Consider the following 72,089-nt stretch of genomic DNA (forward strand, 5'->3'; position numbering starts at 1 on the left):
GAAGATAAATTGAAACTGAAGACAAACCAAATGCAAAATCTTTGCAAAATAACGCCATGAGTGAAACACTTCAAACAGAGAAATTTGGTGGTGGCGTTACCCACCTTATAGGAAGTATTAGACCCAGACACGGCGCACAACTATCGTGGCGCTCCGAAGTCAAATTCCATGTTAATGTATTCACACTCAGAGTGTAAATCTTCATTGATTGAAGATATACATTACTTTGTGTGTTGCAAATCTAAGTCATCAACATGCATAAGTGTTAGGATGTGTGCCTGATCACAGGAGATTCGAGGATTCCAAGATATTTAGCTCACACCGTAACTTGCAAAATCTTTTCTCGTCCAAGGGCTTTGTGAAGATATCTGCCAGTTGCTCTTTAGTGTTGACGTGCAGGATATCTATATCTTTCTTCATAACATGATCTCTGAGAAAGTGATGACGTATTTCAATGTGCTTTGTCTTCGATTGCTGGACTGGATTGTTGGCAATCTTGATGGCACTTTCGTTATCGCAGAAGAGAGGGACTTGCTTCAGATCGATACCATAGTCCTTGAGAGTTTGCTTCATCCATAGAAGCTGAGCACAACAAGATCCAGCAGCAATGTATTCAGATTCAGTAGTTGAGAGTGACACACAGTTCTGCTTCTTTGAAGACCAACAGACAAGTGATCGACCGAGAAAATGACATGTGCCTGATGTAGACTTGCGATCCACTTTGTCACCAGCATAATTAGCATCCAAAAATCCAACCAGATCAAACCTTGAGCCCTTTGGATACCATAATCCTAGTGTTGGGGTGTAAGCCAAATATCGAAGAATTCGCTTCACAGCTAAGTGATGTGATTCCTTTGGTGCCGCTTGGAATCGAGCACACATGCAAACACTAAGCATAATATCTGGCCTAGATGCACATAAATAAAGCAAAGAACCAATCATGGAGCGGTATACCTTTTGATCGAACTCTTTACCATTGTCGTCGGGACCAAGATGGTGCTTGGCTGGCATTGGCGTCGTGTAGCCTTTGCAGTCTTCCATTCCAAACTTCTTCAGACAATCTTTGAGGTATTTTTCTTGAGATATGAAGATGCCATTTCGTTGCTGACGAATTTGAAGACCAAGGAAGAACTTCAGCTCTCCCATCATGGACATTTGATATTGCTCTTGCATCATGTACCCAAACTCATCACTGTACTTCTGGTTGGTGCAGCCGAAGATTATGTCATCCACATATATTTGGCACACAAACAGTTCACCATCATATGTCTTCGTGAAGAGTGTGGGATCGAGAGATCCAGGTTTGAAGCCTTTGCTCTTCAGGAAGTCTTTGATTGTATCATACCAGGCACGAGGAGCTTGTTTGAGGCCATACAGTGCTTTGTTCAGTTTGTACACCATATCAGGATGTTTTGGATCTTCAAAGCCAGGTGGTTGTGCAACATATACTTCTTCTTCAATCTTGCCATTTAGAAATGCACTCTTTACATCCATTTGATATAGCAAGATGTTGTGATGATTAGCATAGGCTAGCAGTATGCGAATAGCTTCAAGCCTAGCAACAGGAGAAAATGTTTCATCGAAGTCAATTCCTTCAACTTCAGTATATCCTTGAGCCACAAGACGAGCTTTGTTTCTGACGACTTGACCATGCTCATCTTGCTTGTTTCGATATATCCACTTTGTTCCAATAATGTTATGCTTGCGAGGGTCAGGTCGCTTCACAAGTTCCCAAACATTATTTAGCTTGAACTGTTGAAGTTCTTCTTGCATGGCTTGAATCCATTCAGGTTCCATAAAAGCTTCAGCAACTTTCTTGGGTTCTGATATTGACACAAATGAAAAATGCCCACAGAAATTTGCTAGCTGTGTTGCTCTTGAGCGAGTGAGCGGACCAGGTGCATTGATGCTGTCAATAATCTTCTCTATTTGAACTTCATTTGCAACACGAGGATGAACAGGACGAAGATTCTGCTCTGGCTGATCATTGTCATCATTGGGAGGATTGTCTTCGGTCTGAGCATTGTCTTCAGGTTGATTTGGTGCAGAGATGATAAGTTCCTCTTCAGGCTGTGCTTCAGAGGGCATGATCTCACCAGTTCCCATCAACTTGACAGATTCACAGGAGGGAGCTTCATCCAGTGTACTTGGCAGAATTTCTCTTTGTGAACCATTGGTTTCATCAAATCGCACATCCACTGTTTCAACAATATTGTAGTGGAAGAGGTTGAAGACTCTGTAAGAGTGCGAATCCTTTCCATAGCCAAGCATGAAGCCTTCGTGAGCTTTGGGTTCAAATTTTGACTTGTGATGGGGATCCTTGATCCAACATCTAGCACCAAAGACTCTGAAGTAGCTAACATTTGGCTTCTTGCCAGTGAGGAGCTCATAGGATGTTTTGCCCAGAAGCTTATGGATGTAGACACGGTTGATGATGTGACAAGCTGTATCAATGGCTTCAGGCCAGAACTTTCTTGGTGTCTTGTACTCGTCAAGCATTGTTCGAGCCATCTCGATGAGGGTTCTGTTCTTGCGCTCTACAATGCCATTTTGCTGAGGTGTGTATGGAGCAGAAAACTCATGAGTGATTCCCATTGTATCCAAATAAATATAAAGCCCGGTGTTCTTGAATTCAGTGCCGTTATCACTTCTGATATGCTTGATCTTGACACCATAGTTGTTCATTGCTCGATTGGCGAATCGTCTGAAGACATCTTGTACTTAAGTCTTGTAGAGAATTATGTGCACCCATGTGTATCTTGAGTAGTCATCAACAATGACGAAGCCATAGAGACACGCCGTTGTTGTGAGGGTGGAGTAGTGGGTAGGTCCAAATAAGTCCATGTGAAGCAACTCGAAGGGTTGAGATGTTGTCATGATTGTCTTCGAGGGATGCTTGGCCCTTGTCATCTTTCCAGCTTCGCAGGCACCACATAGATGATCTTTCTTGAACTTGACACCTTCAATGCCTATGACATGCTTCTTTTTGACGAGAGTATGCAAGTTCCTCATGCCAGCGTGCCCCAGCCTTCGACGCCAGAGCCAGCATTCTGAAGCTTTAGCAAGAAGACATACGGCAAGTTTTGGACCTGCTGAGAAATCTACCATGTATAGATCACCTTTCCTATACCCTTCAAAGACTAGAGATTTGTTAGATTCCATTAGTACAAGGCAACGATATTTTCCAAATATCACAATCATATTTAAGTCACAAAGCATTGAGACAGACATTAAGTTGAATCCAAGCGATTCAACAAGCATCACTTTATCCATGTGTTGATCCCTTGAGATTGCAACTCTACCTAGACCCAATACTCTGCCTTTACCAGTGTCAGCAAATGTGATTTTACTCTTGTCGGATGGACGTAAGGTTGAGTCCATGAGAAGACTTTGATCATCAGTCATATGATTAGTGCATCCACTGTCAATAATCCATTCTGAAGCTTTTGGTGACATGCCCTACAGTGCAGTTAGGAGGATAGGCTTCACAAGGTATGTTGTGAAGCATAAGCATTTTACTCACACATGGATTATCACAGTTTAGATCAAGATTAGCACACAGTATGACAGATAAGAGATTCATATGTGGAATTTATAGTAAGTCATTTTATCATGCGTCCCTTTATGTTTTAGGTCCCCAGCAATTGTATCGGACGCCATTGATTGCTGGCTGGAGACCACATTCTGCAAAAGAGAGTTAGTTCTTCTTCACCACCCACATTTTCAGGGGTGGCTTATAAGCAATGAGTCTAAGTGCAGCATCTGAGAATTTCGGCTTTGAAGCCCTAGCAAATAGCCTTGAAGGAGATGAATGATACTCATGTGAATAAGCAGAGAAGTTCTTAGTTCTATGAACATATCGATTTGAAGACACACGCTCATATTCATGAGTCTGAGTATGATTTCCCTGCAAAACATTGGCGTTAGGGTGACTCAAGTGAGTCCTGTGTTCGCTAGTAGCCGTTGGACCATATGATGCCTTTGGTCTGGGGTTTGTCTTCTTCACTGGTGGTGTCATGATGACATTCACTGGAAGATTCTCAAGGCAGCTTTTGGGTACCCAGATCTTCTTCATAGGAGGTCCATTCCTGCAGTTAGTACCAATATACCTGGGAAACACTTCACCATTCTGATTTTTGAACAGTTTATAGTTTGCATCAAAGGATTCATCAATAATAATAGGATTAGCACAGGTAAATCCAGATAAAGTGGATGGATCCACTGAAGGTTCCTTTGCAGCAACCCATGTGGTTTTGGATACTGCTCAGGCTTCCAGTAGGAACCATCAGCATTCATTTTCCTCTCGAACCCAACACCCTCTTTCCTAGGGTTTCGGTTCAGAATCTGCTTTTTGAGGACATCGCAGAGAGACTGATGTCCCTTCAAACTTTTGTACAGCCCTGTTTCAAGCAATGTCTTCAACCTAGCATTTTCATCAGCAATACTAGTGGTATCCTCCGTAGAGGGGTTAGTAACCAGATCAGTAGTTGAAGACAATGAAACAGTAGCAGCAGTGGAACATTCAGCAACAGATGTAGCGTTATCACGCTCAATGCATTTTAAACATGGTGGTTCGAATTCATCCTGAGTAACGCTGATGTGTTGAGCAAGGAATGAATCTCGCTCCTTCTGAAGATCTTCATAATCCACTCTTATCTTTTCAAGGTCTAGCTTTCATTGAAGACATTCAGAAGAAAGCTTCTCATGATCAGACAAGAGAGCATTATGTTGATCTTGAAGAGCGTCAAACTTAGCATGAAGTCTCTAAAGACTATCAGCCAAAGCTTTTGACTGATCCATTTCTTCACCCAACATATCATCAGTCTTACTAAGCATGTCTTGAACCTTTTCCAAGATTCTTTGTTGTTTAGTGGCAAGGGAAGCAAGTTTGACATAGTTGGGGCCAAACTCATCACCTGATTCATCATCACTAGTTTCAGAAAGATAGCATTCAGTTACCTTAGCACCCCCTGCCATGAGGCATGGTGAAGATGAAGACGGTTCAGGTGGAAAGGTCATCTCTTTAAGGGACTCCTTGTAGTCATCAAGCCAAGGATCATGACGATTAAGATGACTATCATAGACCTCAGCAAGTCGGTCCCAGATTAGCTTCGCGTGATTGAGGTGCATGACGTTCCTGAACTGATTTCGGGACAGGCAGGAGCAGATGACATCCTTCGCAGTGAGGTTTAGTAGAGTGTACTTACGAATGTCATCAGCCTCCGCCATCTTGCATAGATCGGTGAGACCAATCTCGGTGACGGTCCACAGTTTGCTGTCCATAGCCATGAGTCGCTTCTTCATCATGGCTTTCCACCGGGGATACTCATGACCGTCAAAGGTGGGGCAAGATACATTCCTCAATCCTGCAGTCGACATAGCTAAACACCAGGTGGTTAAACCGAATCACACAGGTCCCAGGATCGAAACCTGGCTCTGATACCAATTGAAAGTGCTAGTTATCGACTAGAGGGGGGGTGAATAGGCGATTTTTAGGAAAGTCTTCAAAACATGGAAGTTTAGAAGACAAACGTTGTTGGACCAGTTCCAGTTGCTGTGACAACTGTACGTCTAGTTAGGGAGGCTGAGATTTAACTCAGAAGACCGTGTCTTCACCTTATTCCCCTTGAGCTAAGGCCACTTAGTCCTCGCCCAATCACTCTAGTAAGTCTTCAAGGGAGACTTCCAAACCTTCACAGACTTCGTTCACTCGGCAATCCACAATGACTCTTGGATGCTCAGAACGCGACGCCTAACCGGCTGGAGGATACACAGTCCTCAAGTGTAATAAGTCTTTAGGTCACACAGACAAAAAGACTTCAGTGATGCCTAACACTCTTTGGCTCTGGGTGTTTGGGCTTTGTCCTCGCAAGGATTTCTCTCTCTCAAATTCTTCGAGGTGGGTTGCTCTCAAACGACAAAAGCCGTATACAAACTCTAAGCAGCCACCAATTTATGGTGTAGGGGGTGGGCTATTTATAGCCACCAGGCAACCCGACCTGATTTGTCCAAAATGACCCTGGGTCACTAAGGAACTGACACGTGTTCCAACGGTCAGATTTCAAACACACACGGCAACTTTACTTGGGCTACAAGCAAAGCTGACTCATCCAACTCTGGATAAGATTTGCTCTCATTGTCTTCGCTCGAAGACATAGGATTTGGGTTGAGCATCACTTCAGTCACTCTGACTTAGTTCACTTGGACCCCACTTAACAGTACGGTGGTTCCTATGACTCGACAAAGAATAGGAAACGACGAAACCACACAGTCTTCGCGCTCCATTATCTTCACGTAATGTCTTCTCATGTCATAGTCTTCAATATGAATATCTTCTCATACCACCATTGTCTTCAATGTCTTCATACATTTTTAGGGGTCATCTCCCGTAGGTAAACGAATCAATGAGGGACACTACCTGCGTTATCCTGCAATTCTCACAAACGCATTAGTCCCTCAACCAACTTTGTCGTCAATACTCCAAAACCAACTAGGGGTGGCACTAGATGCACTTACACATAGTACTGTGTCTTTTGATAGTGTAGAAATCTAGACTTAATAGAAATATATTTGCAATAGTATGTGTGAGGCTATTTATTAATTGATATGTTTTTCTTATTCAGAAATTGCCAAAGAACCTATCTGTGAGTTGTGGTATCGAGCCTGATGAAGAAGGCTCAGCTGGACTACGCCTTACCGCAAGGGGCTCCGTCACCACCTGTACTTACCGCATGGACACAGACGGTCGCACACACTTAAACTCGGTTGGGTGGAAGAGATTCCTCGTTGGCAAGAATCTTCGTGTTGGACAGGCCATCCTAATTACTATCAGGAACACCCACCGCCCAGGCTTGAGGATGATGATCATCATCGATATCATCTAGAACTACATATGTGTGTCTGGCTATATCATCTAGAACTACATATGATGATTGTCGTCGATATCATGTAGAACTACATATGATGATCATCGTCGATATCATCTAGAACTAAATATGATGATCGTCGTCGATGTCACCTTGTACTGCTTGAGGATGCATGTTGAGTATATATGAAATTGTTATCTAGTACTCCCTCGGTTCCAAATTACTCATCGTGGTTTTAGTTCCAATTTGAACTAAAACCACGACGAGTAATTTGGAACCGAGGGAGTACTACCTAGTACCTATAATGCTTTATGAAATTGATATCTAGTAGTACCTAGTATCTGGAAATTGTAGTTTATTGAAGCTGGAGTGGGGAAATGGTGAAAGATATAATAGTAGCGCGGGCTCAGGAAATCGCTTCAGCTAACTAATAGCAGTGCGTTCGGAAAACGCGCTGCTGATATACTCAATAGTAGTAGCGCGGGCGCAGACAGCGCTACTACTAACAGTTAGCTGTAGCGCCTTATTGGTAGCGCGGGTGCCCGCGCTGCTGATAGCCTCAAAACCCGCGCTACTACTAGGGTTTTCCCTAGTAGTGCAACCTTGTCTATCCCATCATGACCATCGCCCACGAAGGACTTGCCTCACTCGGGTAGATCTTCATGAAGTAGGTGATCTCCTTGCCTTTACAAACTCCTTGGTTCAACTCCACAATCTTGACGGAGGCTCCCCAGTAACACCTAACCAATCTAGGAGACACCACTCTCCAAAAGGTAATAGATTGTGTGTTGATGATCAACTCCTTGCTCTTGTGATTCAAATGATAGTCTCCCCAACACTCAACTCTCTGTCACAGATTTGGCTATGGTGGAAATATGATTTGAGTGGAAAGCAACTTGGGGAAGGCTAGAGATCAAGATTCTTGTGTTAGTATTGGAATATCTTAGTCTCAACACATGAGTAGGTGGTTCTCTCTCAAATGACTAGTGGAAGTGTAGGTATGTTCTGATGGCTCTCCTCACGAATGAAGAATGTGCGGAGGGGTATATATAGCCTCCACACAAAATCTAACCATTACACACAGATTCCCAAACTCGATGGAACCGAATCAGAAAACTCGATCAGACCGATTCAGGTCAAAATATGAACATTAGAGTTTTAGGTGGGACCGATTTGGTAAACTCAGTGGGAACGATGTGCAGGGGTTAGGGTAAAACCTCAACTCGGTTTGACCGATTACTCAAATTCGGTGAGACCGATTTTAGTAATAAGCAAATAGAGGATTAGTCAAGCAAACTCGGTGGGACCGACTGAACAAATTCAGTGAGACCGAAATTGTTGCAACTGGTAACAAGAAGTTTGCAAGCCCATCTCGGTGAGACCGAGATCCCATTGGTGAGACTGAAGTGACTAGGGTTTGGAAGTGGCTGTATTAGATGAAACTCGGTGGCACCAGATAGACAAAGTCGGTGGGGCCGAGTTTGACATTCAGGTTTAGGACATATGTGGATGTGAGAAAGTGGCTGAGGGTTTTGGAGCATATCACTAAGAACTTTGAGCAAGCAAGCCATTAAGCAACACCTCATCCCCTTTTAATAGTATTGGCTTTCCTATGGACTCAATGTGATCTTGGATCACTAAAATGGAAAATGTAGAGTCTTGAGCTTTTGCCAATATTTGTCCTTAGCATCTTGAAGGGGTTCCACATCCTCTTGTCCATGTCCATGCCACTCCAATGTTGAACTTATCTGAAATACACTAGGTAGAAGTATTAGTCCAACAAGATATATGTTGTCATGAATTACCAAAATTACCTAGGGAGCACTTGTGCTTTCAATCTCCCCCTTTTTGGTAATTGATGGCAACATACATCAAAGCTTTAGATAAATATATAAGGAAATAGCAAATAAAGCTTTGGATAGACATGCAACTTGCATTAGCTCCCCCTACGTGTATGCAATCATGTGATGATAGATCATAAGAGTATCAGAATGCATAAACATGTCAGGGCAAGCAATGAGTTACATGTGTCTTGGCTATATGCATCAGAGTAAATGATATAGATGCTGGAAATATACCTTCATGTTTATGAATCTCTCTTGCAAAAAAAATGTACCACAGCAAGAGATCTTCATGCACATGAGTGTGATGCATATACTTACCTTGTGGTCCTGAGCTAGCTTTGAAGAAGATGTACCTAGGTAAACAAGGTTAATTAGATAACACAAGAACATCTACTAGACAGAGCAAGAACTAAAGAACACAAGAATACAAGGACTGGGATGACATGTAGAGTGTGAGTACTAGGTACTCTATTTGGATATTGACATGTCCCCAAGAATAAAGATGTGCAATGAATTTCACAGATTTTCTTCCCTCAGATATCTTTCTCCCCCTGAATCTGACATGGGATAATGGGAGAAGCTAGGGTAGCAGAAAATCAGAGCAAACAAGAAAATAACCAGAGCAAGATAAAGTCATAACATATACTATCATGTCTTTCCCCTCTTGAAGACATGAGACAACTTTCCTCTTAAGAATAAGAGCATCAGGAGAAGCTTTTATGAGTGCATTCTCTCTTATGTGATAGCTTTGATGTGCTCCCTCTCGCCCTTTGACATCAATTTCCAAGAAGGGAATTCTGGAGCATGAGTCGAGTAGGTTTGGTCCTGGAGTCACATTACAAATCCACAAGTAATATAGGATGCTGGTAGAGGACAGGTTTCAAAGAGTGGAGTTGGGACAAATATGCAGAATGCAAGTGACACAGATTTTGTCTCAGGACTGAAATCGGTATCACCGAGTGGTTGCAATCGGTGGCACCGAGTTGATTCATTTCAGCCGAAGAAATCAATCCAGTGAGACCGAGTTCAACCCAGAGAGTAAATTCTTGTCATCTCAGCTCACTAGGAAAATAAGATCTCACAAGGATATGAAGGGAGTTAACTGAAGGATTTCCAATGAATTAGATGCAGGGAAATGCAAAAAATTACAGAGAAAAGAAAAGACACCTAGACGGAGTTTTTTTGAAAGGGGAACTAGCATGCATGAGATAAATGCAAGATAACAAAGAAACAACAGAGAACTTCATCTAGAATTGGTCGGCGACAAAGTCACCTATGTTAGAGTATATTGACTTGAGTCAAGTGAAGACACTTGATCATAGGCCATACTCATCGTTTAAGCTCAAAATGGGGTTGCCATTTTTTGTTTAAGCATTTTTATGTACTCTCATCTTGTTGAGTTGCTTTGACCCATGTCTTGGCGTTAAGCTTCTCTAAGATGGAATGACATACCTTGGGTGGTGGTGATGAACTTGGTCATGTAGTTGAACTTGTGTAGGGTGCTCAAGTTGATGTAGATCATCAAGAGTCGGGAGCACCACTTGTAGTTGAAGTTCATCTTCCTACATGGGTTAGTCTTGCAAGAAAGAGCACTTGTGTATCCAAAGTGACAATCATGAAATTTGAATACCAATTGAAAATTGATATATGGAATTTGTCAAAGGATATATTGAATGGATTCGTGCTTCCTTGTCTTCATCCACCATTGTAGAGACTTGGAGATGTAGAGATTACTTAAAGTGTGATTGAGTTGCAATCTCATAGAGTTGGGCTTATCCAAGTACCTACAAGGATTAGATAGCATACAAGAGTACAAGAGTATCCAAGACATATGATCATCATCATAAGAGAATCGTCAGGGATTAGTCATAGTAAGGCTCATGCCTTGCATGCATCCACTTGGAGTTTCTACTCCAAATTTGAGGCATCAATGATGTTCAATTCACCTCTCAACCTGCAAAACACTTTCTCATCAAGTGGTTTAGTGAATATATCCACCAATTGCTTGTCGGTATGAACATGCTTAAGTTTGATATCTCCCTTAGCAACATGATCTTGAATGAAATGATGACGAACTTCAATATGTTTATTTCGAGAATGTTGCACGGGATTATGAGAAATCTTAATAGCACTCTCATTGTCGCAAAGAAATGGAACATGTTTCACATATATCCCATAATCTTTAAGAGTTTGGGTCATCCAAAGTAATTGAGCACAACATGAACCAGCGGCAATGTATTCCGCTTCGGCGGTGGATAAGGATACCGATTTTGTTTCTTGGAGGACCAAGACACAAGAGATCTACCAAGAAATTGACAAGTACCCGAAGTGGACTTTCTATCAACCTTGTCACCGGCATAGTCCGAGTCGGAGTAGCCAACAAGATCAAAAGAAGACCTCTTAGGATACCAAATGCCAAAATTTGGTGTATGTATTAAGTATCTCACTATCCTTTTCACAGCCCTAAGATGACACTCTTTGGGGGCTGCTCGATATCGTGCACACATGCACACACTTAGCATGATATCGGGATGGGAGGCACAAAGATATAACAATGAACCAATAAGAGCAGTAAACCTTTTGGTCAACCGGTTCGCCATCCTTTGTCAAGTCAAGATGTCCACTAGTAGGCATGGGGGTATTCATACCTTTGCATTCTTGCATGTTGAACTTCTTGAATAAGTCCTTGGTATACTTAGTTTGAGAGATAAAGGTTCCCTCCTTAGTTCGCTTGATTTGCAAATCAAGAAAGAACTTGAGTTCACTCATCATAGACATCTCAAACTTCTCCGACATAAGCTTCCCAAACTTCTCACTAAAATGAGGGTTAGTTGATCCAAAAATGATATCATCAACATAAATTTGGCACACAAATAATTCTTTATTAACCCTTTTGGTAAGGAGTGTAGAATCAATTTTACCAATTTCAAACCCTTTATCAAGAAGAAACTTAGTCAAGCATTTATACCAAGCTCTAGGAGCTTGCTTAAGACCATAAAGAGCTTTGTGAAGTTTGTAAACATGATTGGGTTTCTTAGGATTAAAAAAGCTGGGAGGTTGTTTAACATAAACTTCCTCCTCAATTTCACCATTAAGAAAAGCACTTTTGATGTCCATTTGATATAAGGTAATGTCATGATGATTGGCATAAGCAAGTAAGATGTGAATGGACTCAATTCTAGCAACGGGGGCATAAGTCTCACCATAGTCCATACCTTCAACTTGAGTGTAGCCTTGAGCAACAAGACGAGCCTTGTTGTGTACAACTTGTCCATCTTTATCTTGCTTGTTCCGAAATACCCATTTAGTTCCAATGACATTGTGCTTCTCATCGGGCTTCTCAACCAATGTCCACACTTGGCTCCTGTCAAAGTTGTATAGCTCTTTGTGCACGACATTTATCCAATCCGGATCTTCTAATGCATCTTCAACCTTCATAGGTTCAATGCTAGAAACGAATGAGTAATGTTCACAAAAGTTAGCCAAATGAGTTTTAGAGTGAGTAATTCTCCCAGTTTGAATGTCATCAAAGATTTGTTCGACGGGATGATCTCTTGAGACTCTTGCTCAAACTCGTGATAGCTTTTGTTTGGGTCGGGGTAGAACATCCTCTTCATTGTCATGTTCTTCTTCTTATCTTTCTTCGTTGTTGTTGGCATGGTTGTTCTCCCGTGGAGGTGGAGAAGGGGGTCGTCGAGGTTCATCTTGGGATGTGTTGGTTTCGTCAAATCCCGCCCGTCACCTGTTTACAGTGTAAAGGGATACCGTTACATGCGTTTGGTGAGACACCTCTGTAATCATGTCCCTCTGTAATCAGTTTCGGGCTAGCTATTAATTGATACCCCCCACCCCCACTGGTAAGGTTTCCTTACCGCTCCCGACTCAGCTCCTCCCCCACGACTCACTCCTCCCCTAGATCTCGCCGCGCCGCCGCCTCCCTTCGAGCCCCGCGCTGCCGCACCGCCGCCTCCCCTCAAGTCCAGTGATGCCGCGTCGCCACCTCCCCTAGACTCCCTTCGGTCCTCTCCTCCTAGTCCAACCGCCGGGATCGACCTTGTCACATCAGTCGCCGGGGACGACCTCGCTAGCCGCCTCAAACGCTGATGAGGGTGGACCATTGAAGCCGCCTACGAGGAGCAACAAGGCCAATCTGCCCATCTCCGGATCGATCTCTTCCTCCTCCATCAACCTCCTACTGAAGATCTCAAGGTTAGGGTTACTAATCCAGCTGTTCTTGATCTTCAAGTACAAAAATATGTGTTCTTGATCTTTTATAGGTTGATGTCTAGCACATATTTCCATCCCGTAGCTTCACCCATCACCATCACTCCATCAGAGAGCTATGTTTTTTCCATCCCGTAGCTTCACCCATCACCATCAAAGAGTTGGTTTTCTGTGTAGCCAATTTCCCATCATCTATCATGTATTGAGTGCGCCACTAGAACCGGAAGCCCACTGACTTGAGACTATTCAAACCAGAATGTTATTAATCTCTAGTCTACGATTTTTTTGTCTATATGCGCCGATTTGCTTTTATTAGTGGATGACTAATGGAGTATAATTGGTGCTCTGTCCTTTCTATTTTTGTGATGTGTTCTTGATCTCTCTAGTTAGGTAACTAGGCAAATAGATGAATTAGGTTGGGTGATCACGAAAAGGAAGGAAGGTGTCTTGTTCGATGCATGTTCCTGTTGTCAATTGGACCATCTTCTTTAGCTTTCTGATGTGAAGGCATATCCTGATACTTGGAACTTTGCATGACCAGTAGATCGACGGTGATATCCACATGCATATCAGCTAGATATTGGTTGACTGTTCCTCTAGTTTTCTGATATGCAATTTTCCTATCCATATGCAGCAGTTGTATTTGTATATGACTTAATTAGGCTTCTGATGTGCAAGTTTTTTTGAATCCATTGTACCTTTACATGACAAATGCATGTGCAAGTTTTTTCGTCATCCTAAAATCTATCCAGTTTCTTGTTTTGTACTATCACCAATTTTTAAGAAAGAAAGTCATACCAACCTTAAATAGGTATATTTTCCTTATGCAGTTATGGCTCGTCTTCCTTTAAGTGCGAGGGGTGGAAGGAGAAATGCAATATTTTTGAATCTGACCACTTCCATTATGCTTGTATACTATTATGTGTGGTTCATGTTTGCATTAGCTTATAGGAGAAAATGTTGGCAAATAGGAAGGAGAATTAAAATTAGAGAGTTAAGGGGAGAGAACTTGTATCGACTCATTGGTGAGAGCGACGCTATGTGCATAAGTCAACTTCTTATGGATAGGAGAACATTTCATATATTATGTGAGATGGTGAGAGATGTTGGTGGTCTAAAGGGTACAAGGAACACACCATTAGAGGAGATAGTGGCATCATTCTTGTATGTGTTATCACACCATCTCAAAAATAGGACAGTAGGAAAATTCTTCTATCGAAGCCCTAAGCCAATTAGTAGAAACTTCAACGCTTGTCTTCTAGCTGTCTTGAAGCTGCACCATGTGCTACTTAAGAAGCCTGAACCTATACCCGAGGATTGTACCGATGATAAGTGGAAGTATTTCAAGGTAAATAGCTACTAATAAAAAATATTATTAGATGATCTCAATAGTGGTAAAAGATGCTAATATTTGCACATTGCTCTTTATGTTGTAGAATTGCCTTGGAGCATTAGATGGCACACACATAGGCGTAACAGTCCCAGCTAATTTGAAAGGAAGGTATCGATCAAGCTTGGGTGATATAGATACAAATGTGTTAGGTGTATGTGCACCTGACATGCAATTCATCTACATATTACCCGGTTGGGAAGGTTCTGCACGTGATGGTCGGGTTCTTAGGGATGCCATCTCACGGCCAAATGGGTTGCGTGTCCCCGAAGGCCAATATTATCTTGTAGATGCTGGCTACACAAACGCAAAAGGATTTTTAGCTCCATATCGAGGTCAAAGGTATCACTTGGGTGGTTGGACACCACAAAATCCACCTCGTAGCGCAGAAGAATATCTCAACATGCGCCACGCTAGAGCCCGAAATATAGTAGAAAGGTGCTTTGGAAGGCTGAAGGGCCGGTGGGGGATTTTGAGGTCTCCTTCCTTTTTTCCCATGAAGACTCATCATGGCATGCGCACTCTTGCATAATCTTATATTGCAAAAGATGTTTGTCGACCCACTTGATATCAACGAGCCAATAATACAAGAAACATTAGAAGACATGGAGGAAGAATTGGAACAACCAGAATTCATCACTTCTATCTCAACTTCGAATGAGTGGACAATTTTTCGGAATGAACTTGCTCAGGGCATGTATAATAGACATAGGGGTGCTTGGGCGCATTGAGGTATAAGTTATTTCTATTTGTTCCCTTCTATATATATTTCCATCTCATTTACATTTGTTTCCTTTCAATTATATTTGCGAACTACAATTGCATCTCGTTTGCATTTGTTCTCTTTCATATATATTTGCCATCTCATTTGTACCCATTCTTGCTTGTGCAGATATGGACCGTGTGGATAGCTTGAGCACGACTCGTGGAAGAGGCAAGAATAAAAGGAATTGGTCTTCCGATGAGGACGATGAGCTTATTAAAGCTTTGTATGTGTTATCTTTGGACCCGAGGTGGAAAGCTGATGGTGCCTTCAAGGGTGGATACCTGGGGATATTGGAAAAGCATCTTGCTGAAAAGTGTCCAGGCCGTGGTATCACTGCATCTCCGCACATTGAATCAAGATTGAGGCACTTCAGGAAGAAATTTGGTGCCGTTGAAGTAATGCTATCCAAAAGTGGTTTCACATGGGATGGAAGTCTAAAGATGATTCAGTGCGAGAAGGCACAATATGAAGCTCATTGTCAGGTAGATCACTTGAACCACTAAAACTGAATTCCTTAGTAATGCTTTGTGCTGAATTTCCTTGCTATTGTACCTTGGTTACCTGTTATTGTAGTGTTTTATCTTCAGTATTTTTTGTATTTGGATCATCCCTTGCTGTTAGTGCTACTATTCCTAAGATATTCAAGGAGAAAGTAGTACTGTTTCTATCCCTTGTTATTGTCCTTGCTATCGAAAACCAACTTTCTTCTTTTGTAAAAAACATGTAGATTCACAAGGAGGCTAAGGGATTGTATGGTGTTTCATTTCCATACTTTGAACAATTGGCTTCTATCTATGGCAAAGACATTGCAACAGGAGAAAGTGCGGAAGGCTTTGGAGAGGAAGTGGGAAACTTGGAGAAGGAAATTGCTATGGAGGAAGAAGAAAATGAGGAAGAGGACATGATCTCAATAGGAACAGCTCGACGGTCCATTGACACTTGCTCTATTGATACAACTAGTTCGAAGAGGCAGAAAAAGGAGCCAAGGCCAAAGAAGGCGACAGGACCAAGCGATCCATTTGCAGCCATGCTTCAAGATGTTAATAACCAGCTGAACAACGTGACACAACATGTGGGTGCAACGACAACATCATTTACAACAGCAATGGCGCGAGAAGTAGCACAAGAAGACCCTCAACAGAAATCAAGAGAAAATGCAATTAGTGAATTGTCTAGGCTTGCATTTACTAGGAGCGAGATCGTTGAAGCTACAACTATATTCTCTAAAGCTCCAGAGCACATGAACATGATGCTTGTGCTTCCAGGCATTCTGAGGAGGGACTTCGTCCTGAATATGATGTCCGGTATCTCTTTTACACATGAACCTATTGTGTATATCATTTCCCGAATTTGTTTTTTGTTTTCTGTTAGCTACTGTAAATTGTCATTGCTAATGTTAATGGAACCCAGGAATGCGTTCTGGGTGTAAAAGAACATGATTGTATGCCTTGTTGTTACAGTACTAATGTTTGCAAATTTAAGTATCATTGATATATCGTCTAGTAACATTTGCCCATGTTCACCCTGAAAACATCTAATTATTGGCTACTGATTGGCAGATGAGAGGAAGAAAGGTTGATGGGAAAGGAATATGTTCTTTTCCAACAGCGGCGACATGATTGGTGTGTAAAAAGCCCCCTCCTTTTCCTTATTGTTAACTTTGTAAAAGTGTTGAATGCATGGTAGAGATCCCCTCTTGTATATGCCTACCATTTGCAATCTCTACTTCACTAGTTGCTTGTTGAAAGCGCCACCTCTTTTGAATCGGTTCATTTGAATAAGCTCATCTAATGCAATGAACAAAAGAAAGTAGTCTTCCTAATACTGGTATATACAAGAGTGACTCCTGAAAGCCTTGTATGAGTTTGTACTGGAATATTCAGAATTAAGTTGTTCAATTAACAAAAGAGTCTTCCTAGTTTATTCTACCAGCAAATGTGAGCTATGTGTAGGCTTGGTCAAGTAATTTTGCAATTCAACAAGAAAATAATTTCTAGTTAAACTTGTTATTACCAGTTGTCGCTTGTGTTTCTTTATTTCTCATTTTAACTCTTGCTTATTGGCAGATGATGAGAACATAAGCAAGTTTGAGTAGAAGAGAAGATAAACGTTGTGGCAGATGAAGATCGATGGAAAAGCTACTTTGCAAGATTCCGAATCGTCCCGAGCTACCTTTCTATTTGTCGTATAAAAACAATTTTAGGGACTAATTATGAAGTTTATTCTGAAGTGTAGTAGAATTCCGAGTTTGTATCCAGAGGTTAATATGCATTTCAAAAATGTGTAATGTTGATAAAGTGGTGCCAAATTCTGGTTAAAAGATATCTTTGCTTTGGATGCATGCAAAAAAATCTAACTTATTTGTTTGTTTGATGAATTTGAAGCTATGTTGGAGAAGCACTAGCAAGTTGCATGTGAAGCTGTGCTGATGTATTCATATTACTCTGCTTCTTGTGCTCTGTACGTGGAATGCTCAAGAGCGCTTGCTGATGTGTTTGTATTATTGTGCCAAGACAAACATTGTTAAGGGGTCTGTTGCCTTTACATAGCTGAACCAAACAAAATGTGGTTTTTCCAGTCCGGAGTTGTTACACTATGTAATCTGTTTCCCTTTACGTTACCACTCATGTAAACAAACACCTCCTTGTTGTACATCCTCGTTCTCATCGTCTTGATGTGTCCCACTCGTGGATGCCTCCAAGTCAACTCGTGTTCACCTTGGCGTGAGGTTGAGGCTTCCACTTGGACAGACGAGGTACACTCCTTCACCTCCATTGGGCGAATCTTGCTGATAGACAAGTCTTGGATATCTTCCAAAGGATCTTTGTCACCTACATCAATTGGCAATTACTCTACTTGTGAGCCGTTAGATTCATCTAACTTCACATCTATCGTCTCTTCAACCTTTCGGGTGAAATTGTTGTAGACACGGTAAGTGTGAGAGTTTGAGCCATAACCGAGTAGGAAACCTTCATGAGACATAGGAGCAAATTTCGAACGACGATGCTTGTCAAGAATGTAACACTTTGAGCCGAATACCCGAAAGTATCCAACTTGGGGTTTGTTACCGGTGAGGAGCTCGTATGCCGGCTTGCCGAGTAGCTTGTGAAGATATAGACGATTCATTGCATGACAAGCTATCTCAACCGCTTCTGCCCAAAAGTGTTTTGGCGTCTCGTACTCATCGAGCATCGTTCTCGCCATTTCGATGAGCGTTCGGTTCTTCCTCTCAACAACTCCGTTTTGTTGAGGTGTGTACGTTGCCGAGAACTCATGTGAGATCCCTTCTTCGTCAAGAAAGGTGTCCACATTGGCGTTCTTGAAATCTGTTCCGTTGTCGCTGCGAACCTTCTTGATCTTCACTTCAAATTGATTTTGGGCCTTCCTAGCGAAGTTTTTGAAGATCTTTTGAACCTGCGATTTATCATCAAGAAAGAACACCCACGTAAATCTTGAAAAATCATCAACGATGACTAGTCCAAACGAGTTACCACCAAGACTTTTGTAAGCGTTGGGACCAAAAAATCCATGTGAAGTAGCTCGAGCGGTCTTCTCATGGTCATGATATTTTTCATAGGGTGGCTTCCTCCAACCTATTTTCTTGCTTGGCAAGCGCTGCAAAGTCTATCATTATCAAATATGACATCTTTAACACCAAGGATATGATCACCTTTAATAATCTTGTCAAGGTTTCACATGCCGACATGACCTAACCGTCTATGCCACAACCAGCCTTTGGAAGATTTAGCAATTAAACAAGTTCTAGGTTGAGCCTTTTTAGTGAAATCAACAATGTATAGATCACCTCTACGTATGCCGGTAAAGACCATTTTATGATTATCTCTTCAAAACACTTGGCAATCTACTTCAGTAAATAGGACATTGAAACCAAAGTCAGCTAGTCTAGATACAGAAAGTAGATTATAGCCAAGAGATTCAACAAGCATAACATTTTGTATGGAGTTGTCATGTGAGATGGCCACCTTACCGAGGCCAACCACCTTACCCTTTGAGTTATCACCGAAAGTGACTTTCGAGGGCCGTCGTTTTCAGCAAGCTCACGAAACAAATCTTTATCTCCGGTCATGTGATCGATACATCTACTATCAAGGACCCATTCCTTTCCTCCAACCATGTAGCCGCGACAATTAGCCATAAGACCAAAGTGTCTCATAGACTCTTCAAGATCAAAGTCATTATCATCATCCTCATCATAGTATCCATGTTCAACATCATCTTGCAAATGATCATTTCCTAGAGAGAGTGATTCATTAGATATATGATTTTGACCATGTTCATCTCTATGAATTCTAATAGCTTCGGAAATAATATTGCTAATGATTCCAACATCTCCTTTAGCACGCATAAGATTGGTAGCCTCGAATAAACAATCTCCAAACTTAGAATCATTGGGATTCATCCTATTCAAGGCAATAGACTTGTGAAGAATCTCATCTAAATTTTTCAAGGAATAGTCTGGAAATCGTTCCTCAAGGAATCTCCATATAGTATAAGAACAATCAAGAGTTGGCAAGTGACCAATCAAATTTCTAGGCAAGCCTCTAGTGATAAGATTGATAGTTCTAAGACTGCGAGTCATGTCAAAAGACTCATCATGGGTAGGATGCAAGGGATCAACAAGGGGTTCACAAGGAGTAGTAATGTACTTGTTCAAGTGATATTCATGAAAAATTCCAAGCATCTCATTTTTTCCACTCACTAAAGAACTCTCCATCAAGCATAGACACTCTACGTCTAAGACTCCCCAACGTAGACTCATCCATCTTCCTCCAATGGTGATCAAACCAAATCAATGGAGACCAATGCTATGATACCAATTGAAAGGATCGAGAAGAGGTGTCTAGAGGGGTGGGGGTGGGGTGATTAGACCCTCAACAAACAAAGTTGGCAGTTTTTAGGTTTTTCAAGTTGAGGTGGTAGATTAATGCAATTTCAAGCATACACAATACAATTCAAGCAAGCATGCAAAGAGTATATGAGCAACGGAAAGTAAAGCATGCAACTTGCAAGAAAATAAAGGGATGAGATTGGAGTGTGCAAACGTAATTGGAGACACGGAGATTTTTGGCGTGGTTCCGATAGGTGGTGCTATCGTACATCCACTTTGATGGAGATTTCAACCCACGAAGGGTAACGGTTGCGCAAGTCCACGGAGGGATCCACCCACGAAGGGTACACGAAGAAGCAACCTTGTCTATCCCATCATGGCCATCGCCCACGAAGGACTTGCCTCACTAGGGTAGATCTTCACGAAGTAGGCGATCTCCTTGCCTTTACAAACTCCTTGGTTCAACTCCAAAATCTTGACGGAGGCGCCCAAGTAGCACCTAACCAATCTAGGTGACACCACTCTCCAGAAGGTAATAGATGGTGTGTTGATGATGAAATCCTTGCTCTTGTGCTTCAAATGATAGTCTCCCCAACATTCAACTCTCTCACGCAGATTTGGCTATGGTGGAAAGATGATTTGAGTGGAAAGCAACTTGGGGAAGGATAGAGATCAAGATTCTTGTGGTAGATTGGAATATCTAGATCTCAACGCATGAGTAGGTGGTTCTCTCTCAGAAAATGAGTAGTGGAAGTGGAGGTATGTTCTGATGGCTCTCCTCACGAATGAAGAATGGGTGGAGGGGTTGATAACCCGCAAGTATACGGGATAGTTGTAGCCTCTTTCGATAACTAAGAGTGTCGAACCCAACGAGGAGCTAAAGGTAGAAAAAATAGTATCTCAAGTCATATCAGCCACTAATACGACTCTACGCACGCTTGACGTTCGCTTTACCTAGAACAAGTATGAAACTACAGGTACTTTGTAGGTGTGATAGGATAGGTTTGCAAGATAATAAAGAACATGTAAATAAAAAATAGGGGCTGTTTAAATAAAGATGCAATAAAGTAAATATAGCGAGTGTGGAAAAGTGGTGGTAGGAGTTGTGAAATTGTCCCTAAGCAATTGACTACTTTACTAGACCGATAGCAAGTTTTATGTGGGAGAGGCCACTGCTAGCATGTCATCCCTGACTTGGAATTCTATGCACTTATGATTGGAACTATTAGCAAGCATCCGCAACTACTAACGTTCATTAAGGTAAAACCCAACCATAGCATTAAGATATATTGGTCCCCCTTCAATCTCGTATGCATCAATTCCTATGCTAGGTTGAAGCTTCTGTCACTCTAGCCCTCCAATACATAGTTCTATCAACATACAACTAACCCTATGCTGTCATCCACGCGCGCGCTCATATGATGGGCACCAAAGGACACCAACATAACCACAAGCAAATTAAATTAATCATAGCAATTCATCAACCACCAATAGGACAACGAAAATCTACTCACACATCATAGGATGGCAACACATCATTGGATAATAATATGAAGCATAGAGCACCATGTTCAAGTAGAGGGTACAGCGGGTTGCGGGAGAGTGGACCGCTGTAGATAAAGGGGGGAAGGTGATGGAGATGTTGGTGAAGATGACAGAGGTGTTGGTGAAGATCGCGGTCATGATGATGGCCCCTGGCAGCGCTCCGGCGCCACCGAAAGCAAGGGGGAGAGAGGCCCTCTTCTTCTTCTTCTTCCTTGAACTCCTCCCTAGATGGGGGAAGAGTTTTCCCTCTGGTCCTTGTCTCCCATGGCTTGGGAGGGGCGAGAGCCCCTCCGAGATTGGATCTATCTCTCTGTTTTCGCGTTCTCAGATTCTGCCCCTTCACCGTTTCTTTTATATCCGGAGATCTGTAACTCCGATTGGGGTGAATCTTTCGCCCAGATTTTTCTCGTAAAATTAGCTTTCTTGCGGCAAAAGAAGGGCATCAACCACCTTACAGGTGGCCCAGGAGAGTGCCAGGCGCGCCCAGGGGGGTGGGCACACCCCCTATCTCCTGGCCACCTCGGGCACCGTTTCCCGTTGATTCTTCCTCCGGAAAGTCCCAAATATTACAAAATAATTCTCTATCCGTTTTTATCCCGTTTGGATTCTGTTTGATATTGGGTTTCTGTGAAACATAAAACATGCAACAAACAGGAACTGGCACTGGGCACTGGATCAATATGTTAGTCCCAAAAATAGTATAAAAAGTTGCCAAAAGTATATGAAAGTTGAATAATATTGGCATGGAACAATAAAAAATTATAGATACGACGGAGACATATCAGCATCCCCAAGCTTAATTCCTGCTGGTCCTAGAGTAGGTAAATGATAAAAAGATAATTTTTGATGTGGAATGCTACCTAGCATAATCTTGACCATAAGTTTAATCATGGCATGAATATTAAGACACGAGTAATTCAAGGCAATAGTCTATCATTTGACATAAAAACAATAATAGTTCAAGCATACCAACCAAGCAATTATGTCTTATCGAAATAACCTAGCCAAAGAAAGCTCATCCCTACAAAATCATATAGTCTGGGTATGCTCCATCTTGATCACACAAAGCATTCAAATCATGCACAACCCCGATGACGAGCCCAGCAATTGGTTCATACTTTTTAATGCGCTTCAGCTTTTTCAACTCTTACACAATACATGAGCGCAAGCTATGGACATAGCACTATGGTGGTATATGGTGATGGTTGTGAGGACAAAAAGGGAGAAGATAGTCTCACATCAACTAGGCGTATCAACGGGCTATGGAGATGCCCATCAATAGATATCAATGTGAGTGAGTAGGGATTGCCATGCAATGGATGCACTAGAGCTATAAATATATGAAAAGCTCAACAAAAGAAACTAAGTGGGTGTGCATCCAACTTGCTTGCTCACGAAGACCTAGGGCATTTTGAGGAAGCCCATCATTGGAATATACAAGACAAGTTCTATAATGAAAAATTCCCACTAGTATATGAAAGTGAAAGCATAAGAGACTCTCTCTATGAAGAACATGGTGCTACTCTGAAGCACAAGTGTGGTAAAAGGATAGTAACATTTCCCCTTCTCTCTTTTTCTCTCATTTTTTATTTTTCTTTTATTTTTTCTTTCTTTTATTTTTTCTTTCTTTTATTTTTTCTTTATTTTATTTTTTCTTTTTTTTCTTTTTTCTTTTATTTTTTTGGTGGGCTTCTTTGGCCTCTTTTTTATTTGGGCTTCTTTAGCCTCTTTTATTTTTCATAAAGTTCGGAGTCTCATCCCGACTTGTGGGGGAATCATTGTCTCCATCATCCTTTCCTCATTGGGGCAATGCTCTAATAATGATGATCATCACACTTTTATTTACTTACAACTCAATATTACAACTCTATATCTTGAACAAAGATATGACTCTATATGAATGCTTCCGGTGGTGTACCGGGATGTGCAATGATCTAGCATAGCAATGACATAAAAACGGACAAGCCATGAAAACATCATGCTAGCTATCTTACGATCGTGCAAAGCAATATGACAATGATGGAACGTGTCATAATAACAGAACGGTGGAAAGTTGCATGGCAATATATCTCGGAATGGCTATGGAAATGCCATAATAGGTAGGTATGGTGGCTGTTTTGAGGAAGGTAAATAATGGGTTCATGATATTGACGAAAGTTGCGCGGCACAATAGAGGCTAGCAAAGTGGAAGGGTGAGTGTGCGTATATCCATGGACTCACATTAGTCATAAAGAACTCATATACTTATTGCAAAAGTCTACTTAGCCCTCTAAGCAAATTACTACTACGCATGACCCTAGAGGGATAGATTGGTAGGAAAAAAATACCATCGCTCGTCCCCGACTGCCACTCATAAGGAAGACAATCAAAAAACACCTCATGCTCCAACTTCATCACATAACGGTTCACCATACGTGCATGCTACGGGACTTGCAAACCTCAACACAAGTATTTCTCAATTTCACAATTACTCAACTAGCACGACTCTAATATCACCACCTTTATATCGCAAAACTATTGCAAGGAATCAAACATATCATATTCAGTGATCCACAAGTTTTATGTAGGATTTTATGACTAACCATGTGAATGACCAATTCCTGTCATCTCTCTAAATAGATATAAGTGAAGCAAGAGAGTTTAGTTCTTTCTATAAAAGATATGCCCACGCTCTAACAAATATAAGTGAAGCAAAAGAGCATTCTACAAATGGTGGTTTTCTATGTGAAGAGAAACAGACAATCCAGGCTTCAAATGATATAAGTGAAGCACATGAAGCATTCTATAAAGCCATACTCAAAAGATATAAGTGAGGTGCAATGAGCATTCTATAAATCAACCAAGTACTATCTCATACCAGCATGGTGCATAAAAGAAAAATGAAAACTAAATGCAAAAGACGCTCCAGGACTTGCACATAATGCATGAACGAAACGAATCCGAAAACATACCGATACTTGTTGAAGAAAGAGGGGATGCCTTCCGGGGCATCCCCAAGCTTAGACGCTTGAGTCTCCTTGAATATTTACTTGGGGTGCCTCGGGCATCCCCAAGCTTGATCTCTTGCCTCTCTTCCTTTTCCTCATATCGAGACATCCTCGATTAGACACTTCATCCACGCAAAACTTCAACAGAAAACTCGGTAAGATTCGTTAGTATAATAAAGCAAATCACTACTCTAAGTACTGTTGCAAACCAATTCATATTTTTTTTTTTCATTGTATCTACTGTAATATAATATAACTTTTCCATGGCTTAATCCACTGATATAAATTGATAGATTCATCAAAACAAGCAAACTATGCATCAAAAACAGAATCTGTCAAAAACAGAACAGTCTGTAGAAATCTGAACATTCACCATACTTCTGGTACACCAAACATTCTACCAAAATTAGGAAAAATAATTTTTTTTTACAGAAAGACAGTGCAAAAGGAATCAGAACCGTTTGACGTTCCAGTTAAAAATGTAAAATCGAGCACTACAGCCAAAGTTTCTGTCCTGCACCGTACAAACCAACAAGCATTGTAAACATCCTAAAGGCAAACCTTGACACATTATTTTTATAATACAATGGAATTGTACAAGGGGATAATTATTTTTGATGAAAAGTTTCTGTAATTAATATTCACAAAGTTTCCGTGAGCATGAACAAAGTTCAAGGAGCTCTCCCACTTCAACAATGCTTGTCTCTCTCACTTTCACTTTCCTTTTTGAAAAGTTTTTAGGTTTCCCTCTTTATTTTATTATTTTTTAACTATATAAAAGCACTCAACAGAAATAAATGACTCTCTAAAACTTCCGGGTTGTCTCCCTGGCAGCGCTTTCTTTAAAGTCATTAAGCTAGGCATGTAGTGCTCAAGTAATGGATCCACCCGGATCCCAAGGTATATCAAAGCCAATTTTAATTAACAATGATTTGTAATTTAGTAGTGAGCACAAAATAACATATATCATGCAACAACGAAGTCTAACTCTCTTCCTATGCATAGGCATGTCATAAAAGAACAATTCATGCATACCAAGTAAAGGCCAATGCATAGTATAAACAGTTTCTTGCAATTCTATCGTATTGGAAACATAGAGAGGTGGAGATATAGTTCCTCTCTCATAATAATTGCAAGTAGGAGCAGCAAGCACATGCATATTATATCTATCAAAATCATCATGTGTAGTAAAACGCAACCCATCAATATAATCCTTAGTAAGCACAAACTTCTCCGATATAGTGTAGTTGGGAGAATTCAAAAAGATAATAGGACTATCATGCATGGGTGCAATAGCAACAATTTCATGTTTAACATAAGGAACTATAGCAAGTTCATCTCCATAAGCATAATTCATATTGGCATCTTGGCCACAATCATAGCAAGCATCATCAAAAAGGGATATTCCAAACGAATTAAAGGGACATAACAATCATCATAGCAATCATCCTTCGGTAAGCATGAAGGGGAATTAAACAATGTATGAGTTGAAGAGTTACTCTCATTAGAAGGTGGGCACGGGTGATCAATCCGCTCTTCCTTCTTTTGTTCTTTGCTCTCCTCATCATCTTTTTCATCCAATGAGCTCACAGTGTCATCAATTTCTTCTTCCATAGACTCCTGCAAAATATTAGTCGCTTCTTGGACAGCGGAGGAGTCCTCAATATATGGTTTAACATAGGTATTAGAAGCATAATTATCATAAAATATTGAAATATGGCAAAAAAATTAGATTTGTAAAGAGTAGCATCATACTTTTCAATCAAAGAAGCAATCTCATAAGCACCCTTAAAAGCAACAAATTCTTCAATTTGTTGAATATCATAGTAATTATAAACACCCTTAGCGTACGAAGATACAATTCCATTATCACTAAACAAGCATTGATAGGGTAGGTGTTTCTTAGGGTCTTTAGAACAACAAGTAAACTTATATATTTCACATAAATTCCAAGCATAGCATTGCAAACGCTAAATTTGATCCCATAATAGTTTCCCTTTTTCAGATATACGGTGTCGCACATAAAAAGCATTCTCATCTAAAGATTTGCGCTCAACTAAGCTAGTTGGGGTTTCAGCACGAGCACAAAGGGATCGAAGATGATCCAAGTAAAAAGCTTTAGGAGTGTGATAGATTTTGAGTGGTTCTTTAACCATTGGTGTAGTAGGTACAACTATTTTTTTGGTATTTTTCGTTTCCTACCCATAACTAAAGATAGAGAACAACTTAGAACAGCAAATAAAAATTACTTAGTGATAAAGCAAACAAGCACACACGAGATTATTCACCACACGCTATGACTCCCCGGCAACGGCGCCAGAAAAAGGTCTTGATAACCCGCAAGTATACGGGATAGTTGTAGCCTCTTTCGATAACTAAGAGTTTTGAACCCAATGAGGAGCTAAAGGTAGAACAAATACTCTCTCAAGTCCTATCGGCCACTGATACAACTCCACGCACGCTTGACGTTCGCTTTACCTAGAACAAGTATGAAACTACAGGTACTTTGTAGGTGTGATAGGATAGGTTTGCAAGATAATAAAGAACACGTAAATAAAAAGTAGGGCTTTTTAAATAAAGATGCAATAAAGCAAATATAGAGAGTGTGGAAAAAGTGGTGGTAGGAGTTGTGAAAGTGTCCCTAAGCAATTTACTACTTTACTAGACTGATAGCAAGTTTTATGTGGGAGAGGCCACTGCTAGCATGTCATCCCTGACTTGGAATTCTATGCACTTATGATTGGAACTATTAGCAAGTATACGCAACTACTAACGTTCATTAAGGTAAAACCCAACCATAGCATTAAGATATATTGGTCCCCCTTCAATCCCGTATGCATCAATTCCTATACTAGGTTGAAGCTTCTGTCACTCTAGCCCTCCAATACATAGTCCTATCAACATACAACTAACCCTATGGTGTGATCCACGCGTGTGCTCATATGATGGGCACCAAAAGACAGCAACATAACCACAAGCAAATTAAATCAATCATAGCAATTCATCAACCACCAATAGGACAATGAAAATCTACTCAGACATCATAGGATGGCAACACATCATTGGATAATAATATGAAGCATAGAGCACCATGTTCAAGTAGAGGGTATAGCGGGTTGCGGGAGAGTGGACCGCTGTAGATAGAGGGGGGAAGGTGATGGAGATGTTGGTGAAGATGACGGAGGTGTTGGTGAAGATCGCGGTGATGATGATGGCCCCTGGCAGCGCTCCGGCGCCACCGGAAGCAAGGGGGAGAGAGGCCCCCTTCTTGTTCTTCTTCTTCCTTGACCTCCTCCCTAGATGGGAGAAGAGTTTCCCCTCTGGTCCTTGGCTCCCATGGCTTGGGAGGGGCGAGAGCCCCTCCGAGATTGGATCTATCTCTCTGTTTCTGCGTTCTCAGATTCTGCCCCTTCACCGTTTCTTTTATATCCGGAGATCCGTAACTCCGATTGGGGTAAATCTTTCGCCCAGATTTTTCTCGTAAAATTAGCTTTCTTGCGGAAAAATAAGGGCATCAACCGTTTTACGGGTGGCCTAGGAGAGTGCCAGGCGCGCCCCCCTATCTCTTGGCCACCTCGGGCACCATTTCGCCTTGATTCTTCCTCCGGAAAATCCCAAATATTCCAAAATAATTCTCCATGCGTTTTTATCCCGTTTGGATTCTGTTTGATATTGGGTTTCTGCGAAACATAAAACATGCAACAAACAGGAACTGGCACTGGGCAGTGGATCAATATGTTAGTCCCAAAAATAGTATAAAAAGTTGCCAAAAGTATATGAAAGTTGAATAATATTGGCATGGAATAATAAAAAATTATAGATACGACGGAGACGTATCAGGGGTATATATTGCATCCACACAAAATCTAACCGTTACACACAGATTCCCAAACTCGGTGGGACCGAATCGGAAAACTCGGTCAGACCGATTCAGGTCAAAATATGAACGTTAGAGTTTTCGATGGGACCGACTTGGTCAACTCGGTGGGACCGATGTGCAGGGGTTAGGCTAAAACCTCAACTCGGTTTGACCGATTACTCAAATTCGATGAGACCGGTTTTAGTAATAAGCAAACATAGGATTGGTCAAGCAAACTCAGTGGGACTGACTGAACAAATTTGGTGAGACTGAAATTTCTGCAACTGGTAACAGGAAGTTTGCAAGCCCATCTCTGTGAGACCGAGATCCCATCGGTGAGATCGAAGTGACTAGGGTTTGGCAGTGGCTGTATTAGATGAAACTCAGTGGCGCCGGATAGACAAATTTGGTGGGGCCGAGTTTGACATTCAGGTTTAGGATATATGTGGATGTGAGAAAGTGTATGAGGGTTTTGGAGCATATCACTAAGCACTTTGAGCAAGCAAGTCATTAAGCAACACTTCATCCCCTTTTAATAGTATTGGCTTTCCTATGGACTCAATGTGATCTGGGATCACTAAAATGGAAAATGTAGAGTCCTGAGATTTTGCTAATATTTGTCCTTAGCATCTTGAAGGGGTTCCACATCCTCTTGTCCATGTCCATGCCACTCCAATATTGAACTTATCTGAAATACACTAGGTAGAAGTATTAGTCCAACAAAAGATATGTTGTCATGAATTATCAAAGTCACCCAGGGAGCACTTGTGCTTTCACTCCCCTCTCCTGTAGAGGAAACACTATGACGTGAATATCGACTCTCCGATCACTTGCATCTTGTTTATGAGTGGCAAGGTGGGTACGGTGCAGTGGTAATCGCTATACCAGGAAAGAAATATATCACTTAACTTTATATTAAAAATACCAATCATATTCGCTTATTAAGTTGCGACTTCTGAACAAGGTAGCTAGATTTTATAATGGCACTCACGTGGACGAAAGTAGCTACTTGATCATACTTAGCGAGACAAAAAATACATGTAGCTAGGCAGCAAGCTAATGGTCAATTAAATGTTAGTATAGTCTTATTTAAGATTGCAGTATTTGTGAGCTCGATCATATTATAAACTAGATGATGCATGACGTGTTCCTATGGAAATTTTGTATCACATGACGTTAAGAAAACAAGTGTAAAATAATATGATGGTATTGGATATTCTAAATGGTCAACTTCGAACTCACACTTGCATAATCATATGACCATCACGTTTCTTGGGTCTAGAAAGAATAAAACCATTACGGAATATATCACTTGTTTTACTGGAGCAATGTCCAACATAATGTAAATCAAGGGAAGACAATGAAAACGTGCAGGTACAGGTGCAGACTTAGGATCAATCGCCCCCAAAGTGATATGATGCAACTACTACATAAGTGGCATACTACCTTGTTGTAGCTAGCTTTTGTTATACTAAACTATAGACGATATTAGTTAGTATCAAATATATGTTCATTTAGAAACCTTAAAGTATAGCATAAATTGTTTTTATTGTCGCGGTAATCATTTATGTGACTGCATGTGTTCGTAGAGCATGAGATGGCCAAAGTTAGCATGCATCTGAGCGAGTGCTGGCATCTGCCATCACATACGCCTTGCTTGTTGTCCGTTCAAATTGTGGAACCCCATGACATTATTAGCATAATAATAAATCAGTTACTACTCATAATTGTAGCATGATGGAAAATCAAGACATCTTTGCATATTCTGTGCATATTAGGCGGCTCAAATGTGGCACGAGTCGCCCCTCATGAATGTCTACAGAAAGGTGAAGACAATCATATAGCCATGTCCATATGTGTATATTCTAATGTTGCCAAATGGGAAGAAAGAAACCAAAAAGAAATATGAAACATTGTAGTCAAATGTAGGACGCCAACTATGCTGACAAGAAAAATAGAGGAACAAACCCTAGTACATGAACACTGCAAACTTGGAAGAAGAATTTAAGGCTACACAGAGCATGAATCCTAGAGCAAATTGACTATAGTTGATCAAAATCTCCAGTAAAATCACTCTACTTTATCAAAGTAAATAAGTTTACTGCCATCCAGTATTCAGATAATAAAGATGACAACGACACCATGACATCATAAAGATGACTATAACATAACAAAGAATAACACATGTCATAAATAGCATAATGCTTAGCAACATCTAGGCTGCAGTACATAACACTACAGGCCCACGGGGCCATCAATGATAACACAATTGACATCAAATGATCATACGTGACACTAATAGAAACAAACAAAGGTTTCCAAAGCAAAAGATGTGACACATGACCACTTGGCATGAGTGGCCATATAAAAAACAATGAGCATAATTGGTTTGGTGCCAAAAATTGGCATGCCATGTTTCGCATTGTGCCAAATATTGGCTACTTAATTGGTTACCGAGTTGTCTTGTCTATCTCACATATAGTTGACAATTGTTGGCAAGTCTTGGTGTTGCCAATATTTAGCAATGCCAACATTTGACTAGCCAAGTATCGATAATCCTACATCTACTTACGCTGCTACGAAGACTTAGGTAACCTGCCTACCTATAATCTTCTTCTCCCTCCCCCCCCCCCCCCCCCCCCCGATTTTCAGGGGATGGGGCCCCTCCCACCTAATGATCCACTAATAATGCTCCACGTTGTTATTTACGTAAAGCACGTAACAAGTGTTAGGTAGGTCTAGCATTGCCCGCCAAGTATTGGCAGCAAACTAATCATGCTGAATCAGGGACGGATTCAAGGGGGGACGAGGGGGGGCGAGACCCCCCCGACGATCGTGTCGCCCCTTAACAGCGAGCAGTTGTTCGCTATTTTTTCTCGCCGTATAACTGTCCGTGGCTTGCTTCGCCCCCCCCCCCCCCCCCCCCCCCCCCCCCCTTAGCCCATCTACTGTTTTACAAGCAGCGGTTGCATGCAAAAGGCCCAGTCCCCGGAAAGTAAAAAAGGGGCGCAGCCCATCACGGAAGCAAAGGGGTCAGGACTCGCTTCGTTTCCAATTTTCTTCTGCCCTCGCCTGCCGCCGGCCGCCGGCCGCATGCTAGTCTATCGAATATCTCCGTCAAGAAGGGAAGGGGACATGCAAGCGCCGCCATGTTGATCCATCTCGTGTTCTAGCCGGCCGGCCGCTTGGATGAGTGACCAAACGATGAAAAAGGTCAGTTTATTTTTGCATTAGATTAGTTTGTGTCTTCCAAACTGTAGAAGTGTAATACTAGAACTACAGACATTAACAACTAGCTACTCCGGATGAGTGACCCCCTAGTCCAGCAGAAAAAATCGATCTTTGATACTTCTGCTTAAAAATCACTGAATTAAAAATTTGTGTGATTTTTGTTCCTATTGTGGAACAATGGACATACGTAGACTATCTAGGGGTATGTTTGGATCGGTGTTATTATTATGGAACAACGGACATATGTAGATTATCTAGGGCTATGTTTGGATTACAGCCCCGAAGTGCCTGAGCAAATATTTTTGCGTTGACGATAGTGGTATCCTCCATTTGGAAACGAGATCCAATTATTTGGCTCGCCCAAGCCCCATCACCTGTTTCCATTTGTTACATAGCCATTTCTTTGCCTAGACCATTGCAGTCCTTTCCTCCGCATAAATGTTGGCCTGCCGTTGGTTGCCATGGTGACCATAGGCACAATCCAAACAAACCCCAAATCTTCCAATGTTTACTAGGTTATTATGTGACTATCTATCTTATCATTTTGAGATGCTTCTAGTTCTTGCCCCCCCTATCTTTATTTTCTCGCTCCGTCCCTGTGCTGAATGAACAAATGATGTGACACATATATACGGTACATCCGAAATAAAGTAACCCTGGTAATATTGCACTAATCTCCTCTCATGTAGTGAAACATGAAAATATCGATCATTATCTTTTCTATCTGGACGAGCAGTAGATGAACTGCAACAGGTTGAGCACGCTCAGAGCCGCCATGAACCAGAAGAAGTAGTCCAGATGGCCTTCGTCGAGGTTGTCCGGGATCCACCCCGTGGTCGACACAACGGCGCCGAGCAGGGCGGAGTTGAGGTAGTTCCCGCCAGCGACGGCGAGCTGCGCGAGTGCCACACCCAGGCTCTTCATGGACTCCGGGGACTGGTCGTAGAAGAACTCGAGCATGCCGATGCTGGTGAACACCTCGGCCGCGCCCAACACGAAGTAGCACGGAGCCAGCCACATGATGCTCGTCGAGGTCGCCGACAGCCGCCTAGTCTCGACCGACGCGGCGTACGCCATGGCGGCCGCGGACAGAGCAAGGCCGACGCCGATCCGCTGCAGCTGCGTGAAGCCCCTGTCCTGACCGGTGACGCGCCGCGCGAGCGGCACCAGCACGGCGTCGTAGATGGGAACCCAGACGAGGACGCTAACGATGTCAAAGGTGGAGAGCGACGCCGGCGGCACGACAAAGGTGCCGACGCGGTTGTCCATGGCCATGCCCAGCTCGATCATCGTCGACGACATTTGCGCGGTGACCGCGAAGAAGACCAACGTCGACGCCCAGACGGGGGACATCCGCAACAGCATCTTCAACTCCTCCACCTGCGACACCGTGCAGAGCCGCCACGGGCCCTTCTTCTCCGGCGACGGCATCACGATGGCAGCCTTGTCAAAGAACCTGAATTGACTGGTATGCTCAGCCCTGTCATGTTCGTGCAGGGTCGAGGTATCATCGGGGAGCTCGAGACGGCAATTCCTTGCGGCTGCGACAACCACCTGGGAGACCCTCGTCAGCGGGCTACCTCCCACTCCCAGTGGCTTGTACCTGTATATCTTCCCGCCGGCAACGAATACGGCGAGGCCAAACCCGATGAGCACTGTCGGGATCGCGAGCCCGACGGTCCACCCGATGTTGTCCTGCACCCAGACGAGCAACGTCGCCGACAGCAGCGAGCCGATGTTGATGGAGAAGTAGTACCAGTTGAAGAAGGATCCCTTGGCCACCCGCTCCGCCGGGTCGGCAACGTCGAACTGGTCGGCGCCCAGGGCCGTGGCGCAGGGCTTGATGCCGCCGGTGCCGAGGGCGACAAGGTAGAGCCCCAGGTAGACGGCGGCACGATGGACACCGCTGCTCTCGTCGGAAAAACGAGGCAGGATCAACGGAAGCGCCGTTGATGATGTCATGATGAGCATCCCCTAGCACAAAGACAATTTTTTTTCAGAGACACTGCACATCCTCGATGAAGTTTTTTCAGAAATGTCAGTAAATTCAGAAACGTTGCGGATTAAACTGATCGGATGGTATTTTGGTTGTCTCACTTACAAAGATGTAAACAGAGAGGAAGATTGCAATTGTCGAGTATCGTCCCCAATAAGAATCGGCCAAGAAAGCTCCGATGACGGGCGTGATGAAGCAGCTGCCGACCCAGGTGGACACGTTCCTCGCGGCGTCGACGTTGCTCTCGTGGAGCACCGTCGTGAGGTAGGTGACCAGGTTCTTCGAGACGGCGAAGAAGCACAAGCATTCGCTGAATTCGGCACCTGAGTGATACAGGTTACTTTAGAAGAAAGGCGCAAGAAGCATATATTCTTGTAAACTGTGCGCAATACCGAGGATGAAGACGCATGCTCTCCAGTTGCCGGTGCTCTGCTTGAGGGCAGGCTGTGTGTAGATATCAACTGTTCCATCGCTTGTGTATCTTGAACACTCGTCCTGAACAACAATGCAGAGACTGAATGTGTTTACCCAATTCTCGAAATAGGCTTTCGCACCGCTTTATAAATAAATGTGATTACCCAATTTCACACTATAGGATGGCATCTAAACAGCAGGGATGATGGTTGGGCAGAGGAATATCTGTCACCTGTGGCTGTGGAGGCAGGCGACGGTTGTTCAGCAGTGTCCGCTCCTCATCTGCTACTTCCATGTGAAATTTTTCTTGCAAGTTCCAGCGAAGAATTCTGTGCTCGCCGATCTATCATGAACTCGCTATATAGAGATCCTATGGTGCAGACTGACGGGACAGCACAGGGAAAAAACCTAATCAGGATAAGCAAAAACAAAAACTGTTTGTAATTGTCTACACGTTTTTTTCTGCCGGCAACATAACCAGCGACAGGACTCGCATAACTTCTAGCACAACTTTGCGTTGGTTACCATTTGATGACTTCACAACACAATCCAGGCACTGGATGCGTTTTTCTGTGCAAGAAATACATATTACCCTTAATTGGGTTGGTGACACGAAGGGTGAACAATTGAATACAGCAGGAGAAGAAGCTGACTTTTCCTCTTCTTCTTTCCGTGTTGAGCTGGAGTAATTTGGGAAAGGTGCGCTGGCGTACGCAAGGGGGTTTCTTCTACTAATGGACTATCATAGTGTCTTCAGACTGCGATTTCCTGCTTGGACTTTCAGGTTCATACAGTAATATTATGCAACAACAGTTCTGTGCCGAACGAAGCTCGAGTTTGAGTCGTTTCCATAACAAAAACCAGTGGCGAGACAAAGGTACACAAATTTTCAAACAAATTGAGAGAGAGAGAGAGAGAGAGAGAGAGAGAGAGAGAGAGAGAGAGAGAGACCTGATGAGTGAGGCTGAGCCCTGCTCTTCCCTCTCCTCGCGGAGGAAGACGAATGCGGCAGCAGATTCCTACCTCCTGCGCGCTTTAAAGGAGGAGGAGCAACTTTCTATCTCCAACCTAAACTAATTTAAGCTAGCGTACAACCTGCAGAAAGGAACAAGCGCCCGGGAGATATAGCCGTCAGCCCATCATCACTCACCACTCACTGTACTGTGCACATACCCACCCGTCGCTTTCTAACAGTTCTCTGACCAATTATTTCATTTCCGCTTGCCGTAAAGACACCGAAAAGAGAAGGGGAAAAAAATCTGCCCGGCGTGCCAGATTGGCCTGAAACATCGAACCTCTCGTTCTGCACCGAGATGTGTGCCGTGATGAGCATTGTGGTGGGGTATTTCAGATTAGCTCAGTCGATGGACAGTTATTCTCTGTAGCCATGCATTGTGGTGAGGGTCCCTGACAACGGTGTCTCTACTGCGGCCTTAATTCTGTGCAGAATGCTAGAGACCTGAGTAGTAATGAGGTTGTCGGGCAGTGAAGTCCGTAGCCGTTAATCTGAGGACGAGGCATGTGTGCGGCTGAACCGGTACAAGCTTTCCCATGGCGAGAAAGCGTTCAAGTTAGAGCATCTCCACTCGCACCCCCAACATGCCCCAAGGCTCTTTTTTTAGGGTCGGTGTTGAAAAATCGGCCTAGTTGCGTCCCAGTGTCTTGTTTATCATCGGTTTGGGTCAAAATAACAGCCGGCAAACCTGAGTCGAATCCAAGCCCCTGGGGTCGCCTAGGGGCACCGGCCGAAGCGAAAAGGCGCGTGGGTCTGCTATGTCGGCGAGAGACGGCCCTTTTTCCCGACGAACCCCCGCTTCCTCCTCCCTTTCCCTCCATTCTCCCCTTCTGCCCCTCTTCTCCCGCCATTCTCCTCCATCTCCCCTCATCTGGCCGCCATGCCGCCAAAGAAGTATACGACCCCTCGCGCCGCTGCCGGCACCGACGCCACCCAGCCGAAGCAGAGGAAGTCGAGGGCGCCGCCGGCAAAACCACCGGGCATGTCCAACGCCGATTGGAAGGCGAAGGTTCAGTGCCGGGAGGCTGTCACCACCAATCAGCGGAACAGGCTCAACACCAAGAGGGCCCGGGACGCGGCCGCGTCGGCGGCGGCCGGGCAGGTAGAGGCGGCTCGCGCGGTGGAGCAGGCAGAGGTGTCTCGCGCGGGGATGATGAATCCACCCGGCGGCCACGGCCCGCAAGCCTGGAGCCAGCAGAGCATCGGGTCGCCATAGCCCTGGGGGTGCTCGCCCTCGCCTGGCTACGCCAACGGCGACGCGCACGGCGGGTTCAACCCCAACATCACCTTTCCGCATGGACACCCTGCCTAGCGCACGCCCTCACCCGCGTTCGCCGGCATTAGCGCGGCTCGAAGTCCATGGCGAACCATTGGGCGCTCATCCAAACGGCGTGCAACAAATGGCATGGGATCGTCGAGGAGCTCGCGGCTCGCCTGGAAAGCGGCGCCAATATCGAGGGTCAGGTATGCACCGATGCCCGTTCTCGCTCCTTCTCGCCGTGCGCGTTGCCGACGACACTTGTTCTTCGACGCAGATGGTTGGGATGTTCGCCATGGACCGCCTAGACAGCAGCACCGACCAAGAGTTCAAGTACCTCCACGTGTTCTCCCGGATCGAGAAGTGCGAGAAGTGGGGGGACGTTCGGCGCACCCTCGCCAGGGCCAAGGAGACTTACAAGCCGGACGCCCCAATGCAGGGCGCGTATGATGGGCACCCAGACGGCAACAAACGAGCCAAGACGGCAAAGGACGCCACCCCGACTACCGCGCGGCTGCAAGCGTCCATCGAGTAGTGCATCGTCGATGCCAAGAACCATGCCGCCCAGAGGGAAGAGAAATCCGAGGCGTTGTGGTCGGCGTTGATGACGAACAGTGTCGTCAAGCTCTACCTACTCCGGACCAACATTGCCGCAAAGAAGAGGAACGCAAACTTGGCATTCCTGATGGGGGCGGACATGTCGACGATGGATGAGCAGGTCAAGGCATGGTACCTGATACGTCTCCAACGTATCTATAATTTTTGATTGCTCCATGCTACTTTATCTACTGTTTTGGACTATATTGGGCTTTATTATCCACTTTTATATTTTTTTAGGACTAACCTATTAACAGTATTGGGGCCGACACCTGAGGGCGTGGCTGGGAACTAGATTGCCCCCAACGACAAAAAGCGCCGGCCAAAGGGTCAAAATAGCGTCGGCCAGTGCGCTTGGGGGACGAACGAGTGGAGATGCTCTTAGGGAAACGATACGTGCGTGTCGGCCCGACCGGCCGAAGCTTCCGTCGTTACACGCGCCACTCGATCGCGTAGCGATCCATCGCACACACGTCTCCCGATCCACGTGTCTTGTTGTTGGTTTTTCCTCCTTGGCCCACAACATAGCCTTGGCCAATCACGACCGCTCGCTGTCTTTTCCCCAGCTTTCATAAGTTGTAAAACTATGACCGTGGCGTGCGTGGCATGAAGTCTATCATGAGTAGAACATATACTATACTCGGCTCCGTCCAGCATAATCGTCAACAGTGACTCAAGTATCCGATCTATAATATGCTTATGCATGTGTGCGTTAAAAACATACCAATGAGGATTTCAGACTCACTGGAAATGACTTTTTATTTTGTTGCTCCACTAATCACCACAATCCTTGCACTTCATTTACTTTTATGTTATTTTGTTTCAAGTTACAACACTACTCAACAATCATTTATATTCGCCCTCACTCTACTTTAAGTATACAATTATTTGCAGGAACAAAAATACATAATTCTCTACAAGAGCCAAAAGTATGATTCCTGTTCTCTCTGTGGGATCGATACTCTTACTTCAAAAAAGCTACAACTAAACCCTTTGCACTTGCAGACCATCAATAACATGAAGGTTTGCACGAATTTCCTCAACCTATATGGTTCAGCTGCAAGTTTGACTGAAGTCTCTATATCTCATGTAGAGTCTTTCGTCTTAGTCATGGTAGTAAATTCTAGAATCACTTCTAGCGTTTCTTTTTTTTGACCTGATCACGAAGATTCTGCAATCTTGTCGAGTTGCACTGTCCTCCCAATCACTCTTTTGCAGAAAACATTTTATTCAAAAATTTTGCACTCTGCGACAAAACACTTTGCCTCGGCGTAGTGATAGAGGAATACCTAACCATTTGGGATAACATACAAAGTAGGAATTATTTTAACAAATTTGATGACACTCTTTTCAGTGTAAAAGCCATAGTCTCTAAAGCATCACATTAAAAAATATATTTGCAGAATAATTAATATCATCTCTGATCTCACCATGGCATACATACATTGATCACATCCACTCGTAATAATGATATGGGAAGTGCAAGCTGTAAAATTATTTTACAGCTCGCCAGGCATTTGTTAAATTTGTAACTCAAATATTCTTTTCTACAATTTTCTTGTTACAATAATTTCTTCTTCATTCTAGAAATCTTTTGAAACATTTAAAAAAATCCAGTTTTATGACTAAATTAGTAAATATAAATAACTACTTGAGTCATACTTGAAGATAGATAAATCCACTGCTTGCAACAACACTTTATTGGACTACAAACATCAATATGCATACTTCCAATTATTTTGCTACTCGTTCTTCATGACCTATGAACAGTATTTTAGTTTACTTCACTATTTGGACGAAAGTTGCAAGTGTCAGATGATTCAAAATCATATGACTCCAAAATCCTTCATTATGGAATTTCTCCATGCAGGTTTCTCCAATGTGACTAAATGCGGTGCCACATATGTGTGGTATTCTTTTAGTCTTGCGACATTTAGCGTCAGTGTTATAGATGTTCAATTCGAGCATCAATATTCATAATTACACCCTACTCACAATAGGAGTATGACCCTTTTGTTCATTACACCGGCAAAGACTCCAACATCGAAAACACAATAGAAGATACATATGAAATCCGGTTTCAATGAACTTGAGCTAGTCATGAAGATAACAACAAGCTCTAAAACTCTCATAGAGAAAAAGCCAAACAAGAAACAAAAAAGATGATGCCAAGGATGCAAAGTTTTGAGCTCTCTACGAATGATACGAACAAGCTACTCACTAGAGAGGCCCCATGATAGTATGGATATCTATCCTATAACCAAATCTCCCAACTACTATCATTAGACCAGTAAGATAGAAAACCTATCAAGGATATACCTTTGCCTTGCGCGTATTTCACTTGAGCTAGATGATGACGATCTTGACCTTCTCAATTTGGACCACCTTTCTTGATTGCGTTGGCTCGATGAAGACTAGTAAATTGCTCCCCATACTCAACTATGGGTGAGACTCTCTTAGGCACATACTCCCTTGTACATTATCACTACAATGGACGGCGAGCTTCAAGCATGTGATCTCTTCATGGTGCTTCACTTGAACTTGACAACACAACCTTGATGACGGTCACCACTTGATGTCATCCTCCATGGGTCATATGAGATCTTCCTTTTGATGTAAGCCCATGGAAACATACCAAAATCCACAAAGAGACCTCACATAGACCATGGGTTAGCACACAAAGCGTAATGGAAAATACTTACCATACCATAAGATAACTTGATCCCACTCGGTACATCTTCTACGCTTTATTTGTGAATCAACCTGAATTCACTCTTTGTACTTAGTCTTGATCAACCATGTATCATATCTTCACTTTTTATAAAGATGATGTCTTGAAGGTAAACATGAATGTTCACACAATTTTCTTCTGCAATACATGCTTGCAATAGGCTCAATTCTCACATGACCAATCTTTGGATAACTCCTTCAATAGCACCTTCGTCAACACATAATCTCCTTCTTATAACCTTGAAACCAATGAATGGTCTTAAAGCAATGCCTATGGACGAACTCTTCAAATATAACTCAAGGAAACAACTACTCCATAGGGATTGTCCTCATTTACCAAAACCAAACCTGGGGCACCATGCTCTTTCAGATGGCACGGCAGGTGGGATGGCGTTCGAACCATGCATAGAGGAGGAACATGAGGGAGGGGTGGCGAGCGGGCTAGCAGCAAGCGGTGCAGTTGGCTGGCTGTTACGAGGAGGCGTCGATGGGGGGCTGTCGGGTGCATGCATATCGAGCGCATGCATAGAGGGTCCATGCATGGTGGGTCGGGTGGGCGTATGTAGAGTCTCGGGTGGGTCAAAAAAATTGGTGTGCCGTGGTAGTGTAGGTGATGGGGGTGGTGCATAGTGGAAAGAGGACTAGTCAAAAACAACATATGACGAGAGATGATGATCGACATAGAGTGAGTGCCGCCTCGGCTTCCATAGCTCTCCGCACGAAGGTGAAGCCGCAAATCCTTGCCCTCATCGATTTTCACTAGATAAATAGGCCTAATAAAAAGGGATACACATATATTTTCTTATGAGCTTGTTGGGTGGGGTGGGGTGGGGTTGGGGGGCATTCACGCAGGTGCTTCCAAGGAGGCCTTCTCTGGCGGCAAAGAGGGGTGATGGTGGTGACGACGCGAGCCAATGCCCGGGTCGCCTCGAGCGGAGCTTCGGGGGGGGGGGGGAGCAGAGTGAGCTAGTTTTCTCAACAAGTTGCATTGGATCCAAGATGTCCAATTTCAGTTGGACTAGAGAACCTCGCAAAGTCATTTTTAACAGCAACGGTATGTACCAGTGCTAAATCCACCCTTGTATTCTTGGAGATTGGTGCACACTCTCTACATCATACTAGTATTCCTTTGTATTCTGTTGAACAACATTGTATATGAAATGTCTTGTTAGCTCTTGTCATCACTTTTTGTCAGTAAAAATATGTACGGTGCATGCATGACACAGACATACTCTCCTCCCTCTGGCGCCCATAACAAAGGTAGGATTTAAGTTTCTTTTGACATTTTCAATTGTTTTATATCTCTGAAACCAAAATTAAGTATGTGACCATTTTATATATTTGATCTCCGGGTGTGAAGACCTTTAAAACAAGATCAATCTTGGATACATTTCAAATAAGTTCAATTTTTAACATTTTAATTAACTTATTTCACTCAATATATTTTGCGTGAAACTTCTTATTTCACTATTTGAAACCGATATCTGTGAAATACAACCGTTATTTCAGTGTTTGAGAATGATATGCATGAAATCTATATTTTGTGAGTAAGTGTAATGTGTTTTCTAGAACTAGTGAAATCGGTGAAATATATCTTTTGTAAATGAGTGAAATAGTTTACTGATATTAGTGGAATTAGTGTAACTCAGAAAAAGAGTGAAAATAGTTGTTTGAAATGAGTGAAATATGTTTTTATAAATGTGTGAAATCTATTATTTTGTATAATTAAATCATATATTGAAATGAAAGAAATATATCTTTTGTACTTGAGTGTAATGTCTTTCCTAAATGGAGTGAAATGTATCTTTTAGAAATATGTTTTTGGCATTGAGTGAAATCAATTTTGAAATATGTTTTCTTAATTGAGTGAAATATATATGTTTTCTCAACTAAGTGAAATTATTTTTCTGAACTCAGTGACATTGGTTTCTTCAGCTGAGTGAAAATTGGTTTTTTGAAGATAAAGAAATAAGTTTTTTTTTCAAATATTGAAATCAGCTTTCTCAAATGAATGAAACTATTTTTAAGCGACTAAAACCTACGTTTTCTCAACTTAGTGAAATATGTTTCCTCAACTGAGTGAAATTATTTTTTCTAAAATGAGTGACATCAGTTTCTTCAGATGAGTGAAATTGGTTTTTTGAACATAAAGAAATGTTTTTTAATGATTGAAATCAGCTTTCTGAAATGACCAAAATCTGTGTTTTCTAATGTGTGAAATAGACACTTTACAACGAGTAAAATCAAAATTTTAAATGAGTGAAATCTTTTATTCGTAATGTGAAACTAATTGAAATAGTAAAAATTCAAACTAGCCAAAATGTATCCAAAACCGATCTTGTTTTAAAGGTCTTATCATTCTAAATTCAATATACAAAAAATTCACATATGAAAATTTGGTTCATAAGATATTAACCATTCAAAATATGACCAGGACATAAAATCAACTATTTTGTTTGGGGAGAGAGAAGCATGCGCCACCCTTTTGTTCTCACTCACTCTCTCTCATAGCTAAAGCTGCCACAAACTGACATGCACAAGTGTATTTCTTCCTACACTGCTCGTATTGCATAGAAAATTACTTTTACTTTATACACAAGAAGTTGGCACGAATCTCAGAGAAAGCAAGTGCACGGTGGATTCTCCACCGCTAGATCCCGGTTCCGTTAGGAAAACAATTTCGTAGAAGCTATCGTGTAAAAGTACTATTTGCCTAGCCCAGCGTTAAAATGCATATTTTGGTTTATACTCCAAGATAATTAGCCTTCAATGATTCCGAAATAAGACGAGCGCGACAAAGGGGCTGCAAGTCAGTCGAAACCCGGCGCGACGTGCAGCAAGTAAGCGAAGCAGCAGTGGCCGGTTTTTGGTTTTGCAGAAGGCAATGCAACACTAGTAATCAGAGGAACGGCTTGGCGACCGGCGATGGTAGGCTGACAATGGACGCAGCAGCAGTGGCCGGTTTTTGGTTTTGCAGAAGGCGAGGTGGCGGCAGGTGCAGCGTTCGGGGAGTGGAACTACTCCCACGGCTACGACGAGCCGGCAGCCGAGCGCTACGCCAAGGAGCCGGAGGACAGCGACGTGTGGTTCAAGTACTCGTCGCCTCCGCCCAAGCCGGCACCCAAGAAGACGAGGAGTGACGTGGCTCGGCAGAAGCAGGGGAGGCGCGCGCAGGTGTTGGAAGGCGGCTACCTGGCGCGCGCCACGTCCAGAGCCGCCTCCGCGTCCAGGGTGGTGCAGCCGGTCGAGGAGGACCTGTACCAGGTGCCTCCGCCGGAGCTCGCCTCCCGCCATTAATTATCGACCAAGACGGGTACGTACAAACTCGAAATGGTTTGGTTTTAAATTTTGTTCTCCTCAGTATGGTTCGAAGTGGAGCTGACTTCTCTTTGGTTGGGCGATGCCTTTCTGCAGAAGAGGTTAAATTTTGTTCTCCTCAGTATGGTTCGAAGTGGAGCTGACTTCTCTTTGGATGGATGATACCTTTCTGCAGAAGAGGAGCCTGTGGATAGAGTGCCTGGGCCTCAACTCGTGCGTCGCCTGAACGCCTGTGGATGGGATGCTGCATGCTCCTTCTCAACTAGGAGTAGATTGATTGATCGGCCGCTCGAATGCTTGTGTTTTGTTTCATGATCTCTTGGGCTATTTATTTCCACCGCAAAGTTGTAATCCAAGATCAGTAGCATGTCTGGTCTCGTTCCTAGGCTGGGCTGGGTCGATGTGTTGTGAGTATAGATTAAGACTGACATTCTTTGAGGTTGTTCGTGGCAATCAATCTGGGCCTTTTTGTTTACAGAAGAAATGAAACAATCGATTATAGTGCAAAATAATCGGTCCGTACGAACGTGATAGCTTAAATACGAACGACCAAACATCTTATAGACGGCCTAGCCTAGGCACGAGATAAACTTATGCTCAGAAATTAGATACATAGATCACTTCTATCACCAATTAAACAGCCGGAACTAAAGGGAAAAAGTGATCAAACGCACAGATTAAAGCAAACTGGACATAAATTCATGTTGTTCACATTCAGAAATGATAGAGACGACATGAAAGTTGACAAAAAAATTAAGATAACGGTTCATCATAAATGGCTGCCACACAGACAGTCAACTTGCAAAAGGGTCGATTACTAAAGAGACTCAGGACGCGAAATTTTTGCATCTAAACTTGGACATAAGCATATGATGGCCGAAGGTGACAATAGGGTGCTTCCTAATCTCCCATAGTCTTATTCCTGAAACATGGAACAAATATTTCAGAGTAATGAAAAGATTATGAATCTTAGACTAAACATCCAAATTGCAAAGGCTTACCCTTTGTCCCGATACACATGGGTTTGAATCCCTCAGAAAAATTCGCCACGGATCGACATGTCATCAAAGTTCCAAAGGTCCATGTTGTCGACGACATCACGAGGCACATCAAAATTCAGAAGGCTATCAATCGGCTCATCGGTGCCATCATCCATACAGAACCTCATCCAATCTTCGAAATCGATAGCATCATTCTCCATAACAGGAGGCACCGCCGAGTTGTAGGTGTTACTCTGGACAAGCGCGAATTCAGCTCCTTCAGCAATCACCACTGAGTTGTAGGTGTTACTCTGGACAAGTGCAGATTCTGCTCCTTCAGCAATAGTGAAAATGGGAGCCATGGATGATATATATGGAGTCTTGATGTAATACTCCCAGCCCAAGTCAGAGCAGCCAAAAGTGTTGCTTCCTTGCTCATAGTACATATTCATAACAGGATCTTCAACAGGGACAACGGAGTTCATTGCAGAAACAAATGGCACGTTATCAAGCTGAATAAGTGGCTGGTTTGATGCAAAGTCAGGAGATGGGTACATGAAAGCATTTGGTATAGCATGGTTGTTGACTGCTGGTGTGACGATAGGTTCCTGTCCTGCGCTTGGCTTGGGTGCTTTGGGTTCCTGAACTGTTGGTTCCTCTAGAAAGTTAACCTTGGCCTTCTTGCCATGGATCCTGCGTGCTTTGACATCATAAGCTCTTGCGGCTTCTTCAGCACTGTTGAAAGTACCGAGCCAGACACGGACACCGTTGCTAGGATCTCTGATTTCAGCAACCCATTTACCCGAGGGGCGCTGACGGATACCCTTGAATTGGTTCTTTCTCTTCCTTTTTGCTGGCCTTTCTGAAGGACCATCAAAACCAACAGTACTCATGGTGCTTAAGTCATCTGCAGTGAAAGCTCAATGTCAATGCTAAGAGGGACCAACACAAACAAACTTCTCTCACAAAAAGTAAATAATTTCATCATGGACATGAATTTTATGTAAAAATATATTGATCGTAATGAACACTGAAACATGATGTGTCAATTCGGGTGAACGCATCATCAATCAAGCATAAAACAAATAAAATAATAAAAATGACAACTTAATAAAAAAATCCAGGGTAGTGATGAACAAACCTCGTGTTATAGACCATTGGCATCATTTTGCAATTATTAATCTACAAACTGCATTATAGACAATGCAGAATCAAGGATATATTTTTAGTCGGATTCAATGATTAGCAGAATAATCCTTTGGACTAATAAATGAACCAAGTCTAGAACAATCCTCATGCACACCTACAACCATCTAACAAAGAAACAACTCAAGAGGTCAAGACCCAAGCAAAACAGAGAAATTTGACCATTTATGCGGATTTTCTACCCCTTTTCACAAAGTTATGGATCACCATCAAAGATCACGAGTATAAATCACAAGATCATCAACCTAACAACAAAAATCGCTTCTCCGAAAGAAAGGAACGGTGTCGAAAACAAGTTACCAACTGAACACAACAGAGAATGGAAAAAGCCTAACCCTTCACCCAAATCACTCCATGATAGCACATCCAATCCAAAATCTCTAAACAAACAGGAGTAACATGGCCCAAACATAGCATTCCAACAACACTCCTTAGTTCTACCACCCTCGTCCTGGTAACTATCCCCCCTCATATTTTTGGTCATATCTTGACCATGATTTTAACTAATATAATACAAGTTAATCATGGCAAAAATAATATCAAAAGTACATTCAAATAAGAATCCAGCAATATAATTTTTTTGACATGCATTAATAGTTTACTAGTTAATTATGTGGTCAGCCTTTGATTCGAAATACGAGACTAATAGAGGCAAACATGGGTGGACAATAGTTAAACTCCAAAGTTAAGGATATGTAGATTAAAAATTAGTCCAAGAGACCTGGGGTAGATACCTTGGGAGAGGGGCCTCTTGATGGTGGCAGAGGGCTTAATCTTGATGACCTCCTCGTCGTCGTCCTTCTCAGCCACCCCACTATGCCCAAGCTCCAGGTCAGAGTCCCCAGAGTCGGCCTCGAACTCCTTTAATTCGGCCTCGAAGTCCTCCTCATCGTCGTCCAGTCTGAGTCCCTTGCGCCTGCCTAGCCCCGTGAAGTGACGACCCCCATCATTGCTCTGTTGGGGCTTCTTCATCTCAGGACATAGCGTTGCCGCCCTCACCTTCCGCGTCACCGTGGGAACCTTGATGTCTGTGAGTAACCGTCCGCCGCACATGATGCCCGCTAGTACCTTGTCACAGTCGTCGCCGGGGAAGGGGCCTCACCGGAATTGGTAAATGGGCAGAGGTTTTAAAATATCAGGGCAGCAGGGGTGGTTTTGGAGGGTGCAAGGCCAGTACCCTATATAGGTGGTGGCCGCGTGAAGGCGCGAGGAGGCGCGTGGAGTGGACCACGCGTCAGCGAGGGGCCGCGTGACAGGCGGAAGGCACGAGGCAGGTTCGAAAGCGAACGTTTCTACTTGATGGAATCTTGTATTTGCTCTAGGGAATGAATAGATGGGGGTACTTTGACTTTCTTTATACGGAGGCAAGTCAATATTTATTAACTCAAGTTGTTGTACTACACACTTGTAGTACAACTGTATTACTACTGTCATACACTCTTCGTGCGGGTTTATTGGACGGGTTCAACCAACCAAACAATTAAGCGAAAATCTTGTTATAAATAATTGTGTGTAATGCTACGATCTTTGCAAATCACTCATAGCTAGTTACGCCATTTGTTAACTCAATATTATACCACACACCTGTAGTATGACTGTACTACTACTGTTTTAGTCACCCATCCTAGTTTATTGGATGGGTTCATCTAACCAAACATTTAACCAATATTTTTTCATAAATGATTGTATGTAATTTTAAGACCATGCAAATAACTCATTGCTAGCTAATTCATTTTTAGCTCAAGATTGTTGTACTACACATCTGTAGTACGAATGTACTACTACTACCGTACGTTTTTTTTCCGGGTTTATTGGACGGGTTGAACCAACCAAACATTTAACCAAAAATCTTCTCAATAAATGATTATGTCTAATTCTAAAATCTTTGCAAATCACTCATAGCTAGTTACCCCATTTATTAGCTCAAGATTATGCTACACGCTTGTAGTATGATTGTACTACTACTGTTGTACTCCCCCATCTGATCTTATTAGACGAATTTATCCAACCAAACATTTATACAATATCTTCTCATAAATGATTGTATGTAATTTTAAGATCCTTGTATAACCCATAGCTAGTTATTTTGTTTATTAGCTGAAGATTGTAGTACACACTATATTACTAATGTTGTGCACTCTCCATCCGGGTTCGTTGGCCGGGTTCATCCAACGGAACGTTTAACCAAAAATCTTCTCATAAATGATTGTGTGTAATGCTAAGATCTTTGCAAATTACTCAGAACTAGTTACACCATTTATTAGCTCAATATTGTAGTACATACGTTTACAATGACTGTACTACTACTGTTGTACTCCCCCATCCGAGCTTATTGGACGGGTTCATCCTAACAAATGTTTAAGAAAGTTTTTCATAAATAATTGTATGTATTTTAAGATCCTTGCAAATAACTCATAGCTAGTTACTTCTTTTATTAGCTTAAGATTGTACTACACACCTATAGTACGACTTTATTACTCTATCATACTCCATCTGGGTTTATTGGATGGTTCATGCAACCAAATGTTTGACCAATATCTTCTCATAAATGATTGTTTGTAACTCTAATATTCGTGTAAATCGCTCATAGCTACTTACTCCATTGTTCCCAAATAAAAAGAAAGTTTCTCCATTAAGTTACTAGCATGTACTTTGCGCACAATAATTAGCATTATTGTACGCTAGTTATATGAATTATAAGTTAGCATTGCAAAATTCTCATCACATTCTTGATCTGACCATGTATATCGAGATTTAGTATTTCTTCTAACATAACATCGACCTTCTTAATATTCAACCAATATCTCCTTAAATGACTCATGTAAGTCTATGATCCTTATACATCACACATATCTACCTACTCACGTTGAGTTACTATCATGTATGTGCAATGATTAACATTCTTATATGGTTAATTAACTTATGAATTCAGATGAACATTGCAGCTTTTTTCTAATGTATTCATGATCAAACCATGTATATAGACTTAAAAAAAATATAAAGTAACATGGCAATGTTGCTTCGCGACTTTGTGTGTCTTACTTGACACTGAGAAGAAATAAATTGAGAGTAGTTTTGCTTCTTCTCGGTGGATGTCATTGGACAATGCATGAACGAATCATCAACTCTTGGCCAAAACATAGAATTTGCATAAAAAATCTACACCCGACTTGTTTATACTAAAATAGCATAAAAGTTTTGTAAACCATGCATAGAAAAATGAGAAATTTTAATTCTACGGTATCTTAGGCGGCTTCAAACTTGTGTGTCCTACCTAAAAATGAGAAATTTTAATTCTACGGTATCTTCTACAATAGACAAGAACAAAAAGTAATCCTAATACATGGATTAAAACCAGTTCCAGCGACATGGGCCAATACCTTTGGAGAGGGACCTCCTGACAACGGTGAATGATTGATCTCGACGAGCTCCCATCATCATCATCCTCAGCCACCCCGCCATGCCCGAGATCCAGGACGGAGTCCTTGGAGTCGACCACAAACTCCTCAAACTCCACTTCATCATCCTCACCGCGAGCTCGACCCCAAACCCATCAAGCCCCTTGGAGCGCAGGCCTCCGCTGCCGCCCCATAGAGCCTTCTTCTTCTCAGGCCATAGTGTGACTTAGGTCACCCTCCGTGTGTGACTGCGGGCATCTTGAGGTCCGTGGAGATCATGCCGCCGCACATGGCAGCTACTACCTCATCGTAGTCACTGGGGAAAGAGCCTTGCCTGGATTTCTAAATAGGCAGAGTTTTTAATGAAGCGGTAAGCGGGTGTGTAGGTTGGCGGGTGGAGATGAGGACAATCGCTTATATGCACGATGGTCGCGCGATGGAGGCCCTCTGGGCAAGGGGGCATGGTAGGTACCATGCGTCAATGCGGGGCTGATCGACAGACCGAAGGCACGAGGTAGGTTCCGGAAGTGAGTGTTTCCCTTCATGGTAATCCTGCGTGTTTGCCCCTTAAAAGAAGTTGTATTTTTTAGTATTGGCCCTCGGAAATGAATGGATGGACGATTTACTTTCTTACTTTGGTACCAAGCCATTTTTTCGGTCAAGATTGTACGACATCCCTCCCCTGAATAAAAGGTTGTACGACACTCCTGTGCTACTGTACTACTATACCATACTCGTACTGTACTCACTAGCACCATCTAACCAAGACACTCAAGTAAGATCTCTAACTCATCCTTGCAAATCACTCATGGCCACTACTTCATTGAGTTTTTTAGCAACTCTACTCCATTGAGTTAGTAGCATGTTGCGCAATCATTAGAATCAGCTTATATACAACATTTATATTAACTAGACTGAGGGAGTCCTGAATTATGGGGTCCTCGGAGAGCCAGCCTATGTGACATGGGCCATACCAACGGGCCGTGAAGATACAAGAACAGAAGGCCTCCTCCCGTGTCCGGATGGGACTCTCCTTTGTGTGTACGGCAAGCTTGGTGTCCAGATGTGTAGTTTCCTTCCTCTGTAAACCGACTTTGTACACCCCTAGTCCCATCCGGTGCCTATATAAACCGGAGGGTTTAGTCCATAGAGGCAATCACGATCATATAGGCTAGACATCTAGGGTTTAGCCATTATGATCTCGAGGTAGATCAACTATTGTAACCCCTATACTCATCAAAGTCAATCAAGCAGGAAGTAGGGTATTACCTCCATTAAGAGGGCCCGAACCTGGGTAAACATCGTGTCCCCTCCCTCCTTGTTACCTTCTATCCTTAGACACACAGTTCGGGACCCCTACCCGAGATCTGCCAGTTTTGACACCGACATTGGTGCTTTCATTGAGAGTTCCTCTGTGTCGTCGACAGAAGGATTGATGGCTCGCCTTGCCATCAAAGACAGTAACACTTCCAGAGAAGCCCTAGCTTTAGGGAAAACTTTCCGACTAGGCAGCTTCATCATGGGCGCTCGCTCGGCCGTTAAGCCAGAAGCAGCCCAACTCATCGCCAAAAATCGCCTCTGCGTCGGCCCTGAATACTCCGACAAGATGGATCCGGCGGATATATCGGCCTTAAATGTACTCCTAGATCGCATCGCCGCCCTGGGGGTCGCAACTGACTATGATCGGATTGGGCTTAAAACCGATCAGAGAGAAATCAGATCGCCGCCGATCACCCATCATGTGGCAATCATGGAGGAGCAAGCTAACAATGACTTATCTCCTACGTTGAGAACAAAGTATGTTCGGGTTTCCGAGCTCGAAGAACCGGACTCCCATCTTCTGTAAGGCACTTCTTGTCCTCCGAACACAGAATCGGGAGTTGAGCCTAAAAACGAACCGGATGCTCCGGAGCCCAGGCCTATAACTTCATAAATTCTTCAGAATCCGGACTTCTCAGTGGGTCAGGGTTCGGATTTGAGCCCACCCACCCACCACAAGCAATATTCCCCCAGCGACTCCGACCCGCTGGACACATGCGACTTAATGTATGTGCGGCAGTAGCCTCAGGAAACAGTCCACCACTTCTGGGCTAGATTCCTACTTGTTAAAAACAAGATCATGGACTGCTGTGACGACGACGCGATCTCGGTGTTCTGCAACAATTGCACGGATGAGGGCCTCCTTAATGCCCTCAACCGCCATCGCGTACTGCACTTTGCCGATTTGGCACACATAATATAGAAGTACTTCCCAATGGAAAGCGCTTGGAAAACTCAGATAGCCCACTGGGACCCACATGCCTCTAGGCCATCCCCTGGACGGGCAAAGAGGATGCACCCCCGCTGAGCACCCAATCATCAATCATGGACAAGAAAATTAAACCCGTTACGGGGCATAAAATTTTCCTCGAGGAATGGCTCGACAAACCTTGCAAAATTCACATGACACCGGACAACGAACCAACGCATAGCCTTCGAGCATGTTGGATACTCCGGCAGGTGGCCAAGAGCGGTGAGGGTATCCTCACTAACAACAATCCAGATAATTACACTTTGGAGGACAACGATCCCGAAGTATTCACGGTCTTCGAGACCTTTTCTTCGAATAATCGGCGTAAGAGGGCGCTCCGCGACCTCGCTGAAGTCTGCCACGTGGCAGCAGTAAATCCTTGGAACGACACGACGATCACTTTCAACGCCGATGACGAACCTAGAGCCCGCTCTGTCCGTGCACCAGCCGCTTTGGTCCTAAACCCAATCGTAGACGGCTTCCGGCTCACTGAAGTGCTCATGGACGGCGGCAGCAGACTGAACCTCATTTACGAGGACATGCTCAATAAAATGCAAATGGACAGGAGTCGCATTGAGAAAAGTAACATAACCTTTCGAGGCATTATCCCCAGTCGAGAAGCCAAATGCTCGCGAAAAATCAAACTCGACATGGTATTCGGCACGCCGGAGAACTACAGGTCCGAGGAGTTACTCTTCCATGTGGCACCCTTCAGTTGTGGGTATCATGCTTAGCCGGGGTGAGACGCATTCACGCGCTTCCAAGCCGTACCCCATTACGTGTATCTGAAGCTCAAAATGCCCAGGCCCAATGGAATTATCACTATCGCCAGTGATCCGGACATAGCACTCCGCGCCGAAAACAAAACCGCCTCTCTGGCCCTTGAGGCATTATCCAAGGCCCTCGCAGCCGAGGAACTAACCACTCTACGTTCCACAGTAGATAGGGACGATATAATCCTCGATAAGAGACCCAAATCTACTTCTTTCAAGCCGGCAGATGAAATAGTCAAATTTCAGGTCCACCCGATGGATCCCAATAAAATAGCTTCCATTGGGGCACAGCTGGATCCGACGGTGGACGTCGCACTACGCGCATTCCTGCGCGAGAACTGGGACATTTTTGCCTGGCCCTTCGGATATTCCAGGTATCCCACGAAGACTGGCCGAGCATAGTCTCAACATACTGAAAGGGTACAAACTAGTCAAACAAACTCTGCGCTGATTCTCTGAACCCAAACGACAGGCTATGGGGGAGGAGCTAGCCAAGCTACTCGAAGCCGGGTTTATCAGAAAAATCAAACATCCAGACTGGCAAGCAAACCTGGTCATGGTACCAAAGAAGGATAAATCCTGGCGCCTGTGTGTCGACTTCAAAGACCTTAATAAGGCTTGCCCTAAGGACCCCTTCCACTACCTCGAATCGACCAGATTATTGACGCAACCGTAGGGCATGATTCCTTGTGCTTCCTCGATGCATACTTCGGATATCATCAAATTATGATGAAAGAATCCGACCAAGCCACAACGGCATTCATCACTCCGTATGGGACCTTCTACTTCAACACTATGCCTTTCGAGCTCAAGAACGTTGGTGCAACCTATCAATGCATGATTCGAACATGCCTAGAAAAACAGATCGGCAAAACTGTGGAGGCATACATAGATGACGTAGTAATCAAAACCAAATGTGTCGATTCATTGGTGGATGACTACGCCTTACATTCGACAACCTTCGAGCATATGACATACGGCTCAATCCGAAAAAATGCATTTTTGGTGTTCCAGCCGGAAAGCTGTTGGGGTCCATCGTCTCCAATAGAGGACTCGAGGCAAATTCCGCTAAAATCCGAGCCTTTTCACAGTTGGCAACACCAACAGACCTCAAACAGGTCCAAAAATTAGCTGGGTGCATGGCAGCTTTAAGCCGTTTTATCTCCAGACTAGGGGAAAAGGCACTGCCATTATATCGCCTACTACGCTGCACTGACCACTTCGTGTGGACAGACGCTGCCACAGCCGGATTGGAAGAAATAAAGGTTATGTTAGCGAGTAACCCAATCCTGGCCGCACCAAATATCGGTGAACCGATGCTTCTCTACATATCTGCAACTCACCAGGCGGCGAGCGCGGTGCTCGATGTCGAACGAGATGAGGAGGGACATAAATTCCCACTTAAAAAACCAGTATACTATGTATCAATAGTCCTTACACCATGTAAATCCCGATACCCGCATTATCAAAAGATAGCATATGCGGTATTTATGGGATCCCGCAAGCTGCGACACTAATTTCAAGAGTACTCCATCACGGTGGCTTTCGAAGTACCACTTAACGATATTATAAACAATTGGGACGCCACCGGCCGGATTGCCAAATGGGCCACTAAGCTCTTACCATTTGAAATAAATTACAAGCCACGCCGAGCTATTAAATCTCAGGTGTTGGCCGACTTCGTTGCCGAATGGACAGAGGTCGAAATCCCTAGAGAATATGACACACATTCCAACTGGGTGATGCACTTCGACGGCTCTAAGATGTTAGCCGGATTAGGGGCTGGTGTGGTCTTGACATCCCCCATAGGAGACACAATCTGTTATGTGCTCCAAACACTATACACAGACTCTAACAATGCAGCCGAATACGAGGCCTTATTGCACGGTCTGCGGATGGCCGTCTCCATGGGCATACAATGCCTTGAAGTGCGCGGGGATTCAAACCTCGCAATATCTCAGATAAATGGAGACTCCGACGCAAAAGATTCAAAGATGGCGGCTTATCATAACGCCGTACTCAAAATTTCAGCTTGGTTTGAAGGTCTCGAGTTTCATCATGTGGCTCGAGAGAGTAATCAAGCTGCGGGCATACTTGCCCGCATGGGCGCTAAGCGCGACCCCGTCCCACCTAACACCTTCGTGGAGAGGCTCTTCAAGCCATCAGTAGTGTGGCAGGACTGTAGCAGCAACATTGTTCCAGAGCCGACTATACCCTTAGATCCCGAACACAGCTCCGATATCATCGGGGGTTCAGGTACCGAGATAACACCATCAGCCCACAAAATCATGGATGTAATCACCCGATGGACCGAACCTTTCCTCGCCTACCTTACTAGGAACGAGCTCCCTGATGATCAGACGGAGGCCTGTCACATTGTTCGACGCTCGAAGGCTTACAAAGTCCATGAGGGGGAATTGTACAAGAAAAGTACCATCGGAGTACTCCAAAGGTGTATCTCCGAAGAAGAAGGACGGCAGCTCTTGGCCGAAATACACGCCGGTCTTGGTGGACTATATACGTGGGCCAGACTGTTGGGCGATGAAGATACAAGACATAAGACTTCTTCCCTTCTCCGGATGGGACTCTCCTTTGCATGGAAGGCAAGCTTGGCGATTTAGATATGTAGATTCCTTTTCTCTGTAACCGACTTTGTGTAACCCTAGCCCCCTCCGGTGTCTATATAAACCGGAGGGTTTAGTCCGTAGAGAAAACAACAATCATAATCTCATAGGCTAGGCTTCTAGGGTTTAGCCATTACGATCTCGTGGTAGATCAACTCTTGTAATACTCATATTCATCAAGATCAATCAAGCAGGAAGTAGGGTATTACCTCCATAGAGAGGGCCCGAACCTGGGTAAACATTATGTCCCCCGCCTCCTGTTAACATTAGCCTTAGACGCATAGCTCGGGACCCCCTACCCGAGATCCGCCGGTTTTGATACTGACATTAGTGCTTTCATTGAGAGTTCCGCTGCGTCGTCACCAGAAGGCTTGATGGCTCCATCAATCATCTACAACAATGCAGTCTAGGGGGAGATCTTCCTCCCTGGATAGATCTTCTATACGGCGGCTTCGCGCTGCGGGCCAACTCGCTTGGCCATCTAGAGCGGATCGATAGCTACGCCCCTGGCCATCAGGTCAGATTCGGAAGCCTGAATTTTGTGGCCGATATCCGCGGAGACTTGATCTTTGATGGATTCGAGCCCATGACGGCTGTCCCCTGCCACCACGATGAACATGACCTAAATCTGTCATCTGGACGCGCTCAGGAGATAACACTTGTAACCGCTCTGGCCCTAGATCCAGAGCGGACTGCATCGTCCGAAGACGGGGATCTTAACCCCACCACAGAAGCCGTAGAATCAGCGGCGCTCGAGCCGCACACAGACCCAACATCGAGCTAGGCTTGTGTTACCGGAACCTCGGACTCGTCTCCGGCCATAGATTCCGGACCGCGTGCATTCGCGTCCATCGTACCTGATTGAGCGCCGATCTTGGAGTTCAGCTCCACGGATATCTTCCAGCACTCACCTCTAGGCGATGTGTCAAACTCATTGAAATCCCTCTCCTTGTAAGAGGACCCTCGGCCGAACTATGTCCAGCTCGAATGGGAAGCAGGCAACAAAGAACTTCGTTTCCCACCCACCACCCACTTTATTGCCACTGTCAACGATTTAACCGACATGCTTGATTACAACTCCGACGACATCGACGGTATGGATGAAAATGCCGGAGAGGAGCAGGAACCACCGCCTATAGGGCGTTGGACAACCACCTCCTTGTACGACATATACATGGTGGATACACTCAAGGAAAACAACGACGACAATGAAAATCCAGTCGAGGATAAACCTCCTGAGATACAGCCAAAGCGCCAACGTCAGCGGCACCACTCTAAGCCACACCATAGTAAAAACAGCAACACCCTCACAGGAGAAAACAACACTCCAGACGACACCGAAGACAACGAAGACCCCGTTGAGCCAACCTCCGAACAGGAGGAACGGGAGGATGGGCGAGTCATCCCTAATGAGCAGACCATGAATGAAGACTCAGAGGATAGCGACTACGTTCCCCTCTCCGAGGACGAGGTGAGCCTCGGCGACGAAGATTTTATTGTGCCTGAGGAGCCCGCCGAACAGCAATGCTTTAAGCATCGGCTAATTTCCACTGAGGAGCCTAAAAAAGAAGCAGCAACAACTTCAAGCTGATCAAGATCTGCTCAATGAAAGATGGACTGATGTCCTGGCAGCCGAGGAATATGGCCTCGAGCGCCCAACCAAAAGCTACCCGAAGCGCAAACTGTTACCACAGTTCGATGACGAGGCGATGGAGCCCGTCCTACCAAGGCATAATGTGACTAACCGGCCACCACGTGGCCGAGACAAAGCGGCACCTCGAGCCGAACACCAGCCCGCACTACCTCACCGTAGAAACGAAAATACAACAGCTCGGGGATACACACATGACCTACAGCATGACTTGGAAAACAAAGCAGGTTAGACATGATCAATCTATGGATTGCGAGGGCGTGCCCTGATGCGCGACGATGGCAATCCGGCTGAACGTGACAAACATAACCATGTCCGAGCCGAAAACCGCAGACGAACTCCATCCGAGCTACATCACGACTTGGCCCGATATAGAGGCGCCACACACCCCCTTTGCTTCACTGACGAAGTAATGGAACATGAATTCCCAGAAGGGTTTAAACCCGTGAACATCGAATCATATGATGGCTCAACAGACCCCACGGTATGGATTGAGGATTTTCTTCTCCATATTCACATGGCCCGCGTTGATGATCTTCACGCCATCAAATACCTCCCGCTCAAACTCAATGGACCAGCCAGGTACTGGTTGAACAGTTTGCCCGAAAACTCCATTGGTAGATGGGAGGATTTGGAGGATGCCTTCCTTGACAACTTTCAAGGCACATATGTCCGACCTCCGGATGCCGACGACTTAAGTCACATAGTTCAACATCCCGGAGAGTCAGCCAGGAAATTCTGGACTAGGTTCTTAACTAAAAAGAATCAGATCATCGATTGTCCGGATGCTGAAGCCCTAACGGCCTTTAAACATAGCATCCATGATGAATGGCTCGCCCGGCACCTCGGACAAGAAAAGCTGAAGTCCATGGCGGCCCTCACGACACTCATGACCCGCTTTTGTGCGGGCGATGACAGTTGGCTAGCACATAGGAATAACAACACAGGTGAACCTAGCACTTCTGAAGCCAGAAACAGCAACGGCAAGCCCCAACGCAACAGACATAAGCATCAAAACAATGGCAATAACACCGAAGACACGGCGGTCAATGCCGGATTCAGTGGCTCTAAATCCGGTCAGCGGAAGAAGCCGTACAAAAGAAATAATCCGGGCCCGTCCAGTTTGGACCGCATACTAGATCGACCATGCCAAATCCACGACACTCCTGATAAACCAGCAAATCATATACCAACAGAGAGTGTTGGGTTTTTAAACAGGTCGGCAAGTTAAACGCCGAGAACGAGGAGAAAGGGTCGCAAAGCGAGGACGATGACGAGGAACCCTGGCCACCGAACACAGGGGGACAGAAGAAATTCCCCCCCCCCCCAAGTCAAAACGGTGAACATGATATACGCTACCCATATCCCCAAGAGGGAGAGCAAGCACGCACTTAGGGACGTCTACGCAATAGTGCCAGTCGCCCCAAGTTTAATCCATGGTCATCCTGCCCGATCACTTTTGATCGCAGGGATCATCCGACCAGTATCCGTCATGGCGGTTCAGCCACACTGGTCCTCAACCTAATCATTGATGGATTCCACCTTACGCAAGTCTTCATGGATGGTGGCAGCAGCCTGAACCTGCTCTATCAGGATACAATGCGCAAAATGGGCATCGACCCCTCAAGGATCAAGCCCACAAAAACCACCTTTAAAGGTGTCATACCAGGTGTAGAGGCCTGCTGTACGGGCTCCATCACGCTGGAAGTGGTCTTTGGATCCCCAGACAATTTCCGAAGCGAAGAATTGATCTTCGATATCGTCCCCTTCTGCAGCGGCTATCATGCACTTCTCGGACGAACTGCATTCGCTCGATTGAATGCGGTGCCGCACTACGCCTACCTCAAGCCCAAGATGCATGGACCATGCGGTGTCATAACGGTCAATGGAAACACGGAACGCTCCCTCCATACTGAGGAGCACACCCCTGCCCTTGCAGCAGAAGTACAGAGCAGCCTTTTTAGGCAGAACTTCAATTCGGCAGTAAAGCTCCCGGACACCGTCAAGAGTCTGAACTACTCTACAACAGGACAATCCAGCTCGTCCAGGGCTTGACTAGCAATTCGGCCTCCGTCCCAGTCCCGATCAAGCGGCGACACTTGTGCCGCGCGTACATAACTACACACTTAAAATACCATGGGCATGGGCGGAGGCACAGCTAGACCGCGGTCCGTAATGCGGCTTAACCGCTCCTGGACCCGCATACCTTTACCTTTTTTTTTCTTTTAGGTTTTTCTCTTTCTGAGGCTTTTTCTGATAACCTGATCATTGGACCTATCAAGGGATGGATACACCAAGAAGGCAAGAAGCTTTGACGTACAAGGGAACCCCCAGGTGGTCTCTGCTAACGATCGTTATACCTATTTTAAAAACCCGCACGCAGCTCGCCCTTGGTGATGGCATGTCAAATAGCCCTATTTGCTTATCGCATCACTTGTACAAATACGCCTTGACGTATTAATCAAATTACAATGGAAAATAATTTGCAGCTCAATGTTTACGGCGTTAGCTTATTATTTGATTTTTTTACTTTCCTTTATATTCTTATCAATTGCGCCCGTACACTCTTGTACGCCTTAATTCTCCAGTGACTTCATCATACCCCGCAATACGAAAATAAAGTACGAACACTTTTACAGTACAGTTCGGCACCCCGAACTTATAGCATTATATGCATCGGCTCCGAATCATGTCTTTGGTCAATAGTTGGGTTGCCCGGCTCCTGTGCTTACTACCTTACGTTCCGCTATATCGGCTAGGGTAGTAAAGGGAGAACTACAATGATTGTGTCCCGGTTCTTCCGGATGAGCACCTCAGTAGAGAAAGCCGAAAACTGACTGTCATGATGCGGCAAGAGCCGGTCAGCTGTTCGAAAGGTTACAAATATTTAGCGATTTTTTCCTGCATTATGCAATGAATCGGTTTTTATCCGATTAGGCATGTATAGCGCCCTAGGTTCGGACTTCCGAACACGAGGGGCTGCGCCTAAATTTTTCTTGTCAAACTCCTATGGCTAAGTGAGAGTAATAAAGCCGCATAGTCCGATTGCCTGGTTCGTTGCACTAAACACCTCCTTGAAGGACCAAAACCTTGGATAAAGAGTGTTTAGATTTATCCCGAACACCCCCGTACTACCTATGTGGGGGCAGAAGCCGACGACTGGCCAACTCTCAGATTTAACACAACGGCCGCACGAGAGGTAAAATTTTAAATAATAGATATTATATTACATAACAGATCTGTTTTATAGTACATGACAGGATAACATGAGTGTATTCATGGAATATGATATCCTTAGCACATTGCTCCGCCACAAGGCGGGATCCCTCAAGAACACTGTCAAAATATAGTTGGGGTGTGCGGTGCTCCTTGCCCACGGGCGGTCCCTCGGTCATCAGCTTCGTGGCGTCCATCTTTGCCCAATGCATCTTGGCGCGGGCAAAGGCCATTTGCACGCCTTCGATATAGACCGACCGCTTGATGGCTTCAAGCCGAGGGCAGGCGCTGACAAGCTGCTTCACAAGTCCGAAGTAGCTGCTGGGCATGGCTTCGGCAGGCCATAGCCAGATTATCAAATCCTTCATGGCTAGTTCGCCTGCCCTGTGCAGCTCGACCAGCTGTTTCAGCTAATCGCTAAAGGGCATTGGATGTTCTGGTCCAAGGTATTGCGACCAGAACAGCTTTTCTGTAGAGCTCCCCTCTTTGGCTCGATAGAATTCCGCGGCATCTGACACGCTGCATGGCAGATCCACAAACGCCCCTGGAGAACTCCAAATCCGGGTCAGTAAAAGGAACCTTTCCTTCACATATCTGCTCCACATGATAAAAGCCTTACCCGCCGCGATCTTCTTGGCCGCCTGGATTTCCTGGAGGGCGCCCTGGGCTTTGGCTCGGGCATCGTTTGCGCCTTGGCGGGCCTTGGCAAGTTCGGACTCTTGCTCCTTAAGGTCGCGCTCCAAGGACTCACACTTCTTGACGATGTCCTGGAGCTCTTGCTGGACCTCACTGACCCGGGCCTCATGCTTTTGTCGTGCGGCCCGATCTGTGGCCACTTTGTCCTTGGCCTCGGCCAGCACCTTCTTGAGGGCCTCTACTTCGGTTGTTGCCCCTAATAAATTTCATGACACTTTAGTCAGCATGAATCATTCATCCTTCCTGAATATATATAAGGTTACTGCATACCTTGACTATCCTCCAGATGCTTCTTCACACGACCGAGCTCTTCCTCGGCCCGCTCCAGATTCTGCTTCAGTCCGGAGACTTCCGTAGTACAAGAGGTCACAGCTAGCAGCGACGCCTTCTTATTCACATAGACATAGCCGATTAGACTCTTGCAAAATTTATTTTATCCTCTGTTTGGCTTTTCTTTCTGAACACTGGACAGAGTATCAGGGGCTACTGTCTGTACTATGACATTATTTTTATACAATTACATTACTTACCTCAAAGCCTGTTAGAAGGCTAGTGCAGGCTTCGGTCAGTCCACTTTTTGCAGACTGGACCCTCTCAATCACCGTACCCATAAGGGTACGGTGTTCCTCGACAATGGAAGCGCCTCGCAGCGCTTCAGCAAAGTGTCCGGCGCCTCTGGATGGACAGAGGTCACCGGCGGATTAGGCACGCCCCCTTTCTTCGAAAAGGGGTGCTCGCCTGATTCCGAAGCCGTATGGGTCTCCGGAATTATATTCGGCTGGGGGCCGAGTTGGATATGGCCCCCATCGTCAGTATCCATGGGGATATTCTCCCCCATGTGTCCGGCGGCCAAGGCTTCACCCTCCGGTGCCTCCCTGACAGCCACCAGATTCTCTCCCGGGCTGGGGATCCTTCGGGACGATGCCTCAGCGCCATCCAGGTCCCGGGGAGAGGTGGTTGATGACCCACAAGTGTAGGGGATCTATCATAGTCCTTTTGATAAGTAAGAGTGTCAAACCAACAAGGAGAACAAGGAAATGATAAGCGGTTTTCAGTAAGGTTTTCTCTGCAAGCACTGAAATTGTAGGTAATAGATAGTTTTGTGATAAGATAAATTGTAACGAGTAATAAGCAATGAATGTAAATAAAGTGCAGCAAGGTGGCCCAATCCTTTTTGTAGCAAAGGATAAGCCTGGACAATTTCTTATAATGAGAAAAGAGCTCCCAAGGACACATGGGAATTATCGTCAAGCTAGTTTTCATCATGCTCATATGATTCGCGTTCGGTACTTTGATAATTTGATATGTGGGTGGACCGATGCTTGGGTGCTGCCCTTACTTGGACAAGCATCCCACTTATGATTAACCCCTATTGCAAGCATCAGCAACTACAGAAGAAGTATTAAGGTAAACCTAACCACAACATTAAACATATGGATCCAAATTAGCCCCTAACGAAGCAACGCATAAACTAGGGTTTAAGCTTCTGTCACTCTAGCAACCCATCATCTACTTATTACTTCCCAATGCCTTCCTCTAGGCCCAAATAATGGTGAAGTGTCATGTAGTCGACGTTCACATAACACCATTAGAGGAAAAGACAGCATACATCTCATCAAAATATCGAACGAATACCAAATTCACATGACTACCAATAGCAAGACTTCACCCATGTCCTCAGGAACAAACGTAACTACTCACAAAGCATATTCATGTTCATAATCAGAGGAGTAATAATATGCATTAAGGATCTGAACATATGATCTTCCACCAAGTAAACCAATTAGCATCAACTACAAGGAGTAATCAACACTACTAGCAACCCACAGGTACCAATTTGTGGTTTGGATACAAGATTGGATACAAGAGATGAACTAGGGTTTTGAGAGGAGATGGTGCTGGTGAAGATGTTGATGGAGATTGACCCTCTCCCGATGGGAGGATCATTGGTGATGACGATGGTGATGATTTCCCCCTCTCGGAGGGAAGTGTCCCTGACAAAACAGCTCTGCCGGAGCCCTAGATTGGTTCCACCTCGTGGCGGCGGAGTTTCGTCCTGTAAGCTTTCCCACAATTGTTTCCAGGGTGAAAGCCTTCATATAGCATAAGATGGACACCGGAGGGCCACCAGGGGGCCCAGGAGATAGGGGGCGCGCCCAGTAGGGGTGGGCGCCCCCCACCCTCCTGGCCAGGGTGTGGGCCCCCTGAGGTGTTTCGTCCGCTCAATAATTCTTATTAATTCCAAAAATAAGTTTCATGGAGTTTCAGGATTTTTGGAGCAGTGCAGAATAGGTTTCCAATGTTTGCTCCTTTTCCAGCCAGAATTCCAGCTGCCGGCGTTCCCCCTCTTCATGGTAAACCTTGTAAAATAAGAGAGAATAGCCATAAGTATTGATATATAATGTGTAATAACAGCCCATAATGCAATAAATATTGACATAAAAGCATGATGCAAAATGGACGTATCAACTCCCCCAAGCTTAGACCTCGCTTGTCCTCAAGCGGAAGCCGAAATCGAAAAATATCTCCTCATGTTTAGAGATAGAGGTGTTGATAAAAATAAAATACGGACATGAGGGCATCATGATCATTCTTATAACAGCAACATATATAGATTTTATCATATGAATTCTTATGCTCAAGTAATGATCAATTCACAATGTCAAGAATGGTTCAAAAACTTCATTGGAAGCTAACAAACTATAATCTCAGTCATTGAAGCAATTGTAATTTATCGGAACATCAAAAAGAGTCAAGAATAGAGCTTTTCAGCAAGTCCACATACTCAACTATCATGTAGTCTTCTATAATTGCTAACACTCAGGCAATACTTGTGGTTATGGAGTTTCTGCCGGACACTGAGAAAGATAGGGGCTTATTGTGTTTTCTCCCAACATATTCACCTTTGGGTGATGTCAACAATAATAGTCCATGCTAACTTACACTCAATTGGATATATGTATCATGATCTTTCAAACACGAGGAGCTTGCCAAAGGATAAAATGAAAAAGGAAAAGGTGAAGATCACCTTCAATCAAGCATAAAGTAAAAACATAAAGTAAAAGATAGGCCCTTCGCAGAGGGAAGCAGAGGTTGTCATGTGCTTTTAGGGTTGGATGCGTAAAATCTTAATGCAAAAGAACGTCACTTTATATTGCCACTTGTATATGGACCTTTATTATGCAGTCCATCACTTTTATTGCTTCCATAACAAGATCGTATAAAGCTTTTTTCTCTACACTAATAAGTCATACATATTTAGATAGAAATTTTTATTGCCTGCAACATGACAACTTACTTGAATGATCTTACTCAATCCATAGGTAGGTATGGTGAACTCTCATGGCAAAACTGGGTTTAAGGATATTTGGAAGCACAAGTAGTATCTCTACTTGGTGCAAGGAGTTTGGCTAGCATGAGGGGGAAAGGCAAGCTCAACATGTTGGGAAGATCAATGACAATATACTTTAACTGAGATGTGAGAAAACATAAACCATTACGTTGTCTTCCTTGTCCAACATCATCTCTTTTAGCATGTCATACTTAATGAGTGCTCCCAATCATAAAAGATGTCCATGATAATATATTTGCATGTGAACCTCTCTTTCCTTATTACTTCCTATTAATTGCAACGATGACCAAAACTACGTTTATCAACTCTCAACATCTTTTATGCGTCATACTTCCTATGTATGAAGTCATCACTAACCATAAGATCAATATGAACTCTTTTGTTCTTTCTACTTCCCCAAGATCATAGCAAGATAGCAAAGCCCTTGACTCAACACTAATCTTTATTATAGATAGCTCACGGACTCGATTACATAGAAAGATCACAGAGCAAAACTCAAAACTACTTGATATCAAAACTTCAGTCAACTAGATCAAGATACTACTACAAGGATCGAACTAAATAAAATGGTAAAGATAGGAGTGTGATGGTGTTATGATACCAGGGCACCTCCCCAAGCTTGGCAGTTGCCAAGGGGAGTGCCCATACCCATGTAATTATGCCTCCTTCTTCACGGTTGGTGTTATGATCTTCTTGGCAATGATGCCCCTCAGGATACGATTCTCCTCCTCGAGCTTATTGACTTGTTGTTTGAGGTCCATAATTTCTTTGTGGAGCTTGCATGTAATGGCTAAAGCTCCCTTTACCCAAGGATGCTGCATAGCTTCTGGAGAACAAGTGACGCTCTTTTTCATATTTTCATAAGAAAGAAATCTAAAGTTGGAAGGAATAACCGAATTTGGAATAGCCGAGCTATGTAGCTCCCCCATCATGAATTCTGCTTGGAGACGAGAGGTGACTTCTTGATCTTCCTCCATGGCATCTATCCTTTTCAAGTCGGCCTCCATCTCATCCTCTGTTGATGGTCCAAAGTGATAAGCATCGCTATTTGCTCCTGGACCTGGTGTCGGGTGAGACACCCGACTCTCCCCGACTGACTCTTGAGAAGACATCTTGCTCTTAAACTGCAACAGGAACAAATCAAAACAAAAACAGAGGATATTTGCATGATACGATGGTCTAAACCTTCGGGAGTTTATATAATGAATTTTTACCGACCAAAATACGTAACCTGCAAGAAAACGGAGTCCAGGAGGCACACGAGGTGTCCACAAGACAGGGGGCGCGCCCAGTAAGGGTGGGCACGCCCTCCACCCTCGTGGAGGCCTCCTGTCCTTCCCGGACTACTTCTTTCTTCCTGAAATTCTTAAATATTCCAAAACTGATAAAAAATGCCATTAGAATTGTTTTGGAGTCGGTTTACTTACCGTAACACATACCTATTCCTTTTTGGAGTCTTGAAAAGTTCTGGAAAGTGTCCCTTATGTATTCCTCTGGGGTTACGGTTTCAATAATATTAGTTTCCACATTAATAATATTACCTGAGATATAATGTTGATTCTTTGACCGTTCACCACCCTCGGACTTGTGCCTTCGAAGTTGTTAATTTTTATGGCCCCAGAACAATAGACCTCCTTGATAACGTAAGGACCTTCCCATTTAGAGAGAAGTTTTCCTACAAAAAATCTTAAACGAGAGTTGAATAGTAACACATAATCACCTACGTTAAACTCATGCTTTTGTATTCTTTTGTCATGTCAGCGTTTGACTTTTTCTTTGAATAGCTTGGCATTCTCATAGGCTTGGGTTCTCCATTCATCAAGTGAGCTAATATCAAATAAACTCTTCTCACCGGCAAGTTTGAAGTCATAGTTGAGCTCTTTAATAGCCCAATATGCTTTATGTTCAAGTTCTAGAGGTAAATGACATGCTTTTCCATAAACCATCTTATATGGAGACATACCCATAGGATTTTTGTATGCAGTTCTATAAGCCCATAATGCGTCATCAAGTTTTTTGGACCAATTCTTTCTAGATCTATTGACAGTCTTTTGCAAAATTAATTTGAGCTCTCTATTGCTCAACTCTACTTGACCACTAGACTACAGATGATAAGGAGATGCGATTCTATGATTAACATCATACTTAGCAAGCATCTTACGGAAAGCCCCATGAATAAAATGTGAACCACCATTAGTTCTATCTCCAGCGTGGTGTCCCCCATAGGATTCAGAGTGACACTCGCATAGGATTTGTTCTTGTTCATGCTCAGGTACACAACATCTAATAACACCATCTACTCCTTTTTTATAAAGGTGTGGGTCATCCCAGAAGTATTGTCTTAAATCATAAAAGAACTTTTTCTTTTGCTGGTATGTGAAACTAGGTGGTATAAATTTAGCAACAATGTAATTAGCATAATCAGCATACTAAGGAGCAGTACGAGAAGCATTAATGACCGCTAATTTTTATCAGGAAAGCTATCATCAATAGGAAGTGGGTTATCAAGAACATTCTCTAACCTAGACAAGTTATCTACAACGGGGTTCTCAGCTCCCTTTCTATCAATAATATGCAAATCAAATTCTTGGAGCAAGAGAACCAATCTAATGAGTCTAAGCTTAGCATCTTTCTTTTCCATAAGATATTTAATAGCAGCATGATCAGTGTGAATAGTAACTTTGGAATCAACAATATAAGGTCTAAACTTATCACATGCAAACACAACTGCTAAGAATTCTTTTTTAGTAGTAGCATAATTTCTCTCGGTAGTATCAAGAGTATTACTAGCATACTGGATACCATTCAATTTATCATCAACTCTTTGCCCTAAAACAGCACCTATAGCATAATCACTAGCATCACACATAATTTCAGAAGGTAAATTCCAATCAGGTGGCTGAACAATAGGTGCAGTGATCAAAGCTTTCTTAAGTATTTCAAATGCTTCTACACAATCATCATCAAAGACAAAAGGAATATCTTTTTGCAATAAATTAGTCAGAGGCCTAGAGATTTTAGAAAAGTCCTTAATGAACCTCCTATAAAAACCGACATGGCCAAGGAAACTTCTTATACCTTTTATGTCCTTGGGACATGGCATCTTTTCAATAGCATCAACTTTAGCCTTATCAACTTCAATACCTCTCTCAGAAATCTTATGCCCCAAGACAATGCCTTCATTAACCATAAAGTGGCACTTTTACCAATTCAACACAAGGCTAGTGTCTTCACATCTCTGCAAAACTCGATCAAGGTTTCTCAAGCAAGCATCAAAAGAGGATCCATAGACAGAGAAATCATCCATGAATACCTCACAAATATTTTCACAAATGTCAGAGAATACAACCATCATGCATCTTTGAAAGGTAGTAGGTGCATTACATAAACCAAAAGGCATACGTCTATAAGCAAAAGTACCGAAAGGGCAAGTAAAAGTAGTTTTTGATTGATCCCCCGCTGACACAGGTATTTGAGAATAACCAGAATAACCATCTAGAAAGCAGAAATGTGTGTGTTTGGATAGTCTTTCTAGCATTTGATCAATAAAAGGTAAAGGGTAATGATCTTTCTTAGTAGATTTATTTAATTTACGGAAATCAATTACCATCCTATAACCTATAATAATTCTTTGCGGGATCAATTCATCTTTATCATTAGGAACGACAGTAATACCTCCCTTTTTGGGAACACAATGGAAATGGCTTATCCAATTACTATCAACAACAAGATAAATTATACCTGCCTCAAGGAGCTTTAGTATGTCCTTTCTTACCACTTCTTTCATTTTGGGATTCAGTCGTCATTGAGGATCTCTAACTAGTTTGGGATCTTTCTCCACATTTATTTTGTGTTGGCATAGAGTGGGACTAATGCCCTTAAGATCATCCAGAGTATATCCAATATCAGCTCAGTGCTTCTTCAGAGTTTTCAATAATCTTTCTTCTTCTTGTTCTGAAAGGTTAGCACTAATAATAACAAGATATATTTTCTTTTCATCAAGATAAGCATACTTAAGATTATCAGGTAATGGTTTGAGTTCAAACACAGGATCACCCTTGGGTGGAGGGGGATCCCCAAGAATTTCAACGGGAAGGTTGTGTTTCAGCATAGGTTCCTGTTTAAGGAACACTTCATCTATTTCTCTTCTTTCCTTCATAAACATATCATTTTCATGGTTAAGCAAGTATTGTTCTAACGGATCAGTAGGAGGCACGGCAATAGAAGCAAGAACAATAATCTCATCCTTACTAGGTGATTCTCTGTCACGAGGTTTTCTACGAAACTTAGCAAAATTAAACTCATGTTTCATATCCCCTAAGCCAATTTCAACAACATCCTTTTTGCAATCAATCTTAGCACTAACAGTGTTCAAGAAGGGTATACCAAAAATAATGGGACAAAAATCATCTTGTGGGGAACCAATAACAAGAAAATCAGTGGGATATTTGACCTTCCCACACAAGACTTCGACATCTCTAACAATCCCAACTGGTTTAATAGTGTCCCTATTAGCAAGCTTAATGGTGACATCAATATCTTCTAATTCAACGGGTGTAATGTCGTGCATAATTTCTTTATATAAGGCATAGGGTATTGCACTAGCACTAGCACCCATATTATCCTATTTTAACAGAAATAACAGGCATGCCTACAACGGGTCTATGTATCTTAGTATCGGGTCTAGCAATATTTACAGTTTCACCATAGAAATAAATAACATGCCCATCTAAATCATCATCCAAGAGATCTTTAACCATAGCAATACTAGGATCAACTTTGACTTGCTCAGGAGGTGTATAAGTCCTAGTATTACTCTTACGAACAACAGTTGAAGTTCTAGCATGATCCTTTATCCTAATAGGAAAAGGAGGTTTCTCAACATAAGTAGTAGGAACAACAGGATCACTATAACTGACAGTCTTTTCTTCAACTGCACTAGGTGCAACTACTTTTACTTCAACGGGAGGACTATATTTAAACCACTTCTCCTTAGAGAGATCCATGTGAGTAGCGAAAGATTCACAGAAAGAAGTTACTATCTCAGAGTCAAGTCCATATTTAGCGCTAAATCCACGAAAAGCATCGGTATCCATAAAAGATTTAACACAATCAAACTTAGGTGTCATACCTGACTCCTTACCATCGTCGGCACCCCAATCTTCAGAGTTGCGTTTAATTCTTTCCAATAAGTTCCATTTGAATTCAATAGTCTTCAGCATATAAGAACCAGCATAGGAAGTATCGAGCATGTTGCGATCATTGAGAGAAAGCTGAGCATAAATTTTTTGAACAATCATTTCTCTAGAGAGCTCATGATTGGGGCATGAATATAACATTGACTTAAGCCTCCCCCAAGCTTGAGCGATGCTTTCTCCTTCGCGAGGCCAGAAATTATATATGTAATTACGATCACAATGAACAAGATGCATAGGATAGAACTTCTGGTGAAATTCCAACTTCAATCGTTTATAATTCCAAGATCCCGTATCATCACATAGCCTATACCATGTCAATGCATCTCCCTTCAAAGATAAAGGGAAGACCTTCCTTTTTACAACATCATCGGGAATACCCGCAAGCTTAAATAATCCACAAACTTCATCCACAAAGATAAGGTGTAGATCGGGATGCAATGTTCCATCTCCTGCAAATGGATTAGCTAGCAATTTCTCTATCATAGCCGAAGGAATCTCAAAGTAAATATTTTCAGTAGGTTCAGTAGGTTGAGGAGCAACTCTTTGCTCTTCTGTTCAGGGCAAAGATACCCCGAACAAGCCCCTCAAAGGATTAGTTTCCATAGTAACAAGTAACAGGAAATTTTAGCACACTATATAAATGTTTCCTTACCAAGTTCCACTCACCAAAAACGCTACACTCCCCGGCAACAGCGCCAGAAAAGAGTCTTGATGACCCACAAGTGTAGGGGATCTATCGTAGTCCTTTCGATAAGTAAGAGTGTCGAACCCAACGAGGAGCAGAAGGAAATGATAAGCGGTTTTCAGTACGGTTTTCTCTGCAAGCACTGAAATTGTAGGTAACAGATAGTTTTGTGATAAGATAAATTGTAACGAGTAACAAGAAATGAAAGTAAATAAAGTGCAGCAAGGTGGCCCAATCCTTTTTGTAGCAAAGGATAAGCCTGGACAATTTCTTATAATGAGAAAAGAGCTCCCGAGGACACATGGGAATTATCGTCAAGCTAGTTTTCATCACGCTCATATGATTCGCGTTCGGTACTTTGATAATTTGATATGTGGGTGGACCGGTGCTTGGGTACTACCCTTACTTGGAAAAGCATCCCACTTATGATTAACCCCTATTGCAAGCATCCGCAACTACAAAAGAAGTATTAAGGTAAACCTAACCCCATCATTAAACATATGGATCCAAATCAGCCCCTAACGAAGCAACACATAAACTAGGGTTTAAGCTTCTGTCACTCTAGCAACCCATCATCTACTTATTACTTCCCAATGCCTTCATCTAGGCCGAAATAATGGTGAAGTGTCATGTAGTCGACGTTCACATAACACCACTAGAGGAAAAGACAACATAGATCTCATCAAAATATCGAACGAATACCAAATTCACATGACTACTAATAGCAAGACTTCACCCATGTCCTCAGGAACAAACGTAACTACTCACAAAGCATATTCATGTTCATAGTCAGAGGCGTAATAATATGCATTAAGGATCTGAACATATGATCTTCCACCAAGTAAACCAATTAGCATCGACTACAAGGAGTAATCAACACTACTAGCAACCCACAGGTACCAATTTTTGGTTTGGATACAAGATTGGATACAAGAGATGAACTAGGGTTTTGAGAGGAGATGGTGCTGGTGAAGATGTTGATGGAGATTGAACCTCTCCATATGGTAGGATCGTTGGTGATGACGATGGTGATGATTTCCCCCTCCCGGAGGGAAGTGTCCCCGGCAGAACAGCTCCGCCGGAGCCCTAGATTGGTTCCGCCAAGGTTCCGCCTCGTGGCGGCGGAGTTTCGTCCCATAAGCTTGCCCACAATTTTTTCCAGGGTAAAAGCCTTCATATAGCAGAAGATGGACACCGAAGGGCCACCAGGGGGGCCAGGAGACAGGGAGCGCGCCCAGTAGGGGTGGGCACGCCCCCCACCCTCCTGGCCAGGGTGTGGGCCCCCTGAGGTGTTTCTTCCGCTCAATAATCTTATTAATTCCAAAAATAAGTTTCGTGGAGTTTCAGGATTTTTGGAGCAACGCAGAATAGGTTTCCAATGTTTGCTCCTTTTCCAGCCAGAATTTGAGCTGCCGGCATTCCCCCTATTCATGGTAAACCTTGTAAAATAAGAGAGAATAGCCATAAGTATTGATATGTAATGTGTAATAACAGCCCATAATGCAATAAATATTGACATAAAAGCATGATGCAAAATGGACGTATTAGTGGCCGATGGAAGGGTCCCGCTGTCCATCGCCGCCGGATCCAGCGAATCCTCTGAAGATATGGACCTCTCGAGGTTGGACCGAGACGGACTGCAAATGCATAATTTAGCACATTAAAACAATGAAGTAAAGAGGCCGAATACAAGAACACGTCCGGACACTTACGATTTGTCCAGGGACTTCTCCCTGGGCTCCCACTCCTAGCAGTTGTCGGTGGCCGCTGTGGAGCTGTCCGGAAGGGAAGCTTTCCCCTTCTTGGATGCCTCGGCCTCCAGATGCGTGGAGGCCGTCCTCTTCTTTCTCCCCCCTGCAGGGGGATTGGATTTCTTCTTCCTCCTCCTCCTCTTCCGTGTTGTCTTCGGCGGCGGAGGAATGAGCCTCGGTGTCTTCAGACGTCGCGGCCGAACTGCCCTTGCGACAGAGACCACCTTGGATCCCCTTGGCCTTCTTCTTGGCCTTCTTCTCCGGCACCTGATAAGGCGCCGGAACTAGCATCTTCGTCAGAAGCGGGATTTCTGGGCCTTCGGGCAGCGGAGCCGGACAGTTAATCCGCTCCGCCATCTCTGTCCAGTCCTTAAAAACTTGATAGGTGCCACACCCTGATTTTCATGGCACAACACTTAAAGTGATGAATAATGATAAAATGTGGTATAACAAAAACTTTTGAGTGTTTTAGACTTTGCCTTGATTGGATTTTGTTTGTTTTTTGCAAGTGCTCCAAAAATCAAATAAATTCTCCAACTCTTATACTCCTTCTCCTTGATCCACAAATTCTGCACAATGATCATGCCATGTGTATAGTATAGTATAGAATTTTCTTATAAAAATAATTTGGCCAAAAATATTTTTCTAAATTTAGTTTTCCAAAACCCCCTGGATTGAGGTTGCACTACAAGTACTTGATTTGGGGTATGAAAAATATTTCAAAGAGTATATTTGAAACCTATTAGATATAGGACCCCTATAAACCACAAAAATATAATTTTAAAAGTAATTTTTCCTATTTTATTTAAAGGCTTTTTCTTTAGGCCAGAAATGGTCTACAATAGGTTAGAATTATTTTAATGTTTTAAAAATTATTTGTGAAAATTTAGGGAAACTCACTGGACATATATTGTCCATATATATGAGTTTCAACACATGGTCATGTTCAAAATATTGGTCAAATCCCTCAAAAACCCTTCCTGGATATTTCAAGCTTTTGAAATATTTACAAAGGAGATATTGTCTAAAAATTCCAAGAACATTCTAGCATGTCACATATGACATATTTGATGATCTGGCCAAGCCTCATGTCATGGAGAATAGTATAACCCCATGAAACCCTCTCAAAACCATTTCTGCCCTTTTCCAAGTTTGAACAACTTTGCATTATCAAACTTGCCCAAATACTCTCAAGCTTGGTCCACATGCTAAAATGGTATAATAAATCATCTAGACCAAGTGGCACAAGTTGGAGAACAAGTTAACTTGATCAAAGTGCCCCAAAAACCTTCCTGTCCAGAACCAAATTTGAACAACTCTACATTGGCAACTTTCTTATTTTGATCTCAACTTTTGTGGACATGTTCAGAATCTCAAATG

The 72,089-nt window shown here is 43.4% G+C and overlaps 3 protein-coding genes and 1 pseudogene across 3 annotated transcripts; 2 read left to right on the top strand and 2 right to left on the bottom strand.

The window, feature by feature from the left end:
* Window positions 1–15,218: 15,218 nt before the first annotated feature.
* On the top strand, window positions 15,219–17,345 carry LOC123156032 (uncharacterized). The gene is made up of 4 exons (XM_044574203.1): window positions 15,219–15,572; window positions 15,818–16,394; window positions 16,650–16,712; window positions 17,157–17,345. The coding sequence occupies exons 1-3, from the start codon at window positions 15,219–15,221 to the stop codon at window positions 16,667–16,669; spliced, it is 951 nt and encodes a 316-aa protein (XP_044430138.1). The 3' UTR covers window positions 16,670–16,712; window positions 17,157–17,345.
* A 14,822-nt stretch (window positions 17,346–32,167) lies between these two features.
* On the bottom strand, window positions 32,168–35,053 carry LOC123161346 (protein NRT1/ PTR FAMILY 8.3). The gene is made up of 5 exons (XM_044579186.1): window positions 34,923–35,053; window positions 34,204–34,353; window positions 33,950–34,052; window positions 33,663–33,880; window positions 32,168–33,535 (listed from the first exon to the last, which is right to left on the bottom strand). Exons 2-5 carry the CDS (start codon window positions 34,264–34,266, stop codon window positions 32,282–32,284), a joined length of 1,638 nt encoding a protein of 545 aa, XP_044435121.1. The 5' UTR covers window positions 34,267–34,353; window positions 34,923–35,053; the 3' UTR covers window positions 32,168–32,281.
* A 1,292-nt stretch (window positions 35,054–36,345) lies between these two features.
* LOC123158123 (uncharacterized) lies at window positions 36,346–43,115 on the top strand (annotated as a pseudogene).
* Window positions 43,116–43,922: 807 nt separating this feature from the next.
* On the bottom strand, window positions 43,923–46,128 carry LOC123163059 (ethylene-responsive transcription factor 1-like). Its single transcript, XM_044580822.1, has 3 exons — window positions 46,075–46,128; window positions 45,810–45,984; window positions 43,923–44,776 (listed from the first exon to the last, which is right to left on the bottom strand). Exons 1-3 carry the CDS (start codon window positions 46,126–46,128, stop codon window positions 43,923–43,925), a joined length of 1,083 nt encoding a protein of 360 aa, XP_044436757.1.
* Window positions 46,129–72,089: the final 25,961 nt, after the last annotated feature.

The sequence above is a fragment of the Triticum aestivum genome, chromosome 7B (genome assembly GCF_018294505.1).
Source record: "Triticum aestivum cultivar Chinese Spring chromosome 7B, IWGSC CS RefSeq v2.1, whole genome shotgun sequence".
Lineage (NCBI taxonomy): Eukaryota > Viridiplantae > Streptophyta > Magnoliopsida > Poales > Poaceae > Triticum > Triticum aestivum.

Bases quoted from the DNA above. Each gene is read 5' to 3' on its own strand.
- LOC123161346 (XM_044579186.1), bottom strand. From the start codon at position 34,266: ATGGAAGTAGCAGATGAGGAGCGGACACTGCTGAACAACCGTCGCCTG. The intron at 34,053-34,203 runs GTGACAGATATT...ATTGTTGTTCAG, and splicing joins GCCTGCCTCCACAGCCACAG to GACGAGTGTTCAAGATACAC. The intron at 33,881-33,949 runs GTATTGCGCACA...TGTATCACTCAG, and splicing joins AGCATGCGTCTTCATCCTCG to GTGCCGAATTCAGCGAATGC.
- LOC123163059 (XM_044580822.1), bottom strand. From the start codon at position 46,128: ATGTGCGGCGGACGGTTACTCACAGACATCAAGGTTCCCACGGTGACG. The intron at 45,985-46,074 runs GTGAGGGCGGCA...GGCAGGCGCAAG, and splicing joins TTCCCACGGTGACGCGGAAG to GGACTCAGACTGGACGACGA. The intron at 44,777-45,809 runs GTATCTACCCCA...CTTTCACTGCAG, and splicing joins CAAGAGGCCCCTCTCCCAAG to ATGACTTAAGCACCATGAGT.
- LOC123156032 (XM_044574203.1), top strand. From the start codon at position 15,219: ATGGACCGTGTGGATAGCTTGAGCACGACTCGTGGAAGAGGCAAGAAT. The intron at 15,573-15,817 runs GTAGATCACTTG...AAAAACATGTAG, and splicing joins AATATGAAGCTCATTGTCAG to ATTCACAAGGAGGCTAAGGG. The intron at 16,395-16,649 runs GTATCTCTTTTA...ACTGATTGGCAG, and splicing joins CGTCCTGAATATGATGTCCG to ATGAGAGGAAGAAAGGTTGA.